General features: G+C 42.2%; 1 protein-coding gene across 2 annotated transcripts; it reads left to right on the top strand.

The window, feature by feature from the left end:
* The first annotated feature begins 32,812 nt into the window (after window positions 1–32,812).
* Window positions 32,813–67,851, top strand: PCDH10 (protocadherin 10). Of its 2 annotated transcripts, XM_066318161.1 has the most exons (6): window positions 32,813–35,617; window positions 37,094–37,152; window positions 37,720–37,826; window positions 47,182–47,487; window positions 63,376–63,450; window positions 65,734–67,851. In XM_066318161.1, exons 1-5 carry the CDS (start codon window positions 33,023–33,025, stop codon window positions 63,408–63,410), a joined length of 3,102 nt encoding a protein of 1,033 aa, XP_066174258.1. In that variant the 5' UTR covers window positions 32,813–33,022; the 3' UTR covers window positions 63,411–63,450; window positions 65,734–67,851. The 2 variants fall into 2 exon arrangements, with proteins under 2 accessions (XP_066174258.1, XP_066174257.1); XM_066318160.1 differs by lacking the exon at window positions 63,376–63,450 and having other exon boundaries at window positions 32,895–35,617.
* Window positions 67,852–72,089: the final 4,238 nt, after the last annotated feature.

Below are 72,089 nucleotides of genomic sequence, written 5' to 3'. Positions count from 1 at the left end.
CTAGCATTTGATTTTCTATTTTTAGCTGGGAAAGTGTGTGATCTGGAGCAGCACCATTTGCTTTTTTAAATTGATTGCTCTGTCTTTTCGCTGGAAATAAATATACTATCCTAACACCATTTACATAAAAAATCTGGAATCCACACAGTGTCAAGCTGAAAGGCAGAACAGCAAATCTGTGTTTGAATGACCTTTATGTATAGTGTGCCCACAAAAACCTGCAACAAAATAATGCTTTTTCAGGGCTGTCAGGTTTCACCAACACAAGGTTGGAAAGGATAAATCAAGATACAGCAGAAAGAGTAGTATATGGTGAGGAAAATAAAACAAAACAGCACTCTTCACAAGACTTGTTAGTTAAAGAGAATCCAGCATTGCACTCATTCTGATCTGCTGGGTTTAGTATTCAAGTGACTGAGAAACTGACGATTTACATTTCAAAGAAAAGAATGGAGCTTGCTGATGATCTTGCACAAAGTATGGGTGAGACTGCCTAATTCAGCATGACTCATATCCACGGAGGCAACACAAGCGCCTTCAGAGCTCACCATTCCCAGCACGGTCCATGAAACTCAGCCGTGTCTCTCTCTCTCCCCGAACACCCATATTTGCCAGTATAAAACTTGACTCAAGCATATAGGCAGACTGTTACAAGATTACAAGGTTTCTGGTGTACCGCTTCGTGAGAGTATCGATAAATCTAGAACTGCATCTAGGAAATAGGTTTTAACAGTGGCAGGTTGTTCACCTGCAGATGAATAAACTAAGAAGTGAAGCACTTCAACTAGCATCCATTTTGATTTAATTGATTTTTTTTCCCCTGCAGGTGCTATTAATACAATGAGACCAACAGTCTCATTGTTGATTTCTGTTTGTGTTCTTTTGAATTTGAATATACCTACAGCACCCGATGTTAACATATTCCCTAACACCGTGTATCACTAAATTTCTCAGAGGAAGATTGGTGCCTAATTGCCAAATTTCACAATCTTGAAGCCTTTTTAGGGACACCCCCAGGCCCCTCCAGATAAGCTTAAGAAGACTTTTCTAACGGGCTCAAATTGTTGTTGTGTAAAGAAGTGATACACACAAGAACAACATTTGGCCATTGTCTTGTTAAATTTGAAGTTCATTGTAAAGCTGAGAAAGAAATTTGCTTTGGCTGAGTTCCCTGACAGGTTTTTCCCTTGTTCACTGATCAAAAGCAGATTACAAGAAATTAGGTCTGAAAAGGGCTTTTTGGAGAATAAACATATGTGAGATATTCTCTATAGAACAATGTTTGCCTCTGTCAGATATCACTGAACAGTTTGAGTTGGAAGGAACCTTAAAGATCATCTTGCCCCAAACCCCCTTCCATGGGCAGGGGAAATATAGGGGATATATATAGGGGATATATATAGGATGCTATATAGGGGAAAAGGAGAGCACTAATTTATTTTCCCTCCTTGAAAGGCATCAAAATATAATCAACAATTCTTACCTGAAAAACTTTTCCTACGCTTAGAAATAACATTTAAATAGACATGAACAAATAAGTGAACCGAAAGGACAACCAAGCTTTATTTGTTCCTGGGAAACTTAATATTTTCAAAAGAACATCTTTGAGATTTTTCCTGCCACTGACAGCAAAAGACTAGACTTCTGCAACTTCACAGTCCTATTAAAGTAAATTGGGGACAACAGTTACATCTGTTTTCTCCACTGCAATTTTAAGTTCTAGTCCTAAAACAGAGTGCAAGTGGGGTGTCTTATCTTCTTCAATTCAAGAAGTCCCTCACAGTCAAAAATAGCCTTAGTGAACTTCATATCAACTTGATAGATAAAACAAGAGCATTTACATTCATCCTGCCTCTTCCTGCAAACTCACTGCAGCTAAAAAGACCCTACTTGTGTCTGTGTGAAGGATTAGACTTGTGTCTGTCTGGAGGATTGCTTGAACACAGTATTTGGTCATTATGGGTTAAAAAGAAAAGAAAAAAAAAAAAAAAAAGCAAAATTAACTTCTAAACCTTTTGATTCTTCGTGAGAACAACAGAAAAAAATGTTCACTTGCTCACACACACATCTCTCCTCTTTTCTTTCACAAGAACATCCTATTTTCTTCCACAGTCTGAAAATGACCTTTCATTTCAACAGCTCCGTGGACTCCGCTATTTGCCGAAACAAACAATTTCGTCCTGGCACAATAGCAACTATTTTAATATTCTCTTCAGACTTTCTCTTCGTTGCAATCCTAATAAATGCATTCAGGTTTACGATGAAGAGAGATCCTACCAGACAAATGGCAGCAAGGTTACAAGCACGAGCTGATGACCTTCTGAAAGCTTGTTTTCCAGAGCTGCCTGATGGGGTGAACATTCCAGTGATGTTATTCATTGAAATAGGAACTCCAAATATTCCCCTTTTCTGAGCAAAGTCATTTTACCTTGACAGCATATCATCACTGGCTCCCTTCCGTACATCTCCTAGGACAGGAAAGAAAGGTGAACAATTTATCACTCAGGAATCCTTGATTTGAACGCAGATATTACCTGAAATTCAATTTTTATTGAACACATATTTTGAATATTATATACACATTCATATGCAGTGGCATTAAGGCACAAAGGCTAAATGTATCTGTCATCTGATCTGAACTGGGATACAGATATAACATTTTTTAACTACAGTATAAAACATCGGTGACTTGGACTCCACAAATTCCTGATTTTTCCGAGACCTTTAAGCCACGTAACCATTAGAAAGCAAACAGCTTAACAGGATTTCCAGATTTGTAATTCATTTGACTTCAGCTTGCAAGAGTTTAAAAATGTTAGGTCACCCAGATACAGTTATTCAGAATACCAAACCTGTAATGATTTGTCTGTTTTATTTCCAGGAAGAGCATTTATAGGTTGGATTGCACCCCACAGAGCTGTACACAAAGGTGTGCTTCCATGTCCTAATCTCCTTTTAGCAGAGAGATTTCACCTCTAAGATCTTCCCTGTGTGACAGAGAGGGGCCCACCACTGTTATGTCCCACATGAGAAAGTGGAGGCCATCGCTTCAGAGGAATATGGGGTTTTCATTTGGATAATACTGCACTCCAAACTCAAAAGCTACCTCATGAAACTTATTGTCTTTCTCTTTCCTGGCTGAAAAACAGACAGGGTCAGTCCTTACCTTACATCCTGAAAGGGCACTTTCAATTTGCTGGGAAAGAGTCAGAAATTCAGCTTGCTTCAGCAGAGAGAATTACAGGGTACAATCCCAAGCAAATTAATAACACACTAGGGCTACGGAAATAAGGTCACAGTGTCTTTGGCAGGTTTTTGAATAGGACACTCACAGTCGGTCTAGATTCTTGTGCTAATATCCTCTTTAAAGGTACACTTTTTTTTTCCACTGCAGTTAGTTTAAAGTGGGTAAGAGAGGTGTGGAGAGCAAGCCTCATCTTTCCTTACCCACTTTAACTCAGAGGAGTTTGGTTTTATAAGTGTCCTTTTGATACAGTTCCTTCCAGATCCTTGAAGGAAGCTCAGCCTCGAGCTGAGTCAGATTTGGTCCCTTGCTGAGGTGAATTACTCCAGGGCAGGGATGTCCCACAGCAGGGTGGGGATGGGGGCACACAGGGGCTTCTCTGAGCAGTGGGAACAACAATTCCAGACCAGCCCACCCAGAGTGCCTGAAGCAGTGGGGAAATCTGCACCAGGTACCTTTTCTGTGGTCAATGCCTGCACCCAGAGAGAGCTGTAGGGGAGAAAGGCTACAAAGCAGACACCTCACTGAGACCCTTCTCCTGAGGCAGGGACAAGCAGCAAACCACCTGCAAAACTGGGCCCAGGGGAGAACCTGCAGGTGGCTGAGCTGCATGAGGCAGTGAGAAGGCAGTGGAACACCAGGGAGACTGAGGAACAATTAGATGGCTTAAAGCACAGCCTGCAGCTGGAGCTACAACCAAACAGCCCAAAACTCCTCCCAAGCACAGAAGGGGACAGGAGGCAATAATGCACAACGGAAATTTGCAACAGCAAGATGCTCACAAGGCCAGAGCATCTCTCTGATGAAGTCAGACTGAGAGTTGTGGGTTTTCAGCCAGAAGGCTCTGGGGAGATCTTAGAGCACCTTCCAGTACCCAAAAGGACTACAAGACATGGAGGGACTTTCTGCAAGGGCGTGTGATGGCAGGACAAGGAGGAATGGCTTTAAACTGGAAGAGAGTAGGTCAAGATTAATGATTAGGAAGAAATTCTTCCCTGTGAGGGTGGTGAGGCCCTTAACAGATTGCCCAGAAAACCTGTGGATGCCCCATCTCTGGAAGTGCTCAAGGACATGCTGGATAGGGCTCTGAGAAACCTTGTCTAGTGCAAGGTGTCCCTGCCCATGGCAGAGGATTGGGACTACAAGATATTTAAGGCCCCTTCCAACCCAATCCATTCTACAATATGATTCTATGATTACAGAAGCAGTATCTCAATTAATATAGATGTTCATGGTTTTCTATAGCTCTTCATGAAATACATCAGCTATCACTCAAATGAGCTGCCAAAGTAGGGGACTATAAAATAACAGAACAACAGGACACTGACCTACTTCATCTTTCACAAGATTATCCCAAAGATTTTACAGGCCCGTTCCATATTCAGGTCTCTACTTGTCTATCTCCTCCTGTTATATTCTGGTAAGTAACTGTACACATTCTAAATGGTGCTTTACAATACCATGCATTCATGTTATTAGAATTTTTCTCAAAAAGAACATTCTTTCCCCCTGCAGTGTTAAAACAATCTTTTGTTGCCATCTTTTAAACTAGCCAGCTGCTTCCTGCCAAGATCTACAGCTCAGCTGTTATCACTTTAAAGACATTTCTTCAAAACATTAACATTTATTGTAGCTTTATTTGTTGACCCAGCTGAAATCTTAAAACTACCCTTGTCAGTGTGCATTTCCACGACCAAGATGCTGTTCTCAGTGCATCAGTTCTAAACAATGTAGTACCTTTGCCTGCAGTTACACTTTGTATAAATGAGCCTGTAACCGAGAAATGGGAATAAATTATATCCTGGCAATCCCCAAAATGCAGAGAAACTCCTGGGATCATAAATGTCAGAAAGTTCTGTGTCAATTTTTCAGAGGGTAAAACAGAATAGGAAGTTAGCAAAAAAAGATCCTGCAAAGTAAGCAATAGGGCGTAAGATGTTTGCACAGATGTTTGTCAAGCAAACAGGATTAGGTGAGGTGCTTTAGAACTGAACTCTTCCCACCCAGATAGATTCTCCAAATCAGTCACTAAAAGATGCTTGGATCTGTAAGTCCACTAATGTTTTTAAAAGGCAGTTTTCTTCCTCTGTTAAGGTTAAGAGGATTTAGTTGTCGAAAGCAACACTATATAAGACATTTATCTGCATATGACTGAGGATTACCCTTTATAAAACATACCTTTAACTTCAAAATTAAACTAAAGGAATGTAGTATAGCTCCAAGCAAGCAACTCTTGCCAAGTGGGTGTCAGATCAGAATGCTGTGCAGTGCATTTGACAGAAAAGAAACCCAAGATTTAGTAGTGAAAGAATTCAAACACTGCCAAAAGAATCACACAATAAGTGCTCTCTGTAACAGATTGTGGGATTCTTACTAATGCATGCCCATACTCTCACATTTATGACCAGGCACCTGATTGTTTCAGAGGCACCTCAAATTTAGATTTTATAGATATTCTTAGGCTACTCCTAATGAAAAACAAACATGCGTTTTAAAGGAGTGGGGAATTAACTAAAGATTGAGAAAAACCCCATCGCCCTCAAGCACTTGGTACAACAGGGCTGTAATCACAAAATCTAATCTGCATGCTTAGGACATTTTTACAAATCCAAGTACTCTTTCCATTTATAACTCAAGGGCTATCTACATCACACTTAATGCCCTTTTCCACTTGGCCCCCACCCACCAAACTGCTGATCTAAAACACAGGCACACCTTACTGGTGTGAACCCATTTAAGTTACCAGGATTAGTCATTCTGATGCATATTCCGTTTTGGAGATCATTTGCATTAGGCCAATGCACTTATGTTGATGCAAATGTCCTTGTTGAGACATACTACAAACTGAAAGGAAGATATAAACATTGCGATGAGTAGAACAACAAAACATCTAAAAGTGACGCATTAAGTATGAGAGGACTGAAGCCAGAAGTCAAATTAGCTCAAGGGCTAAGCTACACCCCTAGAACGAAGTGGTAGTCATTGTAGTAAGTACAAAGCAGACTCTGACAAGTCTAATTAATGAATTAACAAATAGAATTCCAGTAGAATTCTTTTACAATAGACCTTCAAACCACTCCTACTCATTAGGCTTAAAATTGTTTCACTGAGGGGCACAGGGGCTATTGAGCTTAAATAGTAGCTGTTTTGTTCAGTTCATCTCACATCATATCAGAATCCCTGGAAGTTTTGCACTGCATGCTAGCACCCCCCTCACCCCACCCCACCAAAAAGTAAACAAAATCATAATATCCAAGTGAAAAAATCAGGAAACAGTTCACATTGCTCTTTAACAAGCTTTCAAACCCAATAAAACAGGTCTCAGGTTTTACCTTTCCCTCCCTTATCTTGTCCAGGCACACATCAGGGAAGCACAACCTTCGCACATTCACAAATTCCCGTATCTGTAACACTCTAAACAGAGGTCTGTAAGGAAGGCGGCTCCATTTTTAGGTTTTCATGCACTTATCAAATATTTTCTGAGCCCTGTAAAGGCTGCTAAAGTAAGACAGGTCGTCTAAAGTTTATTAAAGCATCTGTGCCTTGCAGCATGGAGTTCACGTATTGTGAATGCAACATTACTCAGCCAATTTAACAAGATTAGCCAGCCTGCTTTTTCCACTTTCTGTCATTTCTTCATCCATAACAAGCCAGCTTGTAGCTAAGGGCAGCCAAGCTCTTTTAAAGCTTTATTCTTTCCCAGCTAGAAAAGTACAGCATTTACAATTGGGAGCTATCATGTCAGAAGCACAGTAGCAGTAGCTTCTCACGGGTCATTCAAAGTGCGCTACACAAACCAAAACCGGGAAAATAGAAAGGAGACTAGAAAGAAAGCAAACTAATTAACAGCTCTAAACTTTAGTTAAACTCTGCTCAACCTTCTGCTTCTCAGATCCAGCTAGACAGCTAATAAGCCTTGTGGAATCCCGGCTCTTAATTAACACACAATTATTTCCCCAGAAGGATTAGAAGTTTCACCAAATGTTCAAGAAGTCAGTTTTTACAGCTCCGGTTAGATTACTATCTGTGTTTAGGAGTAAGGGTTACTGCTCCACATTGTATTTGTAACAGACTACTTTTTTAAAATGCAATCACATCTTGAAAGAATGCCTGCCTTACATTGCACAAGGCTTCTCTCTATGTGAGCACATAACATTCTCAGGCAATAATTCAGTCACTTCACATGAAAAGACAACAGCCAGTAATGTAAGCATGCCAATTTTACATTAGTTGTTTGAAAGCAGAATAATATGTAAGCATACACCTTTCTGAAAGGCCAGTCTCTATTTTATTTTATTTTATTTTATTTTATTTTATTTTATTTTATAAGCTAAGGTCTGAGACACTGTGCTCCCTAGCAAGGAGCTGATCATGAGAAGTAAAATGCTAATCAAAGCAAAAACCAGTTTCACCAGCAGCTTGCTACAATGACTTCCACCAAAGTGAGTGATACCTTCCCAAGGCATTCCAGCAGGCTATTAGTCCTTCTTGGGCTTCTGGCTAAACACACAGCTCATTTCGAAGCCCTGTCTTGGTTTTGTGGGAGCAGGTGTGAGTTTGAAACCACACTGCTGAAGCATTTGCACTTAATAGGACAGTCAATCATCAGACCTTTATCTTACTTTAAATCATCCACAGCATCTTCAAGCAAAAGCTGGCTACGATACTCTTATGGTCCTACAGATATCTTTCTCAAGGTACAAGAGTGAAAACATCTCTACATTCACTAGCTTTCTTCTACTCTTTCTGGCTGCACCTCTGTGCTGAAAATTAATACATATTTTCAACATATTGCTTGAGAAATTTGGGTGTGCTATGCTAAAAAGGTTTAGAAAACTGACAAATCTGGCCCTCTTTACACTTTAAAACTCTACAAAGCACACTCACTGGCAGCAGCAGGCACATGGCCAGCCCTTACACCTTGTCCATTATTTTAGCTGAACACAAACCCATATACTTTATACTTTATAGTTATACTTTCACATCACTATCGTAAACCAGGTGTGACCGGCACACAGGACCACATAGGTGATGGAGGTTCATGAATGTGATCTGGCCTGACTGAAGTCTCCCTAGCTAGGAAAGATGCCTTAAGTTTTAGCTTTCACGTTTTCCAGATTCTGTGCTGCCTAGGGGTGTAGTTCTGAGCCTCATATTAAGTGTTAGTCAGCTCTCTCCACAGAGTAGGCAGACAAAACAAAACCTTTTCCTGCTGAAGATCAAGGACAAGCAATCCAAGTTTCAGGTCCAAAAGCACAAACAACTGAAGAGAGAAAACAAGAAGGATGAAACTTCACAACCCAGAGCTGCAACTGGAAAATTAAACACCAATATGCAAATTAACCAAAACTAATAAAAGTGTGAGACCTCATGACTGGTTATCCATTTTGTGACCATTTTAAGTCCACCTTGGGTGTAGCCCTGGCCAGGCTCTTGTACTGCTCAAGGTGTATCATTAAAGGCCTTTTAATAAATATCTGCTTAATCTCCAGATCTGTTCAGTCTCTGTTTCAGCCTTCCCAGGCATCAGAGGGTCTGAGAAGCTGCTGCTGGTACTCTTTTATAGGTCATGGCTTTCTTCCCACCCTGGTGGTTCCCACTCGTGGGGGACAGGGAAGGGCAGGGAAGGACAGGGAAGGGCAGGGAAGGGCAGGGAAGGGCAGTAAGCCACTTCTCTCCAGTGCCAGTGCATCCTGCCCAGGGGCCAAGCCCCCTCTGCAAGGCAGGGCTGGTTTAGAAAAATTCCTCTGCTTCCCCAGTCCTACTGCTTTGCTTCTGAGCGTCTGTTTGCTGAAGCATTTCACCTCTGCCCAATACATTCTGCTCCCCTCAGCCTCTCAACACAAATAGCACCCCAGGTAATTAAAAAAACAAAAGAAAAAAGAAAAAAAATGACACACATAACCATTTAATAACCTAAGTTTGTGATCAAAATGCAATGTGACTTCAAACACCTAAGCCTGCCCTCACAACCCTGTGTCACCTCTATCCCTGTCAAGCCAGCTGCTAATGCCACCAGAGACTGCTGGCTACAGACCAGCCACTGTGGATATGCTGCCAGACAGCAGCAGAGTCAGGAAATTATGTTTCAGGAGGCCTGGGAACCTGGAGGGGAAGCCAAAAAGGTTTTCTGTCTGCTCAGTGCCTGGATTAGTTCAGTAATAAAGGCCATAGAGTGAAGAGCTACCTCCAAAACTGTCAGCCTGGCTCCTGCTCCCAAGAGACCTACAAATGTGCTGAGGCTGCACTCAATCTCACTAGCTGTGGCATTAAGGAAGATGATATTCAGCAGTAGCAGTCCCAGTGGAGACCCCAGGGTCTGACAGGGGCTGGCATAGTTGCATATGCTGCTGCTCGTGCTCTTTTACCTTTCCAGGTCATCACAGCTTTCTTCTTCATGCTGTAGTTTACCTTGCCAAAAAAAGGAATTTCACACTTTCAAAAATTCCTCTCTTCCTGAAGTGAATAAGCCTTCTCCCAGGAAGGCCACTGAATGGTTCCTGAGGGTCAGCCACAGCCTAAACTAAGGAGTATCTTCAATGACGCATATTTCTCCATGCAATTGCAGCTCTTCAAGCAGCATCAAGCCCACTGTTTGCTTTTCCCAGATCGAATTTGCCCTAACAGTCCCAGAATCAGCCACAGGCCTCTGGTTATCCCTACAGAGTGGTGTTTACATCACTTATGGAGTCCCATGGCCCGTCACCACTGCTTGGCAGGGCCAGGTACCTCCAGCCAGTTTGCTGTCTGACCATGGGTCTGCAGGGGGCTCTCCTGGCCTCTGGAGAGCATGCAAAGAAAGGCAATGAACACAGCAGCATGGTCACTGCAACCTTTATTTGGCATATTCTCTTTATCTAAGGCAGTCCTTGGATCTGCCACCCATGCCTGGCAGCTCTCCTGGTGGAAAGCATGAATGCTGTGACAATAATTTCTGTAGGGCTGCTTGCAGCTTCTTGGCAGGGCTGGCAGTCGCTGGGCCTTCTCCTCAGGGCTCCAACAGGCTCGTCTGCACACCCTTGCTAAAGCAAACAGGGAAAAGGGCCTCATTCTGTGGCTGGGCAGGCTCCCAGTGCCCCTGGTTCCCGGCGGTGCTGCTGAGGCCATCCCGCTGCTCTAGGGCCTATTGTGGGCCTTCCTTCCACCTCACTTACTCTTCCAGAACTTTCCTCAGGAACTGGAGCTCTGCTGGCTGCTCCAAGCCCCTCTTCTTTGCCTTGCTCCGCCTTGCCCTCTCCTTCAGCTTCTTGGAGTAGGCCTTCCTCAGGATGTGGGAAGGGCGGTAGGGATCCTCAAACACGTAGGGGCAGGAGGTCTGCAAAGGCAGAGGAGACTCCCCTAAAGCACTGCTGCCAACAGCTGGGGCTCCTCTCAAGGCTCCAGCCGAAGCCTGTGTGCCCTGCACAGGCCTGGCTCGGCGCTCACGGGGCCGTGGAGCTGCTCCCTGGCAGGGAGGGCACAGAGCAAACAGCCTGTGCCACAGCCAGCGTCCGGCTCCAGCCCGCGCCTCGGGGACAGCTCCTGCTGCAGGGCAGCGGGCAGGCAGCAGACCCCAGCCATGGCACTGCTGCTGCTCTAGGACACCTTCCCTGCTCCCCTGCCCCCGAGCAGAAAGGCAAAATGTCCTTTTCCTGGGGGCTGTGAGGTGCATGCTGTACCTGTCCGTACTCAGTGACCGCTCGGTTGCCAAAGTATTTGCGCCACACTTCTGCTTCCACCTCATGGCGCTTGGATGCCAGCAGCAGCTGGAGCTCCTTTTCTTCCTTCTCAGTGTAGAGGGGGTGCCTTCCCTGGAGAAAGACATTCACAGAGCACACATGCAGCATTAGCCACCTTGAGCTTGGGCAGGGCAGGAGGGCTGGGACCATGTGCAGCTCTTGCTGTGTCTCCTGCCCTGGCCCAGAGCCCCAGCCATGACACAGGACCGGCCAAACCCTGGGATGGACCTACCATTTCTGAGGGTTGGGTAGTACCTGCAGTGGGCTTCAATCCCTGCTGAACTGGAGATGCGGGGTGCTTCAGCATCATCTCGGTCTTCTCCTGGATTAGGGGCAGGTGCCTAAAAAAGGACAGCCAGCAGTCTGAGCTTGTGGGAGTGTGAGCTTGTGTCTATGGGATGGCAGCCTGTCTGGTACCACCCAGCAGGTCAGTAGGATGACCACTTGTCTGCAGGGCTGTTTGGCATCAGCACAGGCATCCCAGACAAGGGCGGCATCAGCCATTATCACAAGTGATAATGAGGGTGATACTGAGGGCTTGTCCTCAGCCACAGCACTCCTCTACAAGGCTCACCCGCCTGGGCCAGCTTCCTTGTCTCTACCGTGATCAGCTTCCATCGACTGCTGGCTGGCCTGAGAAATCCTCCGCCGAGCCAGGAACACTGGATCCAGCACACTGACTGCAAGCAGGAGGCAAGAGAAGAGCACACAGTCTTTTGAGATTATGTGGGACAACATGGGTGGGAGAGCTGCACAGCCATTCTACATGAGGCTCACTGACAACCCTTGCCACTCCTAGGAGTCACAGTTCCAGGCAGGCCCCTCTCTTTTGCCCACACTGGATCTGCTCCAGAGCTGAATTCCTACCAAGCCACCCACTGCCCCAGGGCATGGTTTTTCTCATCTCCCTCTTATACCAGCAGAAGCGATCCACCCGTGGGAAGTACTGGGAGGTACTGAGGAATCCCATGGGGCCCGCTGGGGAAATTGGATTGTAGGGACTCCCCACAGCTCAAAGCCTCTTCCATAATGGGTTCCCCAGCAGTGACCCAGGGCAGGAGCACACACAGACCCTGCCAGCACTCAGCTGGGACATACCTCTGCGGGAACCCCCACCCCAAGGCTCCGAAGCTCTTCTGGGCTTCAGGGAAATCGGCAGGGCTGATGGCTGGTGCGGGGTCTCAGCTACAAGACTGGAAACAAGAAGGCACCAGCTGGGTAAAGCTGGGGCTACAGGCTCCCTTGGAGGCTGACACTTACAAGCTGCTGGCACATGTCTTTGGGGGGCACTGCCTAGTCCTTGGAGGACAGAATGCACATGCTTGCACAGACCCTCTGGGCACATTGAAAGCAGAATGGCCATTTCATCTGCAGTCTCCAAAGCCAGGGAGGAGTGAGCAATGGAGAGGGAAGCTCTCCTGTGAAGTGGCTGCTCTTACCCAAGTTTTGCTGGAAAGGAGCCTCAGCAGGAGGATACCCTAAAAACAGTGGCTGAACAGGTGTCCGACAAGCTGAGGGCTGCAGCAGCCATCCTGCTCACCTTGGCAGTACAACAACCTCATCTTGGCTGACCCGACTAAAATCGTTTTGGCCTGGAAAGGCAACAATGTTCATCATGTTGGGGTCCTGGAAGGGAACAGCAGTACATCAGCAGAAATCCAGAACATGTGCTGATTGCTCAGAATGGTGGCAAACCACCGTGGTGCTCAAAGACACAAAGGCTGCTTCTCAGAAAGTCTCACACTCATTCTCCTTGATGTCATTAGCCTCTCCCTCAAAGGGGCTGAGGCACTCATGAGACGGACTAGCTCATTAGGAGTGTGCCTAGGCTGGGTGGTGAGGCAGGTGACAACAGCCCAGACAGGGCAACTGGACAGTTTTGGAAACACATTGCCACAAAGCCACGAGGAGGAATCCCAGAGAAGTGACAAGCTCACCTCGAGAAGGGCTTGGAGCATGTTTCCTGTTGTATCCAGCTCCAGCAGGCAGCCATCAAAGAAGGTCATGCTGACCACTTTTGTTCGCACGGCGAGGATACCGATGCACCTGAAGGAGAATTCCACCTCTTTGTTGTCTCGGAGGGCCTCAGCAAAGCAAAGCAGGGTCTCCTGTACACAGTGCTCCACGATTTCCTGGCGAAAGTGGGTGTTGGCAGCGATCGCTTCAAAGTCTGGATGAACAACAGGTGTCTCATCTGGCAAACAAGCAAAGTAACAGTGTCTCTCTCCCTCAGAAACTAGAGGTCATCAGCACCCAGCTCTCAGGCAACACTGCCAGACAGTGCCCCCCTTTCAGCTTCATCCATATCTCCAGAATGGACGCAGTGGACAGGAAAGACCAAGCAAAGCTTTGCCTCCTACTGTGAGCAACGAGCTGGAGCATGGAGGAGCTGAGCAGACACGGCTGGCTCCTCAGGCAGGAGCAGGGTGTTGGGCTACCACATCAGTGCCCACATTCAGCAGGTTGGAAGTTTGCTATTTTTAGAGGTGTTGACATCAAGCCAAAATGCAAGGCCTGTGGAAGGAAAGGATCCCATTTTCTTACCAGGAATTTTGGCCTCCTCACTCTCAAGGTTGTAAAACATCTTCAGAGGCTTGCTCAGAATGAACATAGGTCTCTCAATAGGCAAAACCTTGCCCTCTGCCACAGTGGCATGTGCTGGGAAAACAACAAAACTCCCAACTCCAATATCCACTGCCTGAAAACACAAACAAGAGGAAGTGTTGGCAGGGCTGCCCAAAGGTAAGGAGGCTACCAGATGACTTGCATGACCCTGGGGATGGCACTTTGGGCCCTGCTCTGGAGCATCAGAGGAGCAGGATGAGGCACATGCAGGAGTCAAGGCTCACCTTCTTCTGCAAGAGCTGTTTGTAGATGTGCCGAGACATTGCAGACCAGATTTTGCAGATTTCTGGAAAGAAAATGAAAGCCATACCATGCTCTGAAGTCAGCACAGGCCACCATCCTCCATGCCCCTACCCATGCGGGTGACAGTGGAGTGTTCTCAAGCTCCGTCTTGCCAAGAATAAGCACTCCCAGTCACTGGGGATGCCCAGCTGTGCTCTTGACTTTGAGCCCCCAGGCTCAAAACCTGCCCTGTGTCCAAGACAGGCCTGGAGAGGAAAGGCAGGCTGTAGTTTTGCAAAGGTGATTTTCACTTTTAGGTACTGCCAGTGCCTAGAGGCCTGGGCTACTGTAGATTCCCAGAGGGGGCTAAATGTGTGTGTTTAAAACACCCACAGCCAGATGGCTGCAGAGTGAACCAAGGGTTGTTGGTAATAACAGTGACTGTGAGCAATAACCAAGAGTTGTTGGTATTAACACCCTGTGGGAAAGGACAAAAGGGGGCTGGAGAAGAGGGCCATGTGGAAGAACAGCAGGACTTTTCTGGGACAAACATCCTTGCTCAAGATCTTGGAGATAAGCACAACACAGTACAGTACAGGAGTAGGAATGAGGCCAAGAATTGAGCTGTAGGGGGAATGAAGACCACCAAAGACCCTCCCCCCCCCCAAAGCCCTCTGACTCATTTCCCAAAAGGTGTGAAAGAACAGACTGCACATGATAACTAATTTGTGTAGAAAGCAAGGAATCTGTCTATAAAAAGGTACCCCTACCAATCCTGGTCAGAGCACCCAGGAGCCTGGACTTACATGTGCTTATATAGCAGCAAGTCAAGGACTAATGCAGAAATTTCCATGCCAACTTTGCAATTTTTTAAAGAAAACTTGGTGAGTTTTTGTGGACTGTGAAGTGGCTGATTTTTGTTCTTCCCTGCTGTTGCCTAATATCGTAAGAGAAAAACCCTTGCAACACTGCTAAAATAGCAAAAGAAAAAGCAGGCCTTTATTTGGAAGTTTCCAGGTGTCCCAGTGGTCCTGGACACACCTGGCATCAGATTTCTACAACTTTCTAAGTTTAACAGATCATCATATCTAACAAACTTTGTCCAATTAGAAGAGCAGTTGGTTAGGTAATTATCCCTCAGATACTGCCCCATTGGAGTTCGTCCAGGGCTTCTTTGCTCCATTTCTTGATGTGTCTTCTCAGATTCTGATTGGAAAACAAAATGTACTACTAGGTTCTCTTCTTGAAAATAAGACTAAAGAGTATTTTATTAATCTGTAGTATGGTTGTTACTCTAAAATCTAAGAGAAAGGGTAGAAAAAATACTGGGAGCTATATAATGATGTAATAGTAATTTATAGACTTTTGAAAACATAAAATATATATATATAAAGCAAGTGATCTTTAGACATCACTTCTACCACAAGCATCTATAAATCTTGGGTGCTCCCTTCTCCTTAAGAATTGGACATCACAGATACTAAAGGCACCTCTGAGCTCCAAGGCACAGCAAAGCAGGGCTCTCCTGCAGCAGTCTGTACCCTCCAGAAGGGTCCCACATACAGCCCCAGCCTTGGGCTTTCCAACTCTTGTCTCCATGTAATTGTGTGTCACTGAGAGTGCTCCTGCAAGGCAGCCCTGGGGCCTTACCTATGGTGTTGAGCTCCCTGAGGGTTGGGAGCTCCTCTGGCTCCACAGAGTTATAGAGCAGGAACTTCTGCATCTCTGCACCCCCCTGCACTGCAACAGCTGGGGAAGAGGTGCTTTTCCTGCTGCAAAACCCCTCTGCTCCTCTCCTCCCCCTCAACACTTCTCAAGTGGTGTCACGGTGTCTCAATGCTCTGCCACAGCCTCCTTTCAGCTCCTGGCAGCAGGACAGCTCCTGCATGGCAGAGTGCTGGTGACAGTAGCCCTGGTGTCACCCTGGCCTCTCCAGGGACAGTGGTCCTGGAGCTGTTGCTGTGGGTGTCCTGCTGTGACATCATGCCATGGGGCACAGGCCTGCATGGAACCTGCCACCACACAGTCTCACCCACATTTGGCGTCAGCATTAGCCTGGGCACCCCAGGCTGCTGCACTGATGGTCCTGCCTGCACGTCTCAACTAATCCTCCCCAGATGGGCACACGGAAACTCCTGGAACCTGGGGTGCAAGGTGCATTAGTGCTGAAAGGCTTTGAGCACTCAGAATAGGGCTGGAGAGGTGCACCTCGGGTCGTAAGCAAAATTAACCCTGCTCAAAGGACAACATTCATCCCTTCCTATTCCCTAGGGCCACTGGGATGCACCTCTTTTGGTCACAAAAGACTGCAACTGCACATAGGCTGCTTCCAAGTCACCGGGTGCCTTGCAGCTGCATCCTCTGATGCAGTCACCCTCCTGAACAACTGCTCTGGGCAGGACTATTGGCTTCCCAAACTGCCCACTGAATTTTCAGAGATTCTTTGCCCCTGGCTATATGCACCCCAATTAACCATCTCAGACAGAGACTGACATCCATATGCAGGTGATATAGGAAATCACCTCCTCTGAGACAGGAACTTTGTTTGGCCATCAGCTTGTGTAGTTCTTTCTCCTACTCACTCTAGTGACATTATCCCAACTCACTGTTCAGGTAAGCAAGGCACAGCTGAAACGCTGGTGGACCATTTTCACTTCGACCTAAGGCAGGCTACGTGAAACATTTGTCCCCACATTGCTTCCCACGTGGAAGCTGAGTGCCAGGCTCCTTCATGGCTCAGGTGATTGCCCACACACTGATTCTGCTGCAACTCCGGCCAGATACAAAAAAAAAAGAAAAACCATGTGCAGGCCACTGAGTGTGGTGTACCAGGTTTGATGGAACATGGACATGGTGGCTGTTGTTGTCAGGTAGAATATAAATAGCTACCAGGAGCTGATGGCTACTTCAGGTGTATTTTTTTTTAATGTAGGCAAACTAAGCTTAACTTCTGGTTTTTTATGTTTAAACCTTGACCAGTTTCTTTATTTAATTATATATTACTTTAAAATATTGCTAATGAAAACTTCTCAAGTTTCCATAGTACCTTGAGAGTGCCTTCTCATTACCATTTCTTGAACTTTCCATAAAGGTGTGATTTATGGCCTTATTCGACATCTACTCATTGGACAGATTTTGAATTTACTGAGACAATCTCTGTGAGTAAATGTTATTCAGGTACATTAGTGGTTTCCAAGTCAGGCAATTAACTTACAAATATTTGCAGGCTCCTTTTTCTTTTTTTTTTTTTTCACAACATAGTCAGGCACAGTATTAATATCCAGTACTAAGTCTAATAAAATTTCTATTGCCTTCTGGGGTTAATAATGAACACAGCAGGGACAAAATCAGTATCACTATATTAACTACCATTAAACAAGGTATCTAAGCATTAGCATCATTGCAAGTGAAAAGTTGGCACATATAAAAAAATTGTATTTGTCTATTTATGTCATCCAAATTCTAACTTTAACATTAAGCATCTGATTTTGAAATTAGAAACGTGCAAACACATTGTGCATGGTCAATTAAACTGAACTCCACTATTTTACATAACTGCAGGAACTATGAAAACCAGAACTAAACTTCGTTTCAGTCAGTCTCAAACAGGTATTCTAGATTTCTTCTTTTCATTAATGAAAATAATCATCTGAATCAATTGATTTTAAGGATGATAATTCTCTGAAGAATTTGATTCTGCAGCATATATCCATGTAATTAAAATACTTAGAGTCATTGCATCTGAGGCATGCATTATGTCTGGTCTAGCAGAAGTCTGTGAGGACTCAAGGCCTGTTCCCCATGGGCTAACCTGGGGCACATGATTTAAGCATTCCTGTGGACAAGTAGGTTCCATGCAATCTGTCAAGTCAGCAAGGAGAGCAGACCACAAACCACGTAAGTCTGAAGTCACCTCTGTACATAATAAAATGATATCACAATCAGATTTGGAAAGTTGGAAGGAAAAAGAAAACGCCTTAGAAGGACATCAGGAAAACAGAAGGGGAGAGACAAGGGATCGCAGCTCCTGATGTGCTCAGAGCAGTGAACTCACCTGAGCACTCCATAATCCCATCTGAATTATGGGAAAAAGGAAAAAGGGCATTGTTAATGCCTCTTGCAGTCTTCTCTCACTATGGGCTCTGGATATAAATAAAAGCATGAGTCCATGGGTTACACAGGATAAACACAACCCAAACTTAGATGATGCCTGAGCGTGGGTTTTCCCTGCACCCTTTTCTGTTAAAAGATTAATGATGGGAGGAGAGGCTCCATGGGAGCACCGTTTAACTTCAAAATGCATAAGTCTGCATGGTTCTGGTCTGGTAAATTTTATTTATAGGTGACCCCTACTTGGAAAGACCTGCTACCTGCTCATACTGCTGCAGCAGACTGCAACCACCTTGGTTCTAAGAGTAATCTTGCTGTTCCTAATGTGAACCCCACACTGACACCATAATTAATATTCGTTGGCATTTATTAGCAGTTTGGGCTTAGAAAGTTTCTATTGGCTTAGAAAGCATGGCCTCTTGAGGCAGGCCTCTTCAGAAAAAACAGGTAACAAAGTAGAGAAGTACAATGAGACTTTGCTTTGTTTTACAGATTGGAAGTACAGGTGAAATACACAGAGCAACAAAATAAGACTTCCAAGGACTAAATCTAGACCATCCTGTATGCTAAACATATTTTAACATACACAATTAAAATGAAATATTTTCATAAGCATCACAATTTATGTTCTCACACTAGTGAAAACAAAATTAGTTTTAAATGCCTCAGAAGCAATTTTTTCCTCCTTCAGACTCAAACGGGGCTGGGAACTTCTTGAACAAAGGCACTCACAGTGAATATCTGCAAGTATCTGGAAGCGCTTGCATTTCTCATTTCCATCTTTATTTTTCTCCTTCTTCCTCGAAGCAGTTAAAATCTTCCTTTTGCTGGAAGGCCTGTGGGGAATAGTCACAGGGGAGCTCTGAAGGACTATGAGGTCCTGAGGTGAGCCATCTTCCCCCAGGTCCTTGGTCAGCATCTCCTCCACGGTACTCCTGGTGGTGCTGTGCTGGTAAACCTTTCTTGGTTTCAGCAAGCACTGCTGGCACATGGAAATGCTGTTTCCATTGCTCAAAAGACTGAATCCAGGTTTGTGCCTCTGTCCAAGGGCTGACTCACTCCACTCACTTCCACCCTGACTGACCTAGCCCCATTTTGTCTGGAACAGTCAAGCTGCACTTTAGGTAAGTGCAGCTAAATTGAGGAGATGATAACTCTATTTCTGCATGTCCACTCAATTAATCTGTTCCTGGACTGTCAGTGATAATAATTCTCTAAGAATTACCGATTAAGTCATACACTTAAAATTATTTTCTAAAGCCTCCAATTGTCATCTGAGAACTCTGATGTTGACTCTTGCCATTACAGATCATTACCGTTCAGCATCATCACATCCAAAATATGGATTTTGGTTTTGCTTGTTCATTCACAGGACTATAAATGTAGCAAAGGAATTACTACTTCACATTCCAGTTCCTATTTGCTAGAACTTTCCTTACCTAATTTTCCCTCTGAGACTTTTGCAAACTTCTATTTCTTTATTCTTTTATGGTATTTTCTGCAATTTTTCCTCATCTTCATTATTACTACTGAAACTACTCATTGTCTTTCACTTTCCATTTTGCAAAAAACCTGAAATTCCCTTCCTCTCCCCCAGCCCCGTCCCCAAAATGTTTAAGAGCTTTCACTTCTGGTTTGTATCAGATGGGCTAAAGCTCTAGTTTTCTGTTTTGCTAAATCCTAATTAAACTTCTGGCCCACATACAAATGATGCCTATTACCTCTGTAGCAGCTTTTTCTCTTGACTAATCTAGAAATACCCATTTTCCTTTATATGTTGTACTAAAGGAAATTGTCTTTAGAGATGCGAAACTTTGCTCTTCAAACACTTAATCAGTGAATACCATGCAGAGATGTAATCTGCTTCCATACAGCCCTCCCAGCATCAATCCCAGATGAGGAGTTTTCTGCTGTCCACCAATCAGAAGACTATTTCAGATCATTTGACCAAGGTAGGACATAAATATTCAGATTAAAAAAATAAATAAGTGAATAGACAGAATTGAAAACAAAACAAAACAAAACAAACAAACAACAACAAAAAAAAAAAAAAAAAGAAAAAGAAAAAAAAATAAAAAAAAAATAAAAAAAACCCAAACAAAAACCAAACCAACAAACAAAAAAAGGGAAAATTAATCCTGATGTAAAGCCAGCTAGTTAAACTGTATTCTTGCTATACAGCCACCATACGCCAACCCCTGCAGTTTCCAGATGTTTATTACAGGATATGCCAGGACAAATCTTCTTTCATAAAAGCTCTTTGACACAAAGACATGAAACTTTAAGTACCTTAACACAATAGCAAACCTTAGAAAAGGGATTTACTTTAACTTTTTGTACACAAAACATCTGGAAAGGGAACAGAATGACAATGAAGTAAAACAATACTTACGACAAGCACTTTGTAAATCTCCACCTTCTCCTTTAGGCACAAAAGAGAATTCCATCAGCACCATTTACACAATAGTCCTATTAAGCTTAACATTTTCTAAAAGATTAAGGACCTGATCAAAAGAACACTGCAGTCACTGGAAATCTTGCTATTTTACTTGAACAACTTTGGATCTGGTCCATACTGACTCCATAAGAGTAACTGCTTATAAGAACTCAGATTAAATCTGGAGGAAAATAACTCTGGTTATAACCTCCATAAAAATACAATAAAAAGGAACACATGCTTGCTTTCTATTTACTTTACTTTCCATATATTTTAAAAAAGGACATTTCCAGCATTTTGCTCTACAATATAATCAAATTAATTTGGTTTGAGGAACTGAAATGAAGATAAAACAAGGCATAGAAGTTGTTTCCAATTCTGAGATTTATCATTATTCACAGTGAAAATAGCTATTCTATCCTGCAGTTTCACGCCGAAACAAAAATTATTTGCCAAAAATTGGGGTGAGAATGGGACATTTTCTTTCCAGAAAATACTCTCTGTATTTCCAGTTCCAGAGTCCCAGTTTTGCATTTTGTCCAGGTCACAATTACCTATGGGCTTTTCATCATCATTTCACTTGTTCACAAAATGCAAGATCAGACTTCTGCAACTGAAAGTTTTACTCCCACTTGTACATGTGTGTGTGTCCACATACCTATACTGTGGACCAAGGCCAAAAGATGAATATAGCATCAAACATTAAAAACAAGAAACATGATTCCAAAACATTTTAACTAAAATATATGCTGGTTGGATATTGATCACTCCTAATTTCAGGCAAGGCTTTTATTGTTTTGCTCTGAGTGACAGAGAAAATACATTTTTTTTTGTCTTTGTATGAGGAAAATTAAAAACAAAATCCCAAAATGATCAAAGAACAGTTGTCAACTGGCTGACAAACACACACTGATTTGTAGGACAAATGAAGCTATGGCTACACAAGCAGGAGCTCATCATATCTCCCTCCAAAAAAAAAAACAAAAAAAGAAAAACAACAAAAAAACCCCAACCAACCAACAAATCACCTGTGTCAAAAACTCCAGTGATTTAAGTGGGACTAGAATTGATGCCAAAGTCACAATGTTTTTATAGCCATTAAATCACTTCATAATTTTCTTACATCTCTCACAGACTGAAAGCTATTATTGCCTAATGCCACACCACCTGGCAACCAAATGGTACAAAGGAAACCTTTACTCTAATTTCTTGAATATTTCCATAAATTTATGATAGGCTTTTTAGATTGCTAAGATATGATCAGCATCTTCTACATGTGGATAGCTGGACCACAGACATGCTATCTCATCACCCAGCAGTAACAAACTGGACAAGTTGCATCAGGTTCCAGATTATCAGACAGTCCCAGTCCTAGCAGATTAGACAAACCAAGCAATATGGAACATCTACTGTCTTCTTCTTCATCTTAAGACAGATGGCAGCTACAATCCAGCACACAGAGGACAAGCAGTGCAACTGCCACTACAAAATTAACATCTCTCTGTATTCTAAAGACATTTGAAGAAGCCAAATGTGTTTATACCAGGCTGTATTTTGGCATGGCCACAGCATTTTTAATGCAGCACTGGAAGCTCTAACACTGCATTTTTCACACTGCCAAACCCCACCAAGTTACCACAAAAATCTCCCAAACTTCTGCTGTTAGGATGCCCAAAGCACACATTTCTGCTTCTCTCTCATTTCAGTAGAGAGGCTTAAAGAGAAACCTTCTCAGGGTAGGCTCATGTGCAATAATGAAATCCAATTCCTGTATGGAATCTTTTTTTCTTATGGCCCTAATTCACTTTCTTCATAGAGGAGAAATATTATGCCCGTTTTACACATTTAATGACTGAGGCAGTTCTTCCAAGTCACCACCACTAGAAAAGCAAAAGCACAATCCTGTCTTCTAACATTGGTACTACATCAAACGACAATTTCTGCCTTTCCCTAAAAGCACATAAACTCTGGAAACCATTTTATTATAGCAATCACCTCTAGAAATTTGCAGTATCACTTTATTACCCAGAAAGCTCATTTTGGCAGGAAAAAAATAGTTATATGCATTTTTTCCTAGCCCCATTTTTTGTGATTTCTCAGATTAGAGTGCCAATCAAGTATTATTCTCCTTCCTCCCACCGAGACCACAACAGAAGGTGCTTATTTATTACCTGCTGAAAATTCTAAAAAGGGGCATTCAAATTTAGTTTTATATGTTACAGTTCTGTAGATAAAGGACTTCTGATGATGCTATAATTTTCTGAATTGTGGTCAAGGATTTTCAGTTAATATTCTTCAATACTATCCTGTAAGCCCATATAGCTACATTGTTAAATCAATGTATACAATTATTATTTGGATTTTCTATCTTGGCTTGCAATAAGAACTGCATTTCTGAAGCCATTTATCAGCACCTTGGTCATGCCATAAAGGCTATTTCTTCCTTCCTAATTGTGCTTTTGTTCCTTTCTGTGCTGAGCAAAATACAGCAAAGGGTCAAATGTCTATATCCTTTCTTTCCAGCAAATTGAATGTTATAACCTCATTTCTTGGTCAGCTCCAGATTCTTGGAAACTACAAGAGCTGGAAATTTGGGAACACAAGTGCTCCCCAGATCCCCAGTGCCGAGCATTACAGCAGCAAGGGAGAGCAACTTCTTAATGCATCCTTCCAGGAGAAGCTTTTCCAATAGAAGCCCGCAGCAGAGCACAACCAGTAAAAGCAATAAGTTCTTCCAAAATATTCCCACTCTGCTCTTGACATTGCCTTTCACAGGAAGCAATGATCCTCTTTCACCAGTTTCCCCCAATTACAGGGAAATCTCTGAGAAGCGCTGAAATCCAGCAAACTCTCAAATGCTTTTCAGAGCTAAGAAAATCCAAGCCTTCCTACAAGATTTCTGACATCTTCCCACTCTGCCCTAAATCACATTTACATGCCTCATTCTTCTGCTTAACACTTCCCACAACTTGAGTTCTTCCTGCCTTCACTTCCTTTTCCCTCCCTTTCCTGCAAATCTCTTTACTTTCGAGCTTAGCTCACACAGAGTTTTTCACAGCGCCCATGTGATATTTTTTTTTTTCCCCGGCTGATCACTTCTTTAAGTCTTCTGGAGACAGACGCTCCCCACGGCAGCGCAGCCCCGGCACGACAGCACGCTGCACCGCTGCTTCGATTTGTAATAAGCATCGCTCCTCCTTTTGCGTGGACATGACACGGCTTCTTTGCAATCCAGCTGCTGCCTCCCACAGCTGCAGGATTTGCCGGACTGCTCCTTCTAAAGCAGCAGCAGCAGCTGCTGGAGCTCGCAGCTCTCGGTGAGAGGCAGAAGGCTGCTGTTGGGGAAAGGATGCTCTCTCTCTCTCTCTCTCCCCGCGGCTGCCGTGCCCTGCACCGCTCCTTGGCAGCCGGCAGGAGCAGCCACGGTCCGGCTCCGTGCTGAGCAGCATGACCCTGCCAGTCATGGGGGTAACATTTGGCTGTCTCGAGTGGCTGAGCTGATCAGCCTCTCCCGAGAGCTTAGAAGTGCACGGAATTAAAAGATTCTCGCTAGAGGGAGGGTCGGGTTTGTGCTGCCCATTGCTCCTGCTGAACTTGGTTGCAGCTATATTCCTCTCTCCCCCACTCGCACGTCTTGCAGAACTATCATTTCTCTCCAAGCTCAACATCAAAGTTCATGCAATTACATGTAAGCATATGCATATGATTGTATATGCTTGTGTTCCTTCAAAAAGATTTGCATAGTAAAGCCTCTTTACTGCAGAATGAGAAATCACCAGTATTAAAGGAAGCAGGTGTGATTCAGAGGCTTGTTGTGGGCATACAAGGAGACAGTCACATGTGGCTGCAGACTTCTCCAGAGCATATTGTGCCAACCCTCCTCTTCCTCTAAAATCATGATCACCTCCGGAGTTCTCCTCACCATACCCAAGTGTTTCCCAAGTATTCACCCATTCATGACAAGACACATTTGGCAACACTGTTATAGCCTTTCTTAAAACCAAGGAACCCGGGGCAGATGTTACATGTTAACACGCACTAGCACAGGTAGTCAACATCCTTAGATGCAGGATCTTTTCTCTCCTTCCTCCTACACTGGATACTGTAACAGAAGGTAAAGTGCTGCAGGTATGAACCTGCTCTGATTCGGCATCAGCAGCGCTTCTCGTGGTGCGCGCTGATCAAACAGCAAAAGATTTCTTGGGAAAGATCTTGTCCCAGAACAAAAACTGGGTACCTTTTGAGTGCCTCATTCCAATGCACAAACTGCAGGACTGACAGGCAGCAGGGAGGGATCCTTTAGCAGCAGATCACCGAGATTTACAGGCTCACTAGAAGCAACAAAATTGGGAGCTTTGAAATCCAACATTTCCTAAGCCTGCTTATGCAACTCGCATACTTTACTAATCATGTTTGCAAAGTTTTGCTGAGCGAGGTGAATTGTCCCTGTGCCCTGTAGCTGTGAGACTCTGCTGATCAGAGCAACCTTGCAGCTCCGTGAGGCAGCAGCAGCCAGGCTGGCTCAGCCTCTGGAGATCCCACTGCTGCACCGACTTCTGGTGAGGGAGACAAGCTCCTGGTTTGATTTTTAATTGAAGAACTGTAATTGTAGCAACGCCAGGCCCCAACTTGCATAATGAATAGAGGGTGGACCACTGAAATCTATAGCACAGACTACTCCTACTTCACCTAATTAAGTAACAGCTCACAGTTAGGAGCTTTTCCATATGCACATGTAAAGCCTGCTAATGAAAAGGGAAAGGAAACTAACTTTTGTTGTTGTTGGGCTGCAGGAACTTGGGAAGCGGCTGAAAAGTCTGGAAGGGTACTTAGCTTTGTGGTTATAGCCTGATTGGTCTTGCTTTTAAGCCTAAATGTTGGTTTGATTTTTTTTTAATATATTTTTCTGTCTTACCATTTGTTTTGCCACAGTTATACTTTTATAGCCATTTCCCTATCCTTTAGTAATTGTGATCACCTTTTTCTGCTACCCTGTGTTTTTCTATAGAGATGCTTTTCCACTTTCTCCTGCTTCCTTTACCACCACTGAGAGTAACAAGTGTATGGATAAGTGTGCACATGCTTCAGATCTACATCCAGCTCTGCAGAATCCTGGAAATAATTATTGTGAGAAAAACTGTGTTCATCTTCCACAGCAATTGTGTGGAATACATGAACTTGCTCAGTTTCTGTCATGCAGTCCAGCCACTAAGCAGTCGTCAGAGGAAATGTCTAGCACAGATTTTTCAAAGACCAACTTATAAATTTCTGAGAGTATGGAAGTGTTTCAAGGAACAGCTTCTGTGGAAGAAGTTTTGAGGACTTATCCCTTCGGTGTATCTTCCTGAGAATGGCAACAACTCCTGAGACCTCCATCTGCTAAAGTCACTATTCCAAAATGTGGAGGTGGTAAGATTTTGAATTGAATATTGCAAATATTGGAAAAAAAAAGAAAAAAAAAAAAAAAGAAAAAAAAAAAAGAAAATATATGATCATTACCTCATAATGTGACTAAACTGCTTTCCAGCTGGGACTTCTTCAATACTGAAATTCTGAAATTGAGGTAGGTAAGACTGTGGAAAAGTCTTCCGTAGACAGATGCAATTTTAGGAGAAAAAGCAAACACCTGAGCATATGGTCTTGCCAAGGGAAGATTCAAAAAATACAGTCTTGAATATTGCTAGTGCAAGTAGCTCCACCTACAATAGGTACAAAAATACAGATGTGCGCACTCTTCCTAAATGACTACATAATTATAACATCTCTTTTGCCATCTTTTTATTTTTCCTTCCTAGTTGATGCTATTGTTATCTGCTGCCTAGTTGGCACAATGACTCAGATGATAGAATTATGATGGTAATTATATATACATGGAACACTGAAGCCCAAAAATAAAAATTCTTCTGGGCAAACAATCTAGAGTTTAGAGCTTTTTTGTATTTATTCTGTCAAGCACTACAGTGTTATGTCTTAAGCATAGAAGTTTTGTATTTGAACTACTGCTTTCAAGCTGAACCTCAAAACAATTTGTGCTTTAGTTCAAGGTTTGAACTTGCTGTTGAAAAGAAAATCAACAGTGCAATTTTCTTTATCATGAGCAACTACATCTACCTATGACTTTGAGTGTATTATAAGAAGCCTAACAGAGTCTCAAACAACTGGAGTTTTCCACTGTAGTTCTGTCCTCATTTGCTCCGGTAATCATTCAAGCTTAGCAGCATTGGTTGAATTCAGATACAGGTCAACTGTATTTTGATGAAGTTCAAGGAAATGGGTGCAGTTGATTCAGCAATACCATAAAAAACCAACCAAACAAAAAAAACCCAAAACCAAAAAAACCCCAACCATTTATAGAGAAAATAAATATGATGCCTCTCCTGATCAACGTGATCATATATTTCTTTTCACCTGATTCTGTATCAGGTCTCTATCTGTAGGGTAAACCATCTTTCTGCAAATTCTAGCTAGATGATAAGTAATTTGCCTTATTGAAAAGTCTTTTGTTAAAAAAATATCTTCTGTGATTTTAGATACCTATGTCACCGCCTTTCTGCAAGTAAACAGATAAAGTCAGTATTTTTGACTGATCACCTTGTATAAAGTCATTTTCGTTTGTTTATAATGTATCTGCAGCACAGCAATAAAAGTGGAGTTTAAAAATGTCAGATTTGTGACTAATTATTACATTAATAGTAAAGGGACATGACACAAGCTCATAGGAATCAGGCCAAATGTTAGTGTAAAGCCATGCATACAGAAACTGCTGTTTTGATATGATCAGGACTTTGGCTGCTCCGACCTGGACACTGTAAAAGGCCTGACTGATAGAAAATGTTCAAGCTTAACTGTGGAAAAAATAGTTTTCTTCTATTTATTTCAGTGCAGACTTGAATCAGCTAAAATCACAAGTCATTGAAACAGGCTGGGATTTTACTTTTTTTTTTTTTTTTTTTCTTTTTGTGATAAACATTGTGATAGACTCTGAAAGCTGGAGAAGGCAGGATAATAGCAGCAGACTGTACCAATCTACTGTGTTGCACTGAACAGCTTCCTGCTGCTTGAGTAGTCTCCCTGAAATGTGCATCAAATGTTAGGGGGTGGGCAAAGAAAAGGAGGCAGAAGCTGGCCTTAAGAAACTCCTGCAGGAAGCATCCACTGTAATTCTGTTCTAGACTCCTGGCACCTTCTGGAGAGGCTCCATCGTATCTGATCACTGGTGGAGTACAGAGCACATAGTGAAGTCACACTTGATCATTGCCTATTAAAACAGCTGTCTAAGGTCATAAATACAACAAGTTGTTTTCATCACCACGAAGCACTCCCGTAAGTGTGAAGGCGATGATTGTCATCGTGCCTCTAGCTCTGCTTACATCTTCAACCTTGTGGCAGCTGCTTGTCTCTGGGGTTGTTTAAAAGCCATCAGAAAATGTCTTAATCACTGGTGACCTCTGCAAGAACTTTGGTGGCTTCCACATCGATCTGGCATACAGAATGCTCCTCAGGCAAACATGAAGACAGGCTTTTTTTATTGATTAGCCAAATTGTCTAGCCTTCCTGTTTTGTCTCCTTGTTGGCAATTAAGAGAGAAATCCATTGAGGGAGTGGTGGCAGTGAACCTTCCCCTCTGGTACAAATAACCTTTATCAGGCCTCTTAGTTAATTGGCAAAATTGTTCTGTATCGACTTCACTATAAACCAGGATTTCATCCCATGGCCCCATCAGTAATACATACACATCTTCCTCTTAGGAAGCAGGCTTTTTCTAACCATAATATCTACTGTTTCTTATTTACAGTCCTAATCCTATCATTGATTTCAGTAATCTTTCCTGCACCATGAGCTGTGATTTTCTTGCGGAAGAACCTGGGTGGGGTTTTGTTGTTGTTGTTGTTTTAAAAAAACCAACAAAATAATTAATATTAAAACAAGGAGTAGCAATCCAGGACCTTTGAGGAACAAGGGAGGCCAATTCTCAATGTGTTTTTAACATCCAGACAGTGAAGAGGCCACAATGTTCCTCAGCCTGAAGCTATGATGGAACCTAAAATGGAACCCAAAGATCGTTTTGGTGACTCAACTAAACACTGGGGATTAGCTTTTTGCAACCTAAAATATGATTGTGCGGGTTAGAAGAGTGATTATTTATCCCACAACCCAGCATTCGAATGTTCCCTTACTCATGTGACTCCTTTTGTGTCTGAGCAATGGAAAAACTATACTTGGCTAATGAGCAATGAAGCATTTCCTCACGTCTTCCCCAGGAATCACTTATCTAACCCCTGACCCCAAATAAATCCTTTACCTCCATCTTCCCCATCTCTGTTTTATATTGTCTCATGGAAGGCCAGGACTTGCTTGTCCTTCTTAATGTGAAAGTGATATTTTAGACTTGGAACCATTTAGATAAATAATTGGGATTGTTCACAGCTTATGTCACTATGACTTCACTGCAACTCTGTGATGAAGAGTAAAATAAATTGCCTGGGGCAGAGGGGATGCCCTGGACACAGGCTGGACCTAGGGCTGAGCAACCTCCAGATCTGGCAGTTCTTCCCCCTGTTATGCACATGAATTCAATTTTTTGTGTTGATGATTCACTTTCCTACCGTGTATGAGTTAAATGCAAAAATTTTGTCTTTAAAATCATCCTTGAAAGTTAGTAAATGGAGGTGCCAGGGAAGCTCTGTGTGAGCAGAAGTATGATTTAGCATCTGTTCTCCTTGTTAGAAAGTGCCCCGTTGTACTTGGGGTGCCAAGGAGGATTTTGGCAAGGGGGAAAGGTTTGACTCACCCAGGTGCCATCCCTGTCAGCACGGAGGATTTACAAAACTGGCAGCCTCTCTTTCCGTCTCCAAATCACAGCACAGAGTGAAACGCAGTGATACGAAAGATTAGCCTTCATTCAGCCAAATTGCCAAATTAAACGATGACAGATGGAAAAACTAAAGGCCACGGTGTCAGGGGTCTGTCCATAGCCCTGGGCTTTAGGAAGAGGTAAACACAGAGATCGCAGCTGGTGCTGCAGGAGGTACGTGTCCGGCGGCAAGGCAGCGCTCGGACTGTACCGAATCGATACCTGCTATCGAAGGGAGCAGCGCACAGCGTTAGGGCCAGCCCAGTGTTATTAGAAAATGATATATTGCACATTAGGATGGATAATTCATGTCGCCTTCATCGGCCCCGACCGTCGTGAAAATCCATAAATCATTTTCTCGTTCATGTATCGGCTAAGCGCGATTTGTCACCCGGCATTAGCGGGAGGGCGGCCGCGGATCCCCGCCGCTTCCCAGGCGCCGCTCGGAGACCCAAAATGGAGACCCGGCTGCGCTCGAATCGCGGGGGCAGATCGGCTCCCGGGGCTGCGGGCCCCGCGGGAGGGCGGGAGCGGCTCCCCCCGCGCCCATACACGTGTGTGGGTATAAATATGGGTACGTTCCCGCGTGGCTGCTGCCCCCCGCATCACGCCGTCTCTGCAGAAGCCTCGCGTGGGTGCCGCGCCTCGAGCGCGCGTGGGGAGCGCCCCGAGGCCGGGGATGTGTCCCCCCCACCGCCTCCGGCGCTTCCTCCGGCCCGCAGAGGCGGGCACGGACACGGACACCGACACGGACACGGGAGGGCTCGGGCTCCCAGGTTTCGCCCGCTGCGCCCGGGCTGCCCGCGTTCCTCGAAGGCAGGAGAGCCGGCCGCTCCGGGCGCTCCGGCGGCGGGGAGAGAAGGGCTAGAGCCGGGCTGCCCCGGGTCGCGCTCAGTGCCGGGCAGCGGCCGCTCCCCTATGGGCATCCTCCGGTCAGCCAGGCAGGAGAGGCACGATCTCCGCTGCCCGCGCCGGGAGCCGGGAGCTGGCGGCAGCGGACGGGCAGGTGAGCGGCGGCGCTTCCGCACGGAAAGGGAAGGCAGCGAGGTCCCCGTCCGCATCCAACGGGCAGCGCGAGCAGCCGGGGGATTCTGACGAATATTTTTTTTCAATTTTTCTGGAAAACGCCCACCGGAATCGCCCCGCCGATTGTGCCCCGCGCTGCCACAAAGCCCAGGGGTGGGCAGGGAGCCACCCTAAAGGGGAGAACAGGGGGAGAACAGGACGCAATCTGGGGAAGAGGGGGCATCTCCCTGCCCGCCGCGCCGGCTGCCGCTTCCCTGTGCCCCGCTCCCTTGGCGAGGCAGTGGCCCTGCCGCAGCCGCACAGCGTGTGTGTGGAGCTGGGGCTGTGCGGAGAGCGGCGGAGGGCCGGGAGCAGCGCGGGGCGCTCCGTGTGCCCCGCGGGGCGGAGGCGCTGCCGGGCGCAGTGCGGCGCTGTGGGCGCTGGGGGGCGCCCGCCGCCCGCGGCACGCCGGGCCGGGGGAGGGGCGGGCCGGGGGCGCTGGAGCCGGGGGACGCGGCTTTGGACAGCGCGGAATGGTCGGGATCGCGGGGCAGCCCGAAGGCCGGCTGCTTCCCAGCCCTCCTGCCCTGGGCACGGACAGCTTGGCTGTGAACGCTTCCAAAGATGGGGCATCCACAGCTTCTCGGGGCAACCTGTGCCGGGGCCTCGCCATCGCAATGTGGATTCCTGCGTTTCCGCAGGAAAAACGCACCTGTAGACGAACTACATCTATGAGATGTGTGGACGGAGGGGCTGCTGACTGATGGATTAGAGATGGGGATAGAGCAGGAGCTGCACGTCCCTGCTTTGCTGCTTTTCAAAACCAGTAACATTTAGGAGGAGAAACACCCACCCCCCTCCCCCGCACAAGAATTAAAAGTATTTTACTGTTTTACTCTCGCTTTATTCATTTGCTAGCCTTACGGACGTGGGTCTCTCGGGCATCACCGCCAGCCGGTAGCGGAGCGTTTCCCTTGGATTCCCTTGGCCCTTCTCCCTGACAGACTCCAGGGATATCCACCCCACCACCCTGAGTACCAGATGACAGACAATATTCCTCATTTCCCCTCTTCCACCTGACGGTCCCCCGTTACACTACTGGAAATTCCAAAATGGAAATAGGAAAATACTGGCGCAGCCTCTCGATACTTTAAATTTGCCGGAGCTGCAAACACTGCACGGATGAATGACGGAAAGTTGCGCTCTCTCCACTGTGGAACACACGAAGGGGCGGGGAAGGGGGAAAGGAACGGCAACAAAAATAACCTCAAGTTTCCCTTTGTTTACGCCTCTTTCCAAAAGCGTTAATGGAAAGGAAAAGTTGGCGGCGGCTGGGTGGAAACTCCCTCTCCAAGGAGCGGGGCTTGTTGACGTTTTCACCCGGGTGCGGGTGCCGTGCGCGCGCGCCAGGGGCGAGCGGCGATCTCTCGATCCGGCGGCCCCGAGGGGAGCGAGGCAGGGATTGAAGAGCGAGGCAGGGATTGAAGAGCGAGGCAGGGAAAGAAGCAGGGAACGAGGCAGCGAACGAGGCAGGGATCCCCGGGCGCTCCGCGGGAACGGAGCTCTGAGGCGCTGAGGCGCTGAGGCGCCCGGCGCGCGCTCTGCCCGCCTCGCCCGCCCAGCCCGCGCGCGGCTCGGCTCGGCTGTGACGCAGCGCACTCGACGCGCGACGCGGCCAATGGGACGCCGCCCCCGGGGGCGGTGCTGGGCGCCGATTGGTTGGCAGGAGCCGGGCGCTGCGCAAAAACAGCGCAGCCGAGCGCTGCCCGCTCAGAAACTGCTGGCAGAGATCGGAGCAGCCGGGCCGGGAGCGGAGCCGGGAGCGGAGCCCAGCAGCAGCAGCGACGGCAGCAGCACACACAGACACAGGGGCTAGACGCGAAAGCGGCAAGAGTGGAAAGAAAATCCCCACCTCGATCGGCACCGCCGTAAAAGCAGAGTGATGATGATGATGATGATGAACGTACTCGTAGCAATAAGGGAAGAACAAGAAAGACCTTTAACAGAAGAGAGAAAAATCTAAAATCCTTGAATTAAAAGAAAAAAAATAAAAGGAAATCCCAGGGACATCAGGGAATGAAAGTTTTGGGTAGCTAAGCTGCTCTCTGCCTTTTTTTTTTTTTTTTTTTTTTTAATATGAAATCTTTTTGTGGGTAATTTTTTTTTCTTTTAATTTCACGGTTTTTTGCCTTTTCCTTGCATCCAAAGAGGGCATGTCCACCGTCTGTTTCAGCAGCATCTACCCTCCAACTCCCACCAGGAAGACAAACCGAGGACAATCTTGAAATACAAAAATTTCCTCCTTGGGATTTGCTGCTGCTGTCTCCGCCGCCGCTGCTGCTGCCGCGGTGCAGTGCCAAGACTCTCGGAATAAATAAAAGAGGGCTACTGTGTGTCTCTAGCTACAGCCGGCTAATAGCTATTTTAGTTGGCCGTATATTTCGAAGATCACAGATGAAGTGGGGACGCCTGTCTTCTTCATTTGGTCAGCGTGTGAAACAGTAATACCCGTAACAAAAAGGAGGGAGATGGGGGAGAAAAAAAATCCTAACATGAATCAGAAGAAATAGTATCTAGCACCCCCCCCCAGCCCCCAAAACCAACCTCTCCCCCTCCCTCCCCCGATCCCCCTCTCTCCCTCTCCACACGCTTGCAGGCGCGGGCACGCGCGCGCACACACACACACACACACACTCACTGTAGTGTGTATTTTCGGAGGAGGAGGAGGAGGAGGAGGTGGCGGTGGCTTTTGGAAGAGGAGGCAGCGGTGGTGTCGGGGAGGGGGGAATCTCTTTCCCCGTCTGGAGATGGTTGTGCTATTCCTCTTTGCCTTGCTCTGGATGGTGGAGGGGGCTTTTTGCCAGCTCCATTACACGGTGCAGGAAGAGCAGGAGCATGGCACGTTCGTGGGGAATATCGCCGAGGACCTGGGCTTGGACATTACAAAACTTTCGGCTCGGCGCTTCCAGACGGCGCCCAACTCCCGCAGCCCTTACCTGGAGCTTAACCTAGAAACCGGGGTACTCTACGTGAACGAGAAGATCGACAGGGAGCAGATCTGTAAGCAGAGCCCCTCCTGCCTGCTGCACCTGGAGGTCTTCCTGGAGAACCCCCTCGAGCTGTTCCGGGTGGAGATCGAGGTGCTGGACATCAACGACAACCCGCCCTCCTTCCCGGAGCCCGACCTCACCGTGGAGATCTCGGAGAGCGCCACGCCGGGCACCCGCTTCCCGCTGGAGAGCGCCTTCGACCCCGACGTGGGCACCAACTCCCTGCGCACCTACGAGATCACCCCCAACAGCTACTTCTCCCTGGACGTGCAGACTCAGGGGGACGGGAACCGCTTCGCCGAGCTGGTGCTGGACCAGCCGCTGGACCGGGAGCAGCAGGCGGTGCACCGCTACGTGCTGACGGCGGTGGACGGCGGGCAGCCCCAGCAGCGCACCGGCACCGCCCTGCTCACCGTCAGGGTGCTGGACTCCAACGACAACGTCCCCGCCTTCGAGCAGCCCGTCTACACCGTGTCGCTGCCGGAGAACTCGCCGCCGGGCACCCTGGTGCTGCAGCTCAACGCCACGGACCCCGACGAGGGGCAGAACGGCGAGATCATCTACTCCTTCAGCAGCCACATCTCGGCCCGCGCCCGGGAGCTCTTCGGCATCGCGCCGCGCACCGGGCGCCTGGAGGTGAGCGGCGAGCTGGACTACGAGGAGAGCAACGTGTACCAGGTGTACGTCCAAGCCAAGGACCTGGGGCCCAACGCCGTGCCCGCTCACTGCAAAGTGCTGGTGCGGGTGCTGGACGCCAACGACAACGCGCCCGAGATCAGCTTCTCCACCGTGAAGGAGGCGGTGAGCGAGGCGGCGGCGCCGGGCACCGTGGTGGCCCTTTTCAGCGTCTCGGACCGCGACTCGGAGGAGAACGGGCAGGTGCAGTGCGAGCTGCTGCAGGGCGACGCGCCCTTCCGCCTCAAGAGCTCCTTCAAGAACTACTACACCATCGTCACCGAGGGGCCGCTGGACCGCGAGCAGCCGGGCGGCGACGCCTACACGCTGACCGTGGTGGCCCGGGACCACGGCGAGCCGCCGCTCAGCACCAGCAAGTCCATCCAGGTGCGGGTGAGCGACGTGAACGACAACGCGCCGCGCTTCAGCCAGCCCGTGTACCAGGTGTACGTGAGCGAGAACAACGTGCCCGGCGCCTACATCTACGCCGTCAGCGCCACCGACCGCGACCAGGGCGCCAACGCCCGCCTCGCCTACTCCATCCTGGAGAGCCAGATCCAGGGCATGTCCGTCTTCACCTACGTCTCCATCAACTCCGAGAACGGGTTTCTCTACGCCCTCCGCTCCTTCGACTACGAGCAGCTCAAAGAGTTCAGCTTCCAGGTTGAGGCCCGCGACGCGGGCGAGGAGCCGCAGCCGCTGGCCGGCAACGCCACCGTGCACATCATCGTGGTGGACCAGAACGACAACGCGCCCGCCATCGTCAGCCCCCTGCCCGGCAGGAATGGCACCCCGGCCCGGGAGGCGCTGCCCCGCGGCGCCGAGCCGGGGTACCTGGTCAGCCGGGTGGCGGCGGTGGACGCCGACGACGGGGAGAACGCCCGCCTCACCTACAGCATCGCGCGGGGCAACGAGGCCGGGCTGTTCCGCATGGACTGGCGCTCCGGGGAGCTGCGGACGGCCCGCAGGGTGCCGGCCAAGCGCGACCCGCAGCGCCCCTACGAGCTGGTCATCGAGGTGCGCGACCACGGGCAGCCGCCGCTCTCGTCCACCGCCGCCGTGCAGGTGGTGCTGGTGGACGGCGCGGGCGAGCGCTCCGGCGGCGGCGGCCCGGCCGCGGGCACGGGCGCGGGGGGCGGCGGCGGCGGCTCCGGCGAGCATCGCCCCAGCCGCTCCGGGGGGGATAACTCGCTTGACCTCACCCTCATCCTCATCATCGCCCTGGGCTCCGTCTCCTTCATCTTTCTGCTGGCCATGATCGTCCTGGCGGTGCGCTGCCAGAAGGAGAAGAAGCTCAATATCTACACCTGCCTGGCCAGCGACTGCTGCCTGGGTTGCTGCTGCTGCTGCCCCTGCTGCAGCCGGCAGGCGCGGGCCCGCAAGAAGAAGCTCAGCAAGTCGGACATCATGCTGGTGCAGAGCTCCAACGTGCCGAGCAACCCGGCGCAGGTGCCTGTGGAGGAGTCGGGCAGCTTCGGCTCCCACCACCACAACCAGAACTACTGCTACCAAGTCTGCCTCACCCCCGAGTCCGCCAAGACCGACCTGATGTTCCTCAAGCCCTGTAGCCCTTCTCGCAGCACCGACGCCGAGCACAACCCCTGCGGGGCCATTGTCACCGGCTACGCCGACCAGCAGCCCGACATCATCTCCAACGGCAGCATTTTGTCCAGCGAGGTAAGGACCGGCACCCCCTGGCATCCCACACCCCCTCCCCAGCCGCCTCAGACTTCATCCCCAAGTCATCCCCAAGCATCCTTCCGGAAAGCTCCCGCTCCTCCTCTCCCGTCGGGAAGGGCGTTTTGCATTCCCAATCCTCCTTCTTTCCCCTTTAATCCGCCCGCTGTCTCTCCCCTCTTTGCCCTTTGGCGATAGAGGAGGGTCTCAGAGGTAGACATGCACACACACACACACACGCACACACACGCACCGCTGGCTCCCTCCCGCTCGGGGTTAGCAGCTGTTGCAGCCAAGCGTGTTCCCCCTGAGCCCCCCCGCCCCAAGCCCAGTGTCTCTGAAGGAATCTGGTCCCGGCTGGGCAGCATCGGGGCTCAGAGATCCCCCGAGGCAGCGGTAGCTGTGGGTGGATCGCCTGTGGGCTGGGAGATGTGGGGGGGTTATGGCTCTTGGCAGAATCTCTGCACTTGACAAGGCTGAAGTGACGTGGGGGGTAATCACAGGATGTTCTGAAGCAACGCTTAAAACCTGTCTCTTCTTCCTTCCTGAGATCTTTGCATGAGCAAGTGAGGCTTTGGAGGAAACCCCCTTTGGAACTGTGATAATCACTGTAGTTATCAGGAGCTTTAATTAATTTATTAATTTATTAATTAGGGTTTAATAATTGGCTTTTCTTTACTCTGTCTCCACAGCTCTTTATAACCCCAAAGTTTGCAAAGAAAAGCCGCAAGAAAGAGTTTCTGTAAAATTGTGTGCTGAGACTTAATGTCCCCCGCAGTCTTGCCTGTGTTGTGTTACCTGGTGTGTAGAGAATTTTTATCAAAGCCTAGACCATGCCAGATTACTCCCCCATTAATCATTTTGTGCTGTGTTGGCTCATATATATTGTCAGCACCTCTCTGCCTGTGCACTAGTGAAAGCCTCACATTCTCTTTTCACAGACTGAAACCTGATTGTTGTCCAGTCTGACAAAGGTAGTTTGAATGGTGTGTTCTAGGGCATTAAGTTTTGCAGTGAAATTTCCAATATTGATTTGTAATACTGACGTTGCCTCAAACTGTCTATAAAACTCATGGCTTCTGCTGCCTTTTGATGACTTGAGGGTATCTCAAAGTATTTTTCTTTTTTTTTCCTTATGGTGCAATGCCAGTACCATCTAAGTAGTCCACAACTCTAGAAATAGGTATGCTAATTTTTTGTGGGAGTCCTTGTGATGCTCAACAGTGTGCACTGTGAGGAAACGTCAGAACCTTGCCTCAAAAAACTCCAGAAAAAATCCCTCGTGCCTTCCCATCTGTGTGACTAAGAGCTGTTTTTTCCCCCTTACATTCTAGAAACAGATTTTGCTGGCCTACTTGCAGCTAAGCATTACCATTTATAGTGAATATGGTGAGCTGCTCCCTTGTATATTTTCTGCTGCTGATTACAGAAATATCAAGAGTTACAGTATCTCCCAATATTTTTTTTTTCTCCTAGACAAAACACCAGCGTGCTGAGCTCAGTTATCTAGTTGACAGACCCCGACGAGTAAACAGGTAGGAGCTCCGCAGCTTTGGATTCCTCCTGCATGCTTTAGCAAATCTGAATGGGGTGCAGAAATGTGTTTACTGCAGGTTTAACAGAGCAATAAAGCAGTGGGAAGTCGAATGTGTGTAGACGCACTAAATAAACTTGAATTACGGCTTTTCTAAACTGGTTTCAAAGCTGACAGAAAAGAGAACAAAATCTCGGTTTGTATTAGTCTAAAACGTGGTTCGAATACTTATGAATATCCTTCTGTAGGGTCTCCCAGAAAACATTTTCTCACTGAGTTCAAGTTCAGCTAACCAGCTTAAGTAAATGCTACCAAATTACTTTTACCCATTACATGAAACCCGGGAGGAGCAATAACTCTTGCTCTGCCTTCCAGCCAGGCTCCCAAAGTCTGAAAATTCCTCATTTTGTTTGGGGTGGGCAGGGAACCTCCGTGGAAGCCGTGCAGCAGGCAGGAGTGGGGAGGGGGGTGGGAATGCAGCGCCGTGTTTGGCCATGTGATGGCGGAAGAATGTTTTATGAGTTCCTCTTTCATGTTTATTCTAATGTAAAGATGTTTCTGTGTCTAGTTCTGCATTCCAGGAAGCAGACATAGTAAGCTCTAAGGACAGTGGTCATGGAGACAGTGAGCAAGGAGACAGTGATCATGATGCCACTAATCGAGGTCAATCCTCTGGTAAGTCTGATAAGAGAATGGAAATATTGGAGCTTTTAAGTAGGGAGACTAGAAGGAGCAGTTACTTAAAGGAATATAATACAAGAGAGGCATAAATAAGGTGAGCATATTTATTGTATGAGAGGCTGGGTTAACCTCAGCTTGCTACTACAGTTGCCTGGACAAGGAGGTGAATTCCAACCTCTTTTGGTCACGGGGCAGAGTTTATTTTATTCATTTGGTTGGGGGTGGGAATTAGTGTCTTATACTGCATCATTCACTGTAGCAAAACTTCCTGCACATTAAAACGAAGTTATTGGTACATTTTATAGTACATTTTCTCCTATGGCAGATTTAGAGAGTTTCAAAGTGTTAAGCAATTCTGTTTAGTAGGCACTTCAGCTGGCACAGCAATGAGAAGTGAAGGAGGAGTTCCCAAGGGAAAGAATGAACCCAATGGTTGAATGACAGCCAGACTGTGAGGGTTTTGTTGTTTTGTTTTTTTTTTCTTGCTGGAGATCAGTGGAGACACACTGGGTGCTCTGAATGTGTAATACCTTAGAATTTTTGGAGGATTGTCTGTTAATTCGAATTGAGGCACCATTTAGTGCCAGTGGTTTCCATGTTAATAGGGTATTATTAAATACATTTTCTTGACAGAGGAAAGAAAGGCTTTAGAAGACTATGAATCACTTAGGAAATACACACATTGCAGTGTTATGCCCATATGTAGGGCTTGCTGTCTTAGTTCTCATACTGTCAGTTTGCTTCTGAAAGGAACATTTGTTCAGAGCCTGTGCATTAGAATTCACCCTCACCCTCCCACTGCATTTTAGCTACCAATGCTGTGCTTTCTTTCCTACCACAGCCTCCACAGGTCTGGTACATCTTTGTGCAGTACACTGCTGTCTTCCCCCTTGTTTCCTTTGTGCTCTGTCACGTATAAAGATTTGCTACAACAGTGTCATACAAAATGCTGTCAGTTCTTTTATTTTTTTTCTCCCTGACCCCCACCTCAGAAGACACCAGGGCAGGGGACCCAGTGCTGTCACAGCAGTGCTGCCTCACCCGCCTGCTCTGTAAATGTCCCCTATTTTCCTGCTGCTGTAGTCACTGTGCCCTTAACGATGGGAAACCCAGGCACCAGGGGAAGAGGAGGCTGCCACAGGGCCTCTTTCTATTGCTGCAAGTCATTAATATGCAGACCTAATGAGACTTGAGAAGAGCCAAGAGTCTCTGGAGCTCCCTGCTTCTTGCAGGGCTTCATGCTAAGTGAACAGAGTGTCTATTTTGTGTCTGAGAACCTGACAACAAACCAGGTCTTGCCAGAAGTTTACATCTGAACACAGAGCCTCTTTCATTTTTTGGCCTATATATGGTGTATGATTTATTATTGTTTGAAAAAGCCATGTATTTAGCCTCCCCCCACCCTTTCTTTTGCACTGTTTCTGATGCAGCAGTCAGGGCTACTGAGTTATAAAAAGCTCTCTCTCCTGCTGCCCTCCCTGCATTCCTGCCTTTTTTTTTTTTTTTCCCTCTTTTACGCATTTTACTGCAGCAGTCATCTCCATGAACATTTCAATCAGCTTAGTCCCTCAACATAATGAACCATAATAACCAAACAGGAGAGAAAAGAATAAACATCTGCAGAAGGGGCTGGATTTGACTGATGGTGGGAATATAATCATATAGTTGCACATCAACTGAAAGCTATTTTCTTTTAGATGCATTCTGTGCTGTTATTGTTGTGCCTCTGTTCTTTATCCTTTCCCTCCATTTTAAAAGTAGACTATGAATACTTGTCATATTTGGCATTGATCCTTAGTGGGGTGAATTCTTCTTTTATTTCTATTTTGTCAAAATAGTGGAGAAAATCTATTCTGGACTTTTAAACATTTTCAAAGCATTTAAGAATCTGATGTGATTTGTGAACTTCTGTGTCTTCAGTGGTGATCACATAGTAAGTAATGAAAGCTGACAATTGGGCTTGGTCTACTCACAATTAATAGTTTGAAATAAAAACTCAGAATACTCAATTTTACAAATGATGCCAGATTCTTAAATGATTTGAAGTTATTTAAGAATATGATATGATTTGTGAACTTCTGTAGCTTGAGTGGTGATCACATAGTAACTAATGAAAGCTGACTATTAGGCTTGGTCTACTCACAATTAGTAGCTGGAACTGAAAACTCAGAATGCACCAATTACACTTTTTGGTGCTGAGATGTGAGAATAATTTGCATGCACCATTTTTTAATGCTAGTCCCAAATAAATATTTCAGTACAAATCTCTCTAGAAGCTTTAATCTTCTACACACATACTGTATACTTTGCCTGTAGGTTTTGGGCTAAATCATGCTGTCTTGAAGCAAAGAATGTGCCCTTTTACCTCAGTGATGAGAAGATATTTTGACATAAAAACTTCACTCTTGCTGTTAGCTTTTGGTGATGAATTTTATGGGAAAATAAAAGGAGCATAAATCTTGTTTGATCTCGAAGGCTAGAGGAAGTATAGAGGGAATGCCTTCTCAATTGTTTTGGTCATTCTAATGCTTTAAAATCAATTATTTCTAAATTAGTGAAGGAAAACACACTGATTGATGACATGGTGGCTGTTTGGGCTGGGTTTTTTCCAAGATGCTACCTGATATTATGCAGCATCATATTTGTTTTCAAAAGCATCTAAAAATATTTAGTAGGTAATTGACCCTGGCAGACAAAACTCATTCTCCAGCAGTTTTAGTCAGCAGCATGTTCTGCTGGCAAAATATCTTTTTTTACTGTTCAGCCATGGGACTTCTGTCACTACGGAACAATCCTGTGGCACACAAATAGCTATTCTGTAGCAGTCCGTTGCTATCCAAACTGGGTGTCGTGGTCAGTTATTCCTTGAGAAGGAAAACACTTAGGATGAAAATCTGCCACACTGCCACAGCTTTATCTTGCACAACTATTCAGTGAAAATTCTGAACTGTGCTGTTCTATGTATCATAAAATGTTCTCTTGGGTTTTGAAATAAAATCATCGTTCACCTTTTCACAAAATAGGTTTTCTTAAAAGTGATTTATTCATGTTTTAAATGTGCTGAAATGTATGTAAAGGATTCATACTTTTCCCATTAAAGTACCACATGAATGCCTCATAATTATCCAAATTCTTACCTACCTTAACTCTGATGAAGTACTAAAGTACTGTCATCTGCTTTTGGCAAGAAATGGCAAGGAGTGAAATGTTCAAGATCCTAATTTTTTTGTGGATTGAATAGTCTCATTGACTGGGTTAGTAATCTGAGCATTTGGAAAAAAATGGCTTTATAAAGGTGAAGAGGTGCTGGAGGTTTTTGGCAAACAGAGGCGGGGTTTCCCAAACCCTAGGTTCTACTGACCTGTGCCCTTCTTTGAAAATTGCTGAGAGAAAAGCTGCTGCTTGTTATAGAACGAACATAACTCACACAACACTTCCATCTCTTACTAACACACTGTATTTCAGCCGTGTTCTGTAGGAGTAATTCTCGAACACGAGGTTAGTTTATTTCCCATGGTTGATTAAATTCTTGGCCTCCCTTGTGAAACTGCCAGCTTGGGTGCCAATTAATGCTCTGCATGTGTGTACATTTAAATGGTATGATTAGACACCTGTCCTGTAAGATTTGGACTTGTGCCATCAATTTATTTCATATGGTTGCTCACTAGCTACTTGGCTTTCCCAAGCAGAGTCCTTCACAGTATTATTACCCTTCCTTTCATGGAATTGGCACGATGTCTCAGAGGCACTTCAGCGAGGAATGCCCAAGATGAGAAGCCAGTGATGCACTGCCATGTATATCCTGTAAAATGCATCAGCTTTTTCATCTGGTTTTGGACAGTTTGCAGTGGTGACTGGCTGAAACCTGAAATTAGGCTTCTCCTGGCGGATTTTATGAGGGGAACTGATAAGGGTCTAATGAAAAGGCACAGGGTGAAACACTGGCTCACACCTCTTCACTACAGATTAGCTGAATGCCAAGAGGGTTCATTATGGCAGAAGAGCTGCAATATTTCAGTGTCCATAAGGAGAAGAAGAAGAGAAGAAGAATTTTAGTGATAACGGGACAGAGAAAACCAGTATTTCCTCTGAGCCTAGGCAGACTGACAGCTAAATCCTGTTTTGAAGATCACTTGGGCAAAAAGTCTATCTCAGATAAAGTGAGAGTGAACATGAAAATGGCTTAGAAAATAAGTGCTTTGACTGAAGCTAAGTGCTATTTCTGGTTTTCCTTTCTGTTGGGTTGGGTTTTTTTTCTCTTCTTTCTTGGTCTGCATACTTAATAATGTTCCCATCTCAGTGGTCCAGACAGGCCTTTGAAGCTGAGATTTGGAAGAGCTGAATATTGAAGATATTCAAGTTTTTATTCATACTCTGATGAAGTCAGTTTTATCCAAGGCAGCACACCAATTGCTTAGCAAGAAAGTGTGATAATAACTCTGTTTCATAAAGTCCAATTCTTCAGTAGATAGCTACAAAGTAGGTTAGCATCATTATCCTTATTTACCAATAGAAAACATGAATCATGGGGAAATGAGTAACTTGCTCACTGATAATCCAACCAAATGGGTAGTTGCTCAGGAAGGGAGTGCTGAAAAGGAGGTCTAGTTGCCCATGTCACACCTATCTCACATCTAACTGGCACAGGAGAAACAGAAATGCTATTTATTTCCAAGCAAGCGGCAAGGATCTGGAAAAAAAATGGCACATGTTGAAGAAAACGCTCTCCTAATAATGGTATTGCAAAAATACTTTGTCAGCATTTGATTAATACTCTCATTTTTTTGTTAAATCTTTTACTCAGTAATACGTATGAAACTGTTCACTTGTTGCTCTTGGTGCATGGCTCTTCTCCCTTAATTAATCTGAGAAGGACACATTATTTAAAAATGGATTTAGGCCTTTTTTGCCTTGACAAAATAGTCTTTCAATCCAATTAAAACTCACTGAGAAATTTTGATTTTCTCCCTTTGAAATATGAAAAGGAAGTGAAATTTGGAATATGCTTCCAAAATGCAGCGCTGCCAAGTATCTGATTCCAAAGCCAGCTGAGTTCAGGTAATTCAGATATCAAACTTAATTTACACCTTTCTGAGTTTTTGGCAGCTTTTGAGGGAGGGGCAGGAGATAGTTTTCCTTCAAAATGTGCAAAGTCCAGATTGTGGGATAGCTCATGTTGCTTACTGCCCCTCCTGGTAATGAGACTTAAACAAATAGGAGTGAGGCAGTGGCCTTTGCCATGAGTTGTTATATGTTTGCTACAATTGGAGTAGTGCAATGCTTATCAGTGTCAGGACTTCAGTGCACTGTACTGTCTGGTTTTTTTATCCGCAAAGGGCATTGGAAATTTGTAATTCAGAGTCACCTTTGGAATCTGTTTATCTGCATGCAAGGTCTAACAGCATAACTAAGGGAAAAATACAAAGCTTTTTTTTCTTTGATGTAGATTTGTGATGGATAGTTTAGTTCAGAAGGATAATATATATATATATATAACCAGATTTATGAAGGAGATGAGATGGAAGTGTTAAAGTGCTAGACATTTTGTTGTAAATGTGGTTTCATTATTTATATATATATATATTCCATATATATTCAAGACCATGATTATTGGGGTATGAAGGAGTTCTGTGCTGAGTGTCTTCTTTACCATATGTCCTTCCTTCTTGGAAAACAGCAAATAGCCCCTAGCCTTCACCAACCCTGTGTTAGATGTTTTTCAGTTAGAACCAGAAAATTCTATGCTATGACCCACAGGAAAAAAGGTGGGGGAAGAATAGCCAGCATTCATACCACAGGCAGTGTAAATTGCATGGCTGCCCAGGGATTTTGAAAATTAGCTGCTAATTTGAATTTTTTCTCTGTCAAAATACTAAACCCAAGGGCTTGGTTCTGCATCTGTTAAACTCTCAGGGACTGTTGTGACTGATCCAAGCTGGAACAATTCCTAACCCTTACCTCTCTGAACATTTTGTTCCCATTCTAAACAAGTATTTACATTTAGCTATGTGTTCCAGCAGTGTATATTTAAATTCCAATGTATATAATTTTTTTTTTCTTTTTACATGTTCTCCTCTCAAAGAGGGAAAAAGTTTGCAATACATGCTCACATTTTATATCTCCTACATTCATTACTTTGTTTATTCAAAATCCTGATTTATAGTGGCTATAACATCTCTTCTATAATAAGCTGTTATATAATACTGTTCAGTGCACTGCAGTAGACAAGCAGTATTCAAAAGGGAACAAAAAAATAGTTGGATAGAGACATTTTGCAGTTTAGCACCTGATCTGAGAACAAAATAGTAAAATGGAGGGTAATTTTCCAGGTGAAATAAAGATCCATGAAGGGAAGGAAAGGGTATATATTTGAATGCATGTACTTAAAACAATATTTTCTCTAATCTTTCCCTCCCCACAGACTAAAAAATATATATTTAATATTTATCCTCAAGGTTTTTTTTTCTGCTGTCTTTCAGGAAAGTTTGAAATTAGTTTGATCACTGATACATTATCCGCAAAATGCATCTGTAATAATTTTCTTATTAGATGTGGGGCTTTATTTTTTTTTTTCACATGTAGCTTTGCCAAGAAGTCTGCAAATTGAAATAACCATTTTGTGTTTGTTGTCTTTTAAATATTTGGAAAGGCAAAAACCCATTTTTTTTCAGACATTTTGGTACATAAGATACACACACACACAGTTTTATAGACTTTGTTAGATACTAATTTCTTTCTGGGAAGCCTGCATCTCAATATTTCTTTTCAGTCTTTGAAAGCTACTACCACTATGGAATTTATATTTGCACTATTTTTCTCCTTGCCTGATGATCTTCATCTGATTCCTTAGGCATATCTGTAGTTCACATTTGCATTCTTGGACAGTTCACTGATCAGAAATTTATTTTCAGGCTTCTGAATGCCAATTATCACAGCAAGCTTCTAATCGAAACTGGACCTGGCATTGTATATTGCTTAATTTAAAATTAAAAAGTCATTATAGAGTGAGATTAATCAGAGATAAAAAGCTTTCATTTCTCATTTCCTCTTTTTTTTTTTTCTGTCTAAATGATTGCCTTTCTTACTCAAGAACTTGTTGATAGCTCATAATCATTGTTCCTTTCTGAAGAGACTGGTTTTTTGTAGTGTGAGACATTACATAAATATTATTAATATAATTCAAATTGTAGTTCAAAACTATGGTAGAATTCTTAATACTAATCCACACACTGAAGATCAAGCTAATCCAGTTCTTGAGAATGTTGCCTGGTAAATGAGCTCTATTACATGAATCTTATTACAGAATCACAGAATCGACTAGGTTGGAAAAGACCTTTGAAATCATTGAGTCAAAACCTGTGCCCTGACACCACCCTGTGAGCCAGACCATGGCACTGAGTGCCACATCCAGCCTTTCCTGAAACTTCTCCAAGGGACAATGACTCCACTACCTCCCTGGGCAGCCCATTCCAATCTCTAATCATCCTTTCTGTGAGGGAATTCCTCCTAATGTCCAACCCAAACCTCCCCTGGCACAGCTTAAAACTCTGTCCTCTTGTCCTATATAACAGCTGTTCAAAATTTTTTCCTATTTCTAAGTCATGTCTTTTTTGTTGTTGTTGTTGTTATTCTAATGAATTGCTTGCAAATGCAATGTTTATAACAGATTTAGTTCAGTTTTTATGCACACTTATGATGCTCAGTTCTTTTTATAGATACAAGAAAAAAAGGGTTCTTTTACCTTTCTGCTTTTCTGTATTGTGTTGAAAATTGTGTTGGTTTAACCCAAACAGCAGCTGAGTACCACAGAGTTCCTTGCTCATTCTTCTAGGCCCAGTGGGACGGGCAGGAGAATCAGGAACAAGTAAAACTTGTGGGCTGAGATAAGAATAGTTTATTAATTGAAATAAACGTAATAATAACAAAACGGGGAAAGCGAGAGGAATGAAATTGAAGACGGAGAAGTGATGCACACTACACTTGCTTAGCCCTGAGCAGTGGTTGACCCCTCCCTGCCAGCTTTCCTAGTTTATGAAGTGGACATGAATGATCTCTGATATGGAATAACCCTTTGGCCAGCTCACATCAGCTGTCCTGGCCTTGCTCCCTCTCACTTCTTGTGCTTTTCCTCACTGGCAGAGCATGGGACACTGAAATGCCCCTGATTTAGTGTAAACACTACTGAGCACCTACCAAAACACTTTGTTACTAACATTATTCTCATATTAAATCCAAACCACAGCACTGTACCAGCTACTAGGAATAAAATGAACTCTATCCCACCCAAAAGCAGGACAAAGCAACTTGGAGATGCTGGTATTTATTTTACTCTGTCTCTGTGATTTCATACATCATTTCTCTCAAAACAAGTATAATCCAACGACTTAGTGACTCATAGCCAGGAAATATTCCTTTGGAAGGCTGATCTGAAAGTAGTCAAAAGCAGCATAGCTTGTCATTTGAGATCTTAATAGCATTAGAGGATTTGAAAGCAAACATTTTCATGTTGGCATGGATAATTGTTTGCTTATATAGGGAAAGCACTAAAAATTTTTTCAATAGTATCCACAGCCACATTGCACTGGACTACAGGTGCCTTTGTACTGCTAATTGCAGTTTTTTATTATAGGGTTGTGACCCATTTCTTGGATGGCTTGATGATAGCAAGGACTACTGCAGCAGCAGCAATGAGGACTGTCTCTGAAAGAGTGATGTAATAACTGAATAAGCTCTCCTGATCACTTGAAAGCTCAATTTCTACTTTGAAACATCTGCTTTTAATATCAATAGGCTCCATCTGTATACCGATGTATGCACAGATAGTTCCTTTATAGGACTCATTAATGTTTCACTTCATAAGTGAAATCTGTGATTTCTGAATCCAGACTTTGAATTTCTTTGGTCAAAGACACATTTATGTAGAAATAATGCCTAAGCAGGAATGGTTCTTAAAAGAGGTATTTTGAGGGGTGAACCACAGACATCAAACTACATGCAGGGTGGAACCTTGTTTGACTGGGTTCTAAATTACGAGATCTGCAAGTGATTTTGAGAGACAGAATCACCAATGCTCTTCTTCTTGTGCTATTTTTGTGTGTAGGTGTGTGACATCCTAGTTGTGCTTGTTGCAAGTTGTCTTTGGCTTCTGAAGACTGGACAACTAGATCTTTTTTTGTGTTGTTGTTGAGGAGATGAAACTCATGGAAGAAGTTCTTACGGCATTTCCCTTTCCACTTCTCTTCCCTTGGCATAATCTTTCTCCTCTGTCAGCAGCTGCTCATGATGCCGAAGCTTTTATCTGTAGTTGTTTTTTTGTTTTGTTTTGTTTTTTTTCCTTTCATGCTTGCAGGCATGGATCTCTTCTCCAATTGCACAGAGGAATGTAAAGCACTGGGCCACTCAGATCGGTGCTGGATGCCTTCCTTTGTTCCATCTGATGGACGCCAAGCTGCAGATTACCGCAGCAATCTGCACGTACCTGGCATGGACTCCGTTCCAGACACTGAAGTGTTTGAAACACCAGAAGCCCAGCCCGGGGCAGAAAGGTCCTTCTCCACCTTTGGCAAAGAGAAGGCCCTTCACAACAGTCTGGAAAGGAAGGAGTTCGATGGACTGCTGTCTAATACACGAGCGCCTTACAAACCACCATATTTGAGTAAGTATTGTTCGAAAAAAAACTGTATGAAAGTGTTCCCTCTGTGGGAATGAGAAATTAGCTCTTTCTGCTTTTCATGCTAGGAATAATACAGGCACAATTTTAGGAACAGGGGGGAAAAATGGCTTCTCTTGGATTCAGGCACCAGTGAAGAAGGCATTGTTCAGTGCTTTTCAAAATCGTGATTGTTTCTAGTGTGACATCATTGTCAACGACAAGAGTGTCAGCTAATATTAGTGGGGGAGTTGCTCAGTTTTGTTTTCTGATGCTGGATTATTTTCAAAATTTTCTTGGGTAGATGGTTTAAACATTGATGCTGCCAGGCTAATGTTTTCTAAGCCTAGAGTTAAACTGAGAGAACAGTCCTAGGAGCTTCTTTTTACAATTGAGAACTACCTTGTGAATAAACACTATGTATATTATTTTGAAGTAGCTGTTTACATTGTTTGGAAGGAAGAAGAGCCTTCATTCTGATCACCTTTCAGCCTGCACAGTATTGACTGTTGTCAGTGCTCCTCTGTGCCTTCTGTCTCATTCTAAAATCTTGCCTCTTTCTTTAGTCACCTTTTGACTATGGTTATGTGGCATGAAAGAGTGTGATAGATCTCAAAAAGATTTTCATAATTCCTTTTGGAGTCTGAGCCAGCTGTAGAACCCTTGAATAGCACTTTGATCTAATATGTCTTTTCATTCTATTTGCTGTGTTCTGTATTTTATTAGAGGCTGTAATTTCCTTGACTTGAGGAATTTATGATGTTTATCTCATCCAAATAAGCCTAAGACATTAACACTGCAATATCGACCCCTTTTTAGTGCAACAGAGGTCTTTTAGGACAGCAGATTGAGGGTAAAAGAGAAAAGAATCTCTCTGAATGGTATTAATTTATTTCTTTTCCTAAAGCATTTAGTTGTTCTGGGGGGTGGTGTGCTGGCAGTCCTGATATGTGAAGATCTTTGTGCTGAGAATGATCTGTAACAGACAGCTCAGTTCTCCATCCTTAATTGGCTGTCCTGGTATTTTCATTCATTTAGGAGAGGTCTTTTTACCACTTCACTCTTTAGATTCACTTTACTGACAACTTTTAATTTGACTACCAGTGCTGATATGTGAAAGCCATCCCTAAAAACCTGTTTTGAGACAATCAGCTTGTTTTGTGTGGGCTAAAATGTCATGTGCCGATCATCCAGTCGTATTCTAAAGACCAATGTGAAATTTCAGTACACTTTCAGTCTTTCCTGGAGTAGTCTTCCATCACTTATTTCTACAAAAAATTCTTCAGCACTAAGTCACAATCTGTCAGTATTGATTCCATCACTGTCACCTCAGTTAAGAATTTAACTTTAATTTAACAAGTTTGGTCGCATCTTTAGATGGTCTAATTGGAACAGGGTTCTGGTGCAGTATGGATGTTGCAATGATGATTGTTACCTGGTGACACCACAGTGATACTTCTGTTCTGGTTTGTTCTAGGCCTGGGAGTTTAATTTCAAATAGCAATGACATGCTTAATTTACTGATAGTTTAGGAATTTTTAATATTGTTACACAAACATAAGTAGTTTTGTTGAACAATGACTTTACACAGAGACATTGATGTACATTTTGCACTTTTCTGGTATAAGGACATAAACCACTGGATGTAAAATACCAGAAGTAACCAATACAAATCAGTGTTATTACATAATCCACACTTGAGATTCCAGATTTAGTTTTGCTTTTTTACCTTGAGCCTCAAAGCTAAAATTTCTGCAAAAACAAGAATAATGCTCCTCTGGTTTATTTTCCCTTATTTGGGTTTGGTTTTTTTTTTTTTTTTGGATATTTTAGATTATTATTTTATAGCAAAGAACAGGAACAACAAAAAAGAAAGTGAGCACTAGCTGTAGAAATGAGTAAATAAATTATATTAATAATGTATTAAATTAATAAGGCAAAAATATATATAAGAGGAAGTTGATTTAGGAAGGAACCTTAGTTGATTCACAGGGTAATTGCAATTAAAAAAAATAAATTCAACTTCTTAACACAAAAGACCATGTCAAAGCCAATTTGTTAGCAGAATGACTTTTTAAAAGAAATAATTAAAATGTATGAAACAGAACTGTTATATTAAGCAAAAACACTGTATAAAAAGTTGAAGAATATATGAAAATGACTACATGAAAAATGAGTAGCAAATAGTATAAAAGTGTGTTGCAGAATGCAAAAAACTATTTGAATTTGATGAGTGCCTTAAAAAAAATCTAAACCAAATGATCAGAAAAGAACAGAAATTCTAGGTGGTGACTTTTAGAGTAGTAATTATTGAACATAAATACCTTAGAGCAAATAGCCCAAGGCATGCAAACAGTATAGACAACTTCAAGGCATCAGGTGTAGTAAGCTAGGAGAAAATTGGTGTGTCTCTTGAGTTGCAGTTAGTGAGGACAAGGATGTGGCAGAGATTCTGAATTCTTTGCATTTGTATTTACGTGAGGAGGGACAGAGAAAGCAAACCTGTCTAGGAAGGCACCCATCCCAGATAACCATTTAAAATAAATTATGAAAAATTAGAGAGGATGTTGTTGAACAAATTGACTAAAAGAAATGGAAAAGAATCAGTGGATTATGTGTTTCTTTAATTTTTGGCTTCTAACAAGAGCTAGTAACCAAAGAATGTCAGAGGTTGGGTTTATCACTTAAAAATGTACTAGAAAACATTGTAAATTAGAGACCAATGAGAAGTCTCAGCATAGGACATATATTTGTAATTTAGGGGTTTTAGGAACAAGGTAGCTGGCATCTGACCAGGAAAGTAATGCAGAAAAATTGTCAATCTATTAGAATTTTGATAAAATGCGTGAGAATTAATCAATAGAGTGTATTTGAACTGTTAAAAAACCTCTTTAGCACAGCTTCCATGTAGTAGAAGAAGCTTCCAAAATAATCGAGTGTTGTCATAGGGCAAAGCATTACCAGACTCTCCCTAAGAGGAAAAAAAGAAATTCATAAGGACAGATTGAACATTTCAGTGGAAGCAGAGTTCCCCAAGCATTTATGCAGAAATCCATGGAGTTAAAAAAAAAAAAAAAAAAAGTTATCTGGGAACAGTAATCAGAAAAAAGGGGGCAGTCTTTGCAGATGTCATGGAAGGGTTTGGGTCCACTGGATCTCCAGCAGCACATAACTCTGATGTGCAGTGAAGCTTGGGCTGCTTCCCAGGTACCTGGCTCTGCAATGACGAGCTGCAGAGCCATGTCCCATGTCAGCACTCTGGGCTAGCTGAGGGACTCACTCCCTGGAGCTGTGCCCTTAGTCAGTGGCTCCAGAGGTTCACTGGTAGCTCTAGGTGGAGCCTTCATGGTGCCACAGCAGTGTGTCTGCTCTGGAATTCCTGCACTGCCTTCTGATGCATGCACTCAGTGCAGAACCTTGGAAAAGATAAATGGAGAAGGTGATGACTATTAGCATGAGAAATTTGGATTTATTCTTGAGGGAAAAAAAAAAAAAAAAAAGACCGTGGAACAATTCCCTGAGAAGTTTCCCACAATGCACAAAGCCAGCAAGAAGGAAATAAAATACCAGGTTGTAAAAAGGAGTTGAAACGAAAACACACTAAAAAAAGTGCGACAAAACCCCTACACAGATCATGTCACTGTGTTCCTCCAGACAGTCTATTCATTCCATAGAAACACATGGCATAGCAGCAACAATACTGAAAATAACTCTGTGCAAAGTCTTATCAAAAGCTTAGTACTAATTAATGTAGACAAGCTGTGATGGGGATGGGAAGTGAGGGAGGCTGCACCAGAAGTGAGAAAATAAACTGCGTGTTTTTGTTTGCTGGGCTCAATAGCAAGAGAGCAGCAAGGAGGGCAACAGGGTCACAAACTGATCAGATCTTAAATATTTGATAAAATTATACCAGTTTGACATTAATTGTGGCAACCTGTTGAACTTGTGCAGCATGACTGAAACTGAAGGCTTAATATAGTATGGGCATTTGGGTCTTTGTGGTTGGAGGTTTAGATCATTGCTTGGTCAAGAGAAAACAGCAGGTATATTATAAATTGTTGTGTAGAAAATTTTACATATCTCATTCCTGAAGATATCAGAATATGTAAATATTCTTTATTATTCTAAAGAAAGAATATCTTTCTTTTTGTTCCATCATCACATTTTCACCTTGCTGGTCTAAGCCAGTGGACTCACTCATACACCAATTTCCACATAAACATATATACTCTATGCATTATTCTGAACAAAATATAACGTAAGTAGACTTCTACATACTTAAATAATATATCTTGAGGAACATATTTATTTATGTAGGATTTAAGTAATTACCATGAGTACAAATTTTAAAGTTGTGATGGGATCAGTAAATTGTAGGATTTTTGAAAGTAGTTTTCTCATAGAGCAACTCCAGGATTTTCCTTACTTACATTTTCTTCTCACTGTGTAGTTAACACTTCCTACTTCCTATTTATCCACATGGTTTGAACACTGCATTTCTGCAGACAGTTAAGAAGTTTTCATAGTGACTTAAATGTTCATAAAATGGGAAAAAAAACTCTGAAGTTGACTGGAGAGAATAAGTGAAATAACACCAGTGAGGAAAATAAAATGTAGCTTTTAAAGAATTCCTATGTTTTCAATTCTAACCATTTCTAGCTAATTTTTCTTTCAGTGGTGTTATATTAGCCATTATTTTTATAAATAATATTACTGTAGTTACCAAAACCCCTAATCCAAGATTCAAACTCTTTTGGATCAGATTTTGTGGGATATATAACAATGAATACCTCATCAGTTTGATTCTGCTCTATTTATAATACTTTGAGCCAGGTCCTGAGATGGTAACAGTGGAAACATCACCATTAAATCTACCTCAGGAGTACTTTGGTTTATAATTCATAAGAAATAGCTTTCATTTTTTAAAATATATTTTTGGTTCATTCTAGATGGGCAATAATTTTATATGCTTTAGAGCTTTCTTGAAGTTTCCTACTGATGTTAGTGATAGAATAATTTTTCTTCCTATTAAAAGGCTAGGATTTCTTCAATATACAAATCTCGTCAAAAATTTCCATAACACCTGAACTTTCTATGGAGAAATGCTTATTTTGCTCTAAAAAAACCCTACTTTGGCAATGTTTAATCTACTTTCAAAGCAGGTTGAAATAAACTACACAAGGGCACAATTTCCTGCATGAAATAACAGTGTTTATACAGGGAGACATTCTGGAATAATAATTGTATTCTAAAGTAGTTAGCTCGCAACATCATCTACATACACTCAAGCATCCTCACTGATGAAATGGTATTGTTGTCATGGAAAGTATTGCCACCACCATCAATATCTTTTATGTATTAATCAGGATTTTATCACGTTAGGTAGGACAAGGAGGATAAAAAATGCCTGTGTCTAAGCAAGGTGAATTTGAAAAGGGAGAAAAGAATCCCTGTTTTTGGACATTTTGATTTGTGTGGCACGGTTTCTAAACATCAGCATTCCCTTTGATAGATGCACATAGTTCTGGGCTTGCAGAGTCAGAGGATTTGGATGAGACCTGTTCGTGCCACCCAGGGAAATTAAATATAACTTTGGCCTCATTCTATGCCTGTGCTTCTTTGCCTGGGGTGCCACGGGCTCCCTTTGCAGCAGAGATGCCAGGAAGGTCTGAACTGGATTTGATCCCAGCACAAGTCCTTGTGTTTCTGTAAAAGTACATCTGAAATCTGATGGTTTCATTCTACAAAATACTTGTCACCTGCTCAGCTAGTCAAGTTGGTTTACGAATGGAATTTAAAAGTTTTCAAAAGCCTTTTAGCAGTTTAGTGTTTAAGAAATGGACCATTAATTTGTTTAAAATAATCTACCACAGAGCTGACGCAAAAGTGCAGTTTAACTTACAGTCATTATCCACATCCCTGAATTAGATTAGAATAAATGACCTAGAGGAGGAGAATGTTCATGTATTTATACCAGGACAAGAAGTGCCTCCACAATCCTTTGATTATTTTTCAAAGGAATAAAAAAAGTGCGTGTAAATATTTATTGTTTATTTTGATCTAGTTAGGATCATAAAGGCCCAATTCTGTATGCCAGGATTTGTAACACAACGTTTTCTGCTGATGTTTAACATAAATATTTGAAAAGATGTTTTAAGCAAGAAGTCTTCACTGTCTTGAAACAACTCTCAAAAAAAAAAAAAAAAAAGAAGAGCAAGAAATTACACTTTGGTACAGTCAATATGATGGGAGAAGAATTTTCTTTCATTTTTTATTTGTTTAGCTACATCTCATTTCTGGAAATTATTTGGGTAATTTTATCACAGCTGTGATGGACATAATAGTATTCCATTTACATAAATATCAATAACAGCTTTTTTGAATGGGACACTCGATTAATTTTTAAAAATGAGGTCTGCCTGCATTTTTGCTTTTAAAATTAGCCTAGATTATTTCTAATACTAATCAGGTATAAATTTGAGAGCTGTCTGATCCATTCATTAGTAGTTTTTTAATTCAATTTGTCATTTTCACACACACTTAAAGTAAAAAGGCACAGAAGTAAAACCAAAGAAATTAGCACAAATAAACTGTATGTACATATTACAGTTCTTGATCCAAGAAGAAAACATTATAATGCTGGATTAAAAAAAAAAGTTTTACTGAAACAAAATATTTATTTGCATGAACAAGTTATATGTGCACAGTCAAAGGGTTGTTCCTTTGTGAGCAGCACAGTTTTGTGGTCAAAAAGAGCATTTAAACTATGTGGACATCCTGCATATCCTGCCACAGTGAAACTTCTGACTTATTATTTAGGGATTTATAATCCTGAGAATAATCCTGTGCAGAAATCAGAGCTGTAGCAGGGACAGGCTACAGCTTTGCTTTCTGCACAGGTGAGAATGGCTTTGCATGTGCAGAATTTCTCAGCAGAAATGGAGGATTTGTTGAAAGGCCACCATCTAATAATGGTGAAAGATAACTTTTTCTTTTCTAAAGAAGTCTAGTAGAGTATTCCCATATTTGCTGTACTTGCAATGCTGAGATTCATTTGCTCATACCTCAAGTTTGCCACTTCTGATACATCATCTCTCTTAGGTAAATAAGTCTTACAAAAAACCTCCTACACCTGAAACAAAACTTAAACGTGTGCTAATTAAAACAGAATTGAGGGAGAGCAAGACTCCGATGTATTTTTACTCATAATAGTAGGTTCTTCATGATCTTGAATAAACCACTTCTGATGATTCAACTGTTCAATGTTTATTGCATAACTTCTGAAAAGTATTTTTATCTCACATTCACTACTGGTTTGCATTCTTCTTCGGAATGTGTTCCTCTTGCAGCTCCTGCTCAAGAGGAGGAGCACTTACAGAGCATTATTGCAGCAATAGAAAGGAAATGGATAGTTCAGAAAGCCAAATTAGAAAGGGATGTATAAATATGCAAAGATAACTTGGCTGTAGCCCAGTAAAGCCTATAAATTACATTATTTTAATCAATTTTTATGGAAATAATGAATAGAAGACAGTGAAATAAGCATTCTTCTTTTAATTTTAAACTCCAGGTGATAGTTCTTAAATACTATTTGCTTCAATCTGTTTGTGTAACTGTGGCCTTGGACAGAATTAACAGTACCTGGTACAAAGTACTGATTAAAAATTGTGCCCATCTTTAGGTTTATATAATATCTTTTATCTTAAGTGACTCTAGAGCTCTTCCCAGTGACAGTACAGGAAAATAATTGAAAAAAAATTATTTGCGAGATAATTATACTCTTAGTTAGTCTTAAAAATACAGAATTTCAACTGCTGCTTCTCCTCTAATGGCTGTTAAATCTGTATTTGCCAGTTCTGACTGGAATGCACAGAAGTCTCGTGTATCTTAGCTATCTCAGACTGGTGCTATATTTATTCATTTAGGTCAATTTTGGCAGTGCTTATGTGTGCTGTGCATATACCATCTGGGGAGATTTTTTTTTTTTAATTATGAGATACCATTTTCTATGTTTCGACCAGCCAAGTATGAGGAAGACTGAAAAAACCCAGCAGAAAGAGTGCTTGAAACTTTAGAGCAATTTGCAAGATTACTGTGCTATGCTGCTTTAAAATTCCAAAATGCTTCTTGTCCCATAAATTTAAACCCTATGACAAAAGTAATTTAGCCACTTAGGGACACGAGTCTCTCTGGGAAGCACGGAGAATATTTGCAGTTGAAATTTTCAAAGGCACTGGAGTTATTTATTTTTGATAGGCAAAATGCTATTCATTATAAATAAATGCTCTTCTTCAATGCAAAAACCTCCTTACTGTGACAGTCAGGAGCTGGAGGATTCAATGTGTGCCTGATCCTGGGTCCATGCACAGCAAATCTTTTCCTCTCTCCATGCCTCTGTCCAAAGAACTCCTTGGCCTGCAGAGCAAAGGCAATTATACTTGCTTTGGGTCTTTTTGCTGTACACAATAACTGTGATTTTCCACGGTCATTCCCACTGCTTTGATTTTAGAGGGTTTCCTTTCCATTTTTCTTACTTTGTCTTGCCTTGACCTAAGTGGGAAAAATAGGGAAAACCATTTAAAGGATGCACCAAATAGCCAGTAGGAGAGGGAAGTGCATCTGTTCATCACGTTTAGACAAGCACACTGTAGGGATCAGTGCTGCTGTTTGTCTGGCAAGCCTGTAAACAGCTTTATTTGTGCAATAACCACTGAGAATCCACATTTGCTTGCTAGTAGTCTGATGACTGCTGCTGGGAAGTAGCTGTGAATATATTTGTTTTAGAAAACATAGTATGGCAAGGTCAGAAAAGTGAAAAATTAGGTATTGGGTACCTTTTTGGAGAGGAAGTAGGAGATACAATTAGTAAAAGATGCAAGAATATAATTTTTAACTTCAGTGCCTAACCAAGTGTTGCAAGAACTAACTGTGATGTGGATTCATAGAAAATCCAAACTCTGCTGATTTAATTAGATTTCTTTCTTTGTTAGGATAATGATCTTTATTGGCTGAAGAAAATACAGTGGACATGGAGAAGCAAATTTTCAGAACTTGGTTCCTAAATTCTGCCTGAAAATCACATGCTTGTATGAGTTGAAAGAATAAACCTACATTTTTTGCATACACACGAACCTTTTTCATATGTATAAAGGGTGTTATTTTACATTACATTTTTACAGGCCATGAGAAGTAATGTGAACTAGAAAGGAGAAACTAAGGATGCAGAGTAGATCCCCCAAAGAAGTACAGGGGTGGCAGACTCCTGTTTTTGCAAGTGAGCTGAGTCTTCTGACTTTATCTTTTCACCTTCAGCATCACGGCTGCATTCAGGTCTGGAGAAAGATCCATTATGAAGCTGCTTGAACTCAACCTTTCTTTATTCATAAGGAACTTTATAGATGCTGATACTGTGAATTCATCTTTTGTCAGAGTAAAATTCTGTCATTTTGTGACTTTTTTTAGTTGACTGTTTGGGCTTTAATTTAACATCCATCTATGCTCAATTGGAATTTAGATGACAATTGAATGGAGCTGCACACAGCTGCGTGTATTGATAGGAGCTGAGATCTAAAAAGGTTCTACCTTTACAAATGAGATGTGCTAATAAGTTTTTTTCTGCTCCATTTGAGATAAAGGACTGTGTGCTTTGTACTTCCACGTTTCTTTATGGCTGCTCTAATGAACTAAACGGGATCCATTCCACCACTGCAGTGTCATGGTCTGTATGTACTCTCACACTCCCTGGCCTGCCTTTAGCCTGTGTCAACCAGCTTTTATCCCTAAAAAGTCTGGGACATGGTGCCAGGGACCATTCCTGAAAGCAGACTGAATATGTTCACATGCTGTGGCCCACATAAATTGCTTGACATAGCTGAGAAATGTTAATAATGTGGGTATAAATCATTCCATTCTGGTAGTCTTCAGTGAGAAAGAATGGGCAAACTTCATTTATGAATAGAAACATTTATGATAGAAGCAAGCCAATATGTGATTTTGAAAAAGAGAAGTTTTGAAAGGCTTGTGAGAAGCCTTTGATGCACGTGTGTTCTCTTGGTAAACTGGGGAAGACTCCCTGAAATCAGTGTGTGCTGCTCATGACAAGCAGTGTGCTTTAGAAACAGAAAATAAAACCTTCAGAAAAAGAGTGGGAACATACCTGCCGGGTCCTAATGCCGGGTAATCCCTGCTAGGAAAGGGGAGCATTGGAAAAAAACATCATGGCAAAGGCCCATTGGATAGGAATTCATAGTGTGATGCTGATGTAATGCTGTAATGCATGTTACCTCATGTAAGAACATGTAAATTTAATTATTTCAGGCCAAATCCTGCATGAATAATTTAGACACCTCTGAAGGCCACCAAATGGTGATCTACATGTCTGCTTCTCCCTTGAATCTATAGGGAACTGGGGCACTTATGAGCAATTTAGGAGGAATGGTTCATATCCCTCCTCTCTTCCCCAGGGCTCTGAAAATTTTAAGTCACATTGTAGCTGGCCTTTAGAGTGTTCTGCATTGCTTAATCCTCCAGCTGAGATGTTCATTTTCAGGCTTGTCAGCTGAAGGAAATATGTACTGCAGATTTTGTAAGAATGCAATAAAAAGGGTGAATTTTGAAAAACAGTGAACAAAAACAAATAGAGAAAAAAGAAAAGAAGATTGAGGAGAAGAAAATGCTGTTGCATACAATCACAAATTTATTAAAAAACTATTTCAAGGAATCAAATAGGAGTTTTACTAAGGATGATACCAAAATTTTTAACTTATAGTGACTTGCAAAGAATGTGAATTTGGTACTACAACATGTATGCAATTAGAATAAGTTGTTGACAGAGAATTTGGAAATATTCTTAGGGAGTGTGCTCTGTGCTGTAAGTTTGACATACTTTAGGAATATTTTGGGAGTTATTTAATAGGCCTTAACATAGTACATAATTATAAGAACTCTTGCAGAATTAAATTTTGCAAACTCTGTGGTTCTCTGACTTTAATGGTGATGTCATGTATTATCTTTAGTGTTTTCAGGTAGATAATATGGTTATAATAGTCCCAAAAGACAAAGAAGCTTTATTTCCAGCGTATCTTTTGGAAAAATGGTCTTTTGTGTTTTTATGGTACATTATAGAATACAGCTTAGTACTTTTGTCTGCTGAGTTCTAGTAACTAAAAAGCATTGTTTCGGTAGTAAATAATCAGAACCAGAGATAAATCAAATCTGACATCAGTTATGCTGCTGGGCTGTTGCTGGGGGTGGAAAATTCCCTGCATTTAGAACAGAAAATCAAATGCTCATAAAAGTATCTTGTGTGCAACAGAACATTCATGACAAAATCCAGGGCTTGATTCAAAAGTCAATCCTTCTTGGTCATGTGTTTGATGTAAAGCACATGTTGATTAAGGTCATTGCTTAAATGAACTAATGAACTGGGAATTGGGTGGTTGTTCTTAAGAATTGAAAAGCTTTTTTTTAATTTTTTTTTTAATTTTTTTTTCAGAGGATTAGCTAAATCCAGGTAGCGTATAAATCTCAGAGCACCCATTAGCACCAGAGAAACATTGTTTCAGTGGCTGTCACGATGTGTCAGCATTTTTATCAGGCGTCTCACTTGCCACATGAAAATAGTTGCACTTTCCAAACCTCGAAAATACCTAAATGCCTTTTAACTTTGTATTTTCCAATCTCAAAATAAAGCTAAAAGAAGTGGCATTATGTGCAAGTCAGAAATTTGGTAAAAAAATTTTTTTAAAAATACTTATAATCTGTTGTTGGTCTAGAACATGATGTTCAAATTTGAAAAGTGGCAGTTTTGTACTAAAGTGCAAAGGACAAAGCTCTCACCCCCTTTTCTTGCAGTAGGTAACACTGTTTGTCAGGTTTACTGCATTATGGTTAGTGCAATGTTGGGGAAGATGAATCAGGGAAACCTTATAAATATGATTGCTTAGCAAAAGATTCTGAAAATATGAAACCTATAATCGAAATAGAAACGAAAGCTTACTTTGAGTTGTAGGGTTCTGAGTCTTAGTTACTATATAACCTGAAAACAATGGTCTAGCTAGCTGAAGGAGAATCTCTTTTGATTGAACAATACCTTTCTGCTGGCTGAGGGATCCAAAAGTCACTGTAGGAAAACAGAAAATCTAAAGAGTAGTTTTTAGTTTAAAATATAACACAGTATGGTAATGTAGTAGTTCTTATAGGCTGGATGTAGGTTCTATAGGATTTTGTGTCTCGTATTGGTTGGTGACTGTAAATTAGAATATTCATCACAAAAGGAGATATAATCTATTGTAAAAAGGACCTCACTCTCTTACCTCTTCCTCTTCCCCCTACTCTTGCTCTCCCTCACTCTCTTCCCCCTGTGCTGTTCCCCCTGCCCCCTTGCTCTCTCGCTCCCTTCTCTCTCAGCTCTCACCCTGCTGTTCTTTCTCCCTCTCTCTTTGGGACTTCCCTTCAGCCGAGGCTGGTGGCTGAAGGCAAGGCCCTTTTACCTATGACTCTTGCAATAAAACCACGTGTTCTAGAATATCTCAGGTCAGCAGAGTTCCTTCTCCCTGCTGTCCGTGGAGTCGCCTACAGTGCAGAATCCAGCACTGTCGAATTTTGGCTTGGTTGGGAATCCTTCTTTCTTGAACTGATTTAAATGAATATAGACACATGAATTTATGCCCTTAATGAAAGAAGAAAGAAAGGCACAATATATGTGATTACATTGTTTTCTGTATACAAAAGGCAGGGGATTTTTTGCATAATCATATTTGTTCCAGAAGTAAAGATATACTCTCAAAGGAAGGAAAGATTTTTAATGGCCTGTGGAGATTATTTGTTTAGCTAAAATCAAGCCTGTTTCCAGAAAAGTTTCAGTGCAGCAACAAAAACTTGTGCATTTTGGCCTATTCTAATTTATTCACAGCCTGAAGACCCAATGCTCACAATTGGTTTTCTTGTTTCACATGAAATCTGGGTAATTGCACCCATCAGTCCAAATGCTTTTGGTTTTTTTTTTTTTAGACACAATATTTATATCTTGGATTTTGCAGATGCCAGAAGGAACATTTCAGCCATACTGGATGCCATATTGTTATTAGGGGCAAATTCTACCCTGGGGCAGGGTAGAATTCACATGCAGGAGCTGCTCCTGCCTCACCTGTCTTGTGACAGCCCAGAACTGGACAGGCAGGGTGTGGTCTCATTCTCACCTAACACCTTCAGGACCCTTCAGACACAACCCTAAAGTACACAAACAGCGATCACCAAAGCCAACAGACTCACTGACATTAGGGGAGATGTGATCTTATTTAATTATTTATCTATATTTTCAAGTACAAAAGTAAGTATGTTCCATCTACCTTTTCTTTTTTTTTCCCCACTCCCTCCAATTATTTGATATAATGCAGAGTTAAAAACCCACGTTAATTGGGTAAAATGAGACCTGGGCATCTGGAATGAAAGGTGTTTTATCCAAGAGTTCTCTATATAAATATATAGATTTGAAGAACAAAGTCTCTTTACTAAAGCCTTGAAAGAAAAGGAAAAAGTTCCCCTTAAACTAATTCATGAGGAAAAGATACATGAGTAAAATGCTGTCTTTATATCTGTGTACCAAAGTTTATTGGCCTGGATAAGACACTCTCTTTTTATAACGCCATTAATAGAATATTCATAGAAGATTATTAGCAATGCTTTAGCAAACTTCTTTAAGTAATAGATCATTTTTAAGAGGAAAAAAAAAAAACAAAACGACTTTATGGATTGCAAAATATACTGAATTGACACTTGCAGTGACTGGAATGCTTTTTTATCCACAGAACATGGGTGGCAGCAGAGTAATCCCCATCCTACATCCCCCAGCCCCAGCCCCAGCCGTGTGTCTCACCCTTTACCTGGATGCAGCACTACGAAGGGTGAGGGAGCTCTGGTAGTTTACTCTGCATTCCCATTCACTTGTTGACCTCTCTCCAAAAATCACAGCTGCTGGGGATCTGAACTTGAGCTCCAGGCTAGCTGGAACAGCCAGGTTATTTCTGACAGAATACATTCGACCACTGCTTGGGTTGAGGTCTCTGTTCCCTTGGGCTGAGTTACAGCAGGAGTGCTGAACTTGAAGTCTGGCTGGTTGGTTTCACCAGAAATCCTCTAGAATTATCCCTTTCTGGCTCTGGTGAAGCGAATGGGGCTCAGTGAAGAGCCATGTTTCAAGTGCTTACAGTTAACATGTAGACTGTAAGGCCAACCATCAAAATAAAAAGGACAGGAATTGTTATAAAATTAACAATGCAAATTTAAACCCAACCTTTCCGTAATGCATGGGGGGTAATTAACTCATTTTTAAATTACTGCTCGCTGCAAGTGAAGCCAGGATGGTTGGGCTGTTCCTGAGGGAAATGCAGGATGTTGCAGCATCCCTGTGTCCCTTCAGCATTTGCTGTGCTCTGTGGGGAAGGCTGGATGTGGGTGGTGCGGTGAGTGAGGCACACAGTTTCTTCTCCACAAGAGAAGACAGTGGGTTGAGTGCTTGCACAAAAGCCTGCATGAGAAAGCCTAGACAAATATTGCTTGGATATTGTCTGAACCTAAAGAATGTAGATCTGAAACATAGTAAGAGTTTACATAGTGGCTTTACCCTTGCTCTGCTGTTGCAGAGGTTTTTTGATTTAAAATAAAGGGATTTAAGTCATCTTTCTCCTAAGTGAAGGGGGATCAGGAGTAGCAGCAACAGCATGACTGGTATTTGATATTCTTTGGAAATTTTACTGTCTAGCAGTTCCTTTGGATCTTGAGGCTGTTGGCACTTCTGGGGGGACTCAGCAGTTGTTCTGTCAAGAGCAGAAGTAATGCTGCAGGAGCTTATGGAGCCCTTAACTATAGTCCAGAGGGAAAGTGACAATAGTTTAAAAAGAACATAGAATGTGTTTCCTTTCGCTGCTTGAGTTGCCAGCTGTGGAGGGAAGCGCTGGGCCCTTTCTGTCCCCTTTAGATGAGCTACAACTGCTAAGCAGGAAGAAAATCTGATTCAGAGAGTTTGAAGGTGTTCCAAGCACAGGCAATCCCTTCTAGGCTTTTCCATAAGAGGAGCTGCTCCTGCCTGTACTCACAGTTATAAAGTAATAATCTGACATCTAGTCTGGATGCAATAGGAAAGAAATTATTCGCAACAGGATGAAATGAAGATTTATTAAAGAGACAAGAGCTTTACATGTCTTCTGTTCATTTCTGATCCATGAGCTGGGAATAATTACTGTATACTTTACTTTCTCTTTCCTCTTTATTATGTTGGTTTTTCCATTTCTGTTTCTGTTCAACTACCACTGATATCTTTACATGTCTTTTCTTACCAGTCTACACAGAATTAGCTCACTGTAGATGGGAGGCTTATTAGGGTGTATTGAGCGACAAATGAATCTTAAAATATTTTTGACAGGTCTTATTTTATTATTTTAATATTTATTTTATTTTATTTTTTTATTTTTTTAAATTTTATTTTATTTTTATTCCATATAAATTTTATGCATTAGGTACTTTTACTGTAACACTCAAAATCTCGGTTGTTCTGGGAAGGATCAGTACAGCACAAATCCTTTACCCTAAGAATTTTAATTGTAATGCTTGTGAACTTCCATCATCTTGTTCATCTCAAATAATATTAGAATATATGTGCAATTAGTATCATTACATTATCAGAATGATGACACTAATTATTATTAAAGCCTTTTCCTGTCTACTCATTCTCACACAGACTTGAAGCTTCCCTGTGTACTAGTTTGAGAGTTCAGAACAGGTGATAAAATAGGGTTGAAAGAGAGAGCTGTGATCTCAGAGGAGATATTAGGCACCAGAAATTATGGTGTTCTTGTTCCAGCTCTTACACTGACTGTGATACTTCCATTTCTATAGCACTTGCCATCTCTGGATCTCAAAGTGGATTATAAAGAATAGTGATTTAAACCTTCCTGCACCTCTAGGAGATAGGTAAGCAATATTATTCCCATTTTACAGATGGAGAAATTGTGATACAGAGAGGCTTAGTGTTTGTTATTTAAAAGCTTATTTACGAACACACATGCATGCACACACATACAGAAACAGATACCAGAACTTTCATTGCTCTCTTTTTTAAGTTGAGTCCATCCTCCTTTCCATTTAACCTCTCTGATTTATATTCCCCATCTGTAAAAAGACGGAAAATGGTATAGACATAGAGAGATTTGCCTGCACGTAAATTTCAGTGCAGAGCCAGAAAAAAAGCCAGAGCACAAAAGTTGCCTTTAAAATCCAATGCTTTTTATGTGTTGGCAGAGGATATTTTAAGATTTGGTACAACAATTTTTGTAGGTGGGGAGCGTTGCAGTAGTTCTGCAATTAATGCATAATATTTAGTGATCACTATTAAAGGGCTTGATTGTTTTGCAATATAAGCATGTTAACTGGAGATTAAAATTTTCAAAATGCATCAATTTATATGGCAAAAGGCCAGACACAGCCAGTAGCTCAATCTCTGCATTATGTGAAAGACATCAGCACCACCAAGGCACTGTGTCAGACAGGAGTGGGGCAATGGTGCTGCATAAAAGACAGGCATTGCCCCAGCTGCATCTCTGTTTATCTTTCTCCCAGCAAAGTCTTGCTGTGTCTGTAGTGCAGCACGAGTTCCTCAGTGGCAAACACCAATCTCGACAACTATGCCTAAATATTTACATGAGAACTGAAATTATGACTGAACTTCGGGAAAAAAAAAGTTTTAAAGGTCCAATAGAAGTCTTGTTATTTGTACTACTATTATTGGAATTATTGCTTCTTGTAACATTAAAAAAGATACTTTAAAAGATGTCTGGAGAATTGATTAATCTGATCATGTAGTGCATCAAAACATCATGAAGGTTCTGATCTCATTCTTAAAAACATTGTTTAAAAAACATCTTGCGGAAGCTTTTAAAAGTTCTAATTCTCCTACTAATTTGCTACAGAAGCTTTGAAAACCTCCTCTATCATCTATTAGATGTTTTAATTTTAACAACACATTTGGCAATTTTCTCTGTGTTGAGCAGATAGCTTATACAGAAATGTTTTTCACATTTCATTTGTGTGCATCTTGTAGCATAGGCAGGCTAGATTATAGACAAACACACAACACCCACAGCAACATTTTCCTGTGAGTAATCTAACCTCCCTGTGATACAGTACCCAGATTTCATGCCTTTTCTGGTGGTTATATATAGGAAATAAGTATGGCTAATGTGTATATTTATGTTAAATGGAACGGAGACTGGATGTGTTTTTGTGTCACCACGCAAGCATCAACCTGTACATGACTCAAAGATCCATTTGAAAGTTAAGCTTCCTATTTTATTTCAGCTGTAAAACTGCATGCAGAGAAGCAGATTGAATTTCAGGTAGGGATTTAGTTGATTTGGAGCTAAGGTAACACCTGATTTTATCACTGCAAGCTTTACCAGGTAATAATGGTGCTGATGCTAATTATAATATTTGAGCCAAGTGAGTGAGTTCGTTGTTTTAATGTGTGACTGAGATCAGAATTTAACCTGGGGTCTTCCTGAATGCTAGTACAAATCATTTGTTACTTTTGCTCCCAATTACACTTAAAGTAGCCAGTGACTGAAGGTAATAGAGCTGCTGCAGCTGGTGGATTGGGATATGGCTTTGCTAATGCATTGAACTTCTTCATCCGTGTAACATGAGTTAATTTGCAGCCTGACAGTAAATGCTGAAATTTGAATTGTAGCACTAATGCACCATTTTTTTTTCATCTGTCAAACGAGACTGAAGGGTCATTTAGTGATGAGGATAATGGTTCACTTTGAAAGAGAAGGAAAACCTGCTTCTGAATTTTTGGGGGAATTCTAGATCTTGCTTCAAAAAACAAAAACCAAGCTGAACTAGGGAAAATTTAGCCTGTGAAATTCCAGTAATACTTCACCTGTAAGTCTGAGTATTTGCCTTCTCCTTATACTGATTCTGTAACAGGCACGTTGGAGTATTTGCCATGACAAGTTAGACAGAATAATAAAACAGCCTATGAAATCTGGTGTTCAGGCTATCAAGACTCAAAAAGAGGCTTTCTCTGAAAAGTGAATCGACATTAAACTGTTTGCTTGTAATGAGAATTTCCAGCGTCAGTTTGTGACAAGTTTTGATTGTTTCTCTACACCCTAAGAAATCCTAAACCTAAGAACTGTTGGAGACTGATTTTTTATTTTTGTTCCTCTCAGAAGTGTCTCTCTTTCTCTCCTGCAGCACGGAAAAGGATATGCTAGTCACTTCTACAGGACTTACCTGAAGCAGCATGATTTGCACAAAAGAAAGTCGACCAACAAAAAGCATCAGCTTTCAACTTCATTATCTTGGCCATCCAGTTCTGTGTAACTGAAGGATTTGTGTGCTGTTGGAGACATCCTGGCCAACAATAGGACCTAATTGCTCTCAGCAGGCCTGAGAAATGAGTTGAAATGTGTAGAACTGTAGAAACTTCAGAGGCAACTGATCTTGCCTCTCTGATCAGTGTGTGCCTGTTTACAGCACTATATATCTTTCTCTCTCCAAAATGTCACTGAGCCCTTTAGATGTTTATATTCACCACAAAAAGCCAATCGTACAGATAAAAAGAGATGTGCATTATAAATGCAATATCACTGTTTTAAACTTGACTGTTTTATATTATTTTTGTGTGATCAAGTGTTCCCCAAACTATTCCAACTTTACAAGAGAGATTGTGATCATGTTCTTTTCACCTGTGGGTCATAAAAATGTTGTTAATCTGAAGACCCACAAAATTATCAAAGACATTTCTGTAGTTTATACACCGTGTTGCAAAGTGTTTACTGTACTATTTCAAAGCTTCTAAATAAATATAAAATATATATATATTATATTATATATAATTTTCCGAAAAACGTGGTACAACTTAGTTGATTTTTAAATGGATTCATACAGTCTACACCATACACTAAAGTGAGAAGATAATTCAGGGTTCCTAAGCTATCCTTGCTAAAAAACTAAAAATAAAATAAACTTTTAGTAGTACTTCCCCAAAATTCGTATTTTGGTCAATCCTGTTTTTTCTTGTTTAAAAGAAAAAAAAAAGAAAAAAAAGCTGTAAGCAACAACATTTTGTCTGAAAAGTTGTAAGGAATTTTCAATGCCAAAGATGCAGCTGTCAATATTACCCGAATGAGCGCTATGTACTATCAGAGGTATAAATCACTCTCCATTGTTTTGATTATGTTTCTATGGTTTTTAATTTGGAATCACAAAATCTTTTATAAGGCTCTATAAATTCACCTGTATATGTTGTTAAAAAAGAACACTGGGTGTCTGTACATTTTGCAATGTAAGATATAATGTAAGTGAAGTTAAGTATTTTAAGAAAATCATCCCAAGCTCATAAATATGTATACATACATACATAAATACATACACACACACACAAACACCCACACATCTCTCTTTAACATAGTTTCGTGAAACTATACAAATATATTGCCTAAAAATATTTCTCTTGTGGCTAGGAATAGTTGTTGATAGAATTCAAATTACAAAGGCAAAGTATATGCCAGACTCTTTTATCACAAAGGAGGTTTCCAATTAGGAACATGGCACATTCTCAGCTGACCCCTGTCCCATTGGAGTTAAAATGGTGTTGGCCACCAGAATCTTTGTTGGGAAAAGGATTAAGCCCTTGCATATAATCTTTATGTTCTGTAATAATTCTGTGGTCTGAAACAGTATCTTAGAGCGTTTCTTTTCTATGAAATATTGAAAAAAAGTAAAATTTCAAAGGTAAAGTTTAAAACTACTTTCATGTCCATTTACTAAATGTAAAAATCTAGTAAAATTTTTTCTTTTTTTTTTTTCTGTGCTGTGATTTTTTTCCCCCTGCTGTACCTTAAGACATCAAATAGTGAGAACAAATGAGAGCACACCCTGCTGTCAGCCAATGCCTAGACAAATTCAAACCAGTTCCTACTGATGTTTCAATATTAAGTAAAACAAGGGAAAATGCTTCACTGACTGCAGTGGGATTTGGATCATGCCGTTTTACAGGAATTCTGTTGTCCCCACCAATGCTGCCATGGGATGAATGTGTGAGAGGTCACTGCTATGTCATAATAGAATTTGGGTTACTGGTCTTTGCTTCTTGGTTCTGGATTTTTTTTGGTTCTTTGTAATGGCAGTTTTTCTTAGATAGGAGTATATAAATCACCTGTATGAAAACCATCCTGCTGTGGATCCAAATATATAAAGGGAATCCAACATTCCTGATCAAACCCCACAAGTTCTTTGTTCTGATGGACTGGTGTACCACTGTACACTAGTGGACTAGACCCTGAAGTTATTAATTTAATACTACAGACAAAAAAAGTATCCTAATTAAACACTTAAATGTGCACATCTAGCACGTTTGCATTACAAAAATCATTTCATGAGATTCTTTCAAAAATGTGTGTTAAACAAAACCCAGTCCAAAAATTCCCCAAACAACTTCAATAGCTATTGATTTGAGCAAATACAGCAGTGAAATTTTCCTCCTGCTCTAGGTAGCAGACCTTTTAGTTGCCTACAGGCTTCATTTATTTTATGAAGAAAAGCAATGGAATATGTGACAAATATTTCATTTAAAGGAGATTGTTAAATTCTTGTTTCTGCTTTTAAAGCAAGCAAGTCCTTGCCATTCTTAAACCTGTTTCTAAGTAACTTTTTAATACAGACATATATTGTAATTTATGGTTGTTTTCAGTCTTTGGGAGGAAAAGGAAATGGTTTTACTTTCTAGTTCACAAAGAGCCAAAGTGTTTCTATTTAATGAAACTCTCTTCACATTTGCATGCTATTTTTTTCTAAAAAGAATTTTAACCATATCTTGTCCTGCCATTTATTTCCAAAACTGAACTCTTTCCGTCAAGTGTGATAAATGTACAGATTTATTAATCTTTTTTATTTTTGTTAAATGTTAAATGCCATTGGCATTGTCCATGTACACACAGAAATCCTTCTGAGTTCACTGGGACAGTCCTAGAGGGGGTCATGGTAGGATGCAGAACTGAAAGGAGGAATTGAAGTACTGCAGCCTGAGCTTTTGAGCTAAACCTGTAGCTTTTGCTGATTTGCCTTGCTCACTGTGAGTTTTGGTGCTCTGACCTTTCCTGGCACAAGCCTTGGGGCACATTAAATCCCAGTACACAGCTGCTGTCCCACCAGGAGGGCAAATTGGGCAGTGCAGAGGCTCAATTTGTCCTGTCTCTTTGTTTTAATGGGCATCTGGCCACCTCCCACTGAAATTGCCTTGTTCAGCATCTCCAGTGTATTCCATCACGCTGCTGGGTGCCCTGTCTGCAGGGACAGGTCTGTGAATGCCTTCAAACATCAGCCTTGTGTGTGTGCCTCTTCCTCTGCAAAGCACGCGTGGTGCAAATACTGAAGGACTCTCGTTCTCATACTGGACCCAACAGGGAACTGAAAGTGATCAGGAAATATTTAGGTTGGATATTAAGGGGAAAGATCAGTACCCATAAAACTGAGATAAGGAAGGTTTGGGGATCTCCTTCATAGCAGGTTTTCAAGGAAAGCTCAAAAAAACGCCTGTGAGGGATGAAATAAGTGTACTTAAACTTGCCTCAGAGAAAAAGCACAGGGGAGGCTCTCAGTCCTGTTGTTCTGTAATGTTCCTAGTGGGGCATGCTGAGCTTTGGAGGGGTTAATCTGTGCACAGGTCTAAGAAGAAGAATGTTCTGTCCTTCAATTATTCCTTTGAAGCAATATTTAATGTTTAAATTTACAATTTATGAGCATAATAGAACAAGCTGCCTGTGAGAATAAATGTCTTTGGAGTAAATTAGAGTTCAAGCAGAGAAGACAGGGTCTTATAAAAGATAACAGTGTGGAATCAGGTCTGGGACTTTTCTTTTTTTTTTTAATTCCTGATTTAGATATGTAGCAATAGATTCCTCAGCAGCTTGCCTAATAAAATTCTTCAAAACCAGACTTTAGTTTCTTCCAGATGGATTCTTCCAAAACTTAGAAATAATTAAACATTTCACTACTTGAAATAAAATTCCACTTTTTAAAAGCAAGTTTTTGCTGACATGCCTATTAAGGGAAACTATTTCCATATTCTTAAATTACTGGGATAAGGTGTAGTAATTTTTCATTAGTGTTGTTGCAAAATTAGGTGACATGAAAATACACAGATAAATACAATTTGTAATGATTCCTGCATTATAGCTTTTATATAGTTGTGGAGAGATACTTGTGTGTGGGTGTGTGTGTGTAACTGTAGATCAAATTCCGGGAAGTTGCCACGGGATTTTTTTTTTTTTTTCTTACAGCTGCTATCAGTAAATGTAAACAAAAAGGTAGAAACAACACGTTAGGGTACTACAAAACTAGACTTGTTAGTGTAGAACAGAGTTTTCATTCAAGAATTAAATTCAGCCACTTCTTCATGTGTTATACCCACAATCAAGCACACAACTCTTTTTTTTTTAACTTCCAAAATGTTACCTGCTCATAGAAGAGGTTTTTTGGTTTTTTTTTTTTTTTTTTTATTCTTTTTTAAAGTAATATCATTCCTCAGGGTAAAGGGTGGATAAAGAGATAGTCTTCCTGGGCTGACAAATTGCAATTGCAATTTTGCAAGGCTGTTAAATATTTGTGTGTCTTACCTGGAGAAAGCCGATCATATCCTGCCACTGTTCCATGTTCTAGTCTCAAGTTTTATGGCATTTGGACTTGTGAATTAAAACCTATACAAAGGTGTACGGGCCAAAATAAGCGTATCTGATATATATTTAGTTATTGCAATTTGATTGCAAAAACTTGGCATCAGATGTCTATAAAGGGTAGAAAATTGTTTATTCTGTTCTATTTGCAGTAATGTAAAAGACAGCCAGTAGGACTTTATTATAATATTGTGCTATGACAAGTTCTGAAACTGTGAGTCAAACCCTTTGCACTGATCCCTAAAATCAGAGATCAAATTCTTCTTAAAGAGCTCCTTCATTTTATTTTGTCTCTAAGAAATGGATACATATATATAAAAACAAATATACACAGCCATTGCAATCCATTGTTGAGCATCTGTGTTTTTGTAGATATCCTCGTATGTAAGAAATAAGCAAGAACTAACTTGGACAGATTTCTTGAACTGAAATTGTTTTTGAATTTGAATTTGTTAATAAAGTTCATGATATTGACAGACATCAAGAAAAATGAAATCTCTGTGGGTGTAGCTCTCCAGAAGGCAAACACTTCACTTAGGAAGCATCCTGTCAGAAAACTGTATAAATGCAACTGCTGGAAATCTTGCTGAGTCAAGATGAAAGATGCTGTGCTAAAGCTTTCTTGTTCTCTGTGTCAGCACTGATTAAAGTGTCCTCTGGATGGTAACCACTTTAGGGAAGCAGAAGATATCAAAAATTGCAAACAGGAGACAGATAATGTTTACTATCCCTGCAGAAGAGAGACTTAGACAAATAGGTGAATATATACTGAAATGCTCATCTATATCATACCAGATGGAAAAAAAACACCAGTTAAGTCAAACATTTAAGGAAAGAAAATGCTTTCAAATACAAAACTTCAAAGATTAAAGTTGATCTGATGCTCAACTTAGAAGCAGAATTTGGGTAACTCATCTTTGATTTGCACTAACCCTGGAGAGCAATGTATTTATTGTATGACAGAGCCTTACCACTACATGCTAAAGGAAATGTAACCAAACCAACCTTAAGTTTTAGAATTGTTGGATCCAAACATTCAGGTTGCAAAACTGAGCTGTATTTTATATGCATCAGAGCCTAATTCCATTAAAGGCAGTGGCCCAAGTTGCAGTGATCTGAAGGAGAGCAAAAGGAAATTTTTCGTTTATTTCCTTATGCATTTTTAAGCAAGAGCAGCCTGCAATAAAATTATTTGACATCAGAAAAAGGGAAACTTCACTGGCTTTGCTTTAAAAAAAAATGCACAATCCAGTTTGGAAATTTGAAAGTGTCAGTGTAAAATAGACTTTTCTGATAATTTTATCTCAAAGCAAAACAATATAAGCTGTTAAGTGATATAAAGGTTTAGGTTTTCTATTAAGAGAAAGACAGAAATGCAGTCCTGAAAAGACAGATTCATGTTTTTATTATGCAGAAGTTCAGACAACTAAAAATTCATTTGAAGAGAGCATTCTTACATCACCCTAGTTTTTGGCTGAAAATGTGAGCAAAACAAGCAAAGAAAATATCAACCTCAATCTCATGGATGTTTCAAAAAGCTTTGCTCTGGAAGGTAGCAAACAAATCCTAAGAACATTATCTCCTTTCAGAGTTGGATGAAAGATGTTTTCTATCTATCATCTTTGCTGGTCTAACATACTCGGAGTGTAAAAGCAGTCCTCTGAATGGTTGGTACCTTCACCTCAGTGTAGGGAGGGTATTCCCATTTGTTGAGAATAATCTGGAAAAAAAGACCTAGATGAAACCTGATGTCAAAATTGCCTAGTAATTCCATCCCCATCACTGCAGCTTTTCTAACCAGGGATCAGAATAATTCCGGGCTGAAACATTGCGGGGTGCTGATGGAAAAGCAGTGGTGTGGCACTGTTCCTGTGT

Source organism: Sylvia atricapilla, chromosome 4 (genome assembly GCF_009819655.1).
Source record: "Sylvia atricapilla isolate bSylAtr1 chromosome 4, bSylAtr1.pri, whole genome shotgun sequence".
In the NCBI taxonomy this organism is placed as follows: Eukaryota; Metazoa; Chordata; class Aves; order Passeriformes; family Sylviidae; genus Sylvia; species Sylvia atricapilla.
Note: the sequence above shows the minus strand (reverse complement) of the source record. Positions and strands in the feature narration are given on the sequence as shown.

Bases quoted from the DNA above. Each gene is read 5' to 3' on its own strand.
- PCDH10 (XM_066318161.1), top strand. From the start codon at position 33,023: ATGGTTGTGCTATTCCTCTTTGCCTTGCTCTGGATGGTGGAGGGGGCT. The intron at 35,618-37,093 runs GTAAGGACCGGC...TTTTTCTCCTAG, and splicing joins GCAGCATTTTGTCCAGCGAG to ACAAAACACCAGCGTGCTGA. The intron at 37,827-47,181 runs GTAAGTCTGATA...TCATGCTTGCAG, and splicing joins TAATCGAGGTCAATCCTCTG to GCATGGATCTCTTCTCCAAT.